This window comes from Hypanus sabinus, chromosome X1 (assembly GCF_030144855.1).
Source record: "Hypanus sabinus isolate sHypSab1 chromosome X1, sHypSab1.hap1, whole genome shotgun sequence".
In the NCBI taxonomy this organism is placed as follows: Eukaryota; Metazoa; Chordata; class Chondrichthyes; order Myliobatiformes; family Dasyatidae; genus Hypanus; species Hypanus sabinus.
In genome coordinates, this window is record NC_082738.1 from 51643204 (window position 1) to 51715292 (window position 72089).

At 41.7% G+C, this 72089-nt stretch overlaps 1 protein-coding gene and 1 long non-coding RNA gene across 2 annotated transcripts; one reads left to right on the plus strand and one right to left on the minus strand.

The window, feature by feature from the left end:
- Positions 1-21057: 21057 nt before the first annotated feature.
- Positions 21058-22477, minus strand: LOC132384497 (general transcription factor II-I repeat domain-containing protein 2-like). The gene is made up of 2 exons (XM_059955646.1): positions 21357-22477; positions 21058-21271 (listed from the first exon to the last, which is right to left on the minus strand). Exon 1 carries the CDS (start codon positions 21961-21963, stop codon positions 21361-21363), a length of 603 nt encoding a protein of 200 aa, XP_059811629.1. The 5' UTR covers positions 21964-22477; the 3' UTR covers positions 21058-21271; positions 21357-21360.
- A 2248-nt stretch (positions 22478-24725) lies between these two features.
- On the plus strand, positions 24726-49326 carry LOC132384499 (uncharacterized). Its single transcript, XR_009508916.1, has 3 exons — positions 24726-24846; positions 27363-27485; positions 48435-49326. It is a non-coding gene; the product is annotated as an uncharacterized LOC132384499 (long non-coding RNA).
- The last annotated feature ends 22763 nt before the right edge of the window (positions 49327-72089 follow it).

Sequence of the window (72089 nt, forward strand, 5' to 3'; positions counted from 1 at the left end):
GAGTGGATGGGAGTCATTGTCCAAGATGGCATGCAACTTGGCAGCATCCTCTTTTCAGACACCACTGTCAGAGAGTCCAGTTCCACCCCCACAACATCACTGGCCTTACGAATGAGCTTGTTGATTCTGTTGGTGTCTGCTACCCTCAGACCGCTGCCCCAGCACACAACAGCAAACATGATAGCACTGGCCACCACAGCCTCGTAGAACATCCTCAGCATCGTCCGGCAGATGTTAAAGGACCTTCGTCTCCTCAGGAAGTAGAGACGGCTCTGACCCTTCTTATACATAGCCTCAGTGTTCTTTGACCAGTCCAGTTTATTGTCAATTCGTATCCCCAGGTACTAGTAATCCTCCACCATGTCCACACTGACCCCTTGGATGGAAACAGGGGTCACCAGGGCCTTAGCCCTCCTCAGGTCCACCACCAGCTCCTTAGTCTTTTTCACATTAAGCTGCAGATGATTCTGCTCGCACCATGTGACAAAGTTTCCCACCGTAGCCCTGTACTCCGCCTCATCTCCCTTGCTGATGCATCCAACTATGAATTATGCTCAGTTTTTATGAGAAAGAACACAATTAGAAAAAAAAGTCAATTTTTGTGCAAAGTGATCATAGTGTTGTTAGATTGTAGTGATTAGAGTTTTTGTAGTTGGTTCAGGAACCAAATTGTTGAAGGAAAGAAGCTGTTTTTGAACCAGGTGTTGTGTGACTTCAGGCACCTCCTGTCCGGTCGTAGCTACAAAGAGTTGGCATTGCCCAGATAGTGGGGAGCTTTGATGATTGATGTTGCCTTCTTGAGGTTGCGCCTCCTATAGATACTACTGAAGGTGGGGAGGGATGTGGCATATGATGATTCATTTAAAAACTGGATAAGAATTGAATTGAAGATTAGAACAAAGCCTAACGGCAGATAATGAAATCACATTAGCAAAACAATGCTATGGAGACGAGAGAGATATCATCAGGAAAATGTACTTGTCCAGATTTGATTAATGTATGTTGCAGTACTTGGCTCATCTTCTGCTGAATCACTGCATGAGTGTAAGAAATTCATATTCTTTTATTTGCTCTCTATTCACTCAGCTCTGGGACAATTTAAAAACCTTAATCAATTTTCTGATCTGTATAAGTTACAGTCTCTGCTATTATTGCCTGTAATATAAACACTAGAGTGCTTGGCTCTCCTAATGCTTTCCCACCAGCACTGAAGTATGATACCTTTCACTTGTTTTCATCCAAACTAATAAATGATCCCTATGAAGCACATGACTTTATTTCACGTCCCATCGTTCATTCATAGTAATTACATTTCTTAGTAATCTATTTTTATTCAGATCACAATAGAATATCAACAGGCCTAGATATTTCTCTGTAACACTCAGCAATCTAATTTCCTATTTCTGCAGTAGATTCAATGGCAATTTTCAAAAGAAAATTGAATAATTACTTTTAAAGGGCAAACTTGCAGGAATATGAGCAGATGAGTGGCTATAATTGGGTGAAATTTTCAAAGAAATGCCATGTATCTTACTGTGCAATATCATGGGGGATGGGTGGAGGAAATCACCCTTCAGGGCTAGCTTTGGGCATGGAGGGGGTACAAACGAAGAGATCCGTGTTGTTGGCTCATACCATGGGCGATGTATCAGAAGCAATGAGGTGAGTAAGGGAACCTACTTGAGTGGAGCTTCTGAAGGTAACATGGAACCCGCTGAGGGAATTGCATTACCACAGCATAATTGTTCTGTAAGTCCAGTCAGAAAAGCCCGAGTGAATTTTTGGAATGTAAAGTTTGAAAGAACGTTGCATGGGAAATAATGTTATTCCATGAATTTCTGGTGTACCCATTTTGTCACTTGACATAAGCCCAAGTGATTGAAGGTTATCAGATCTTGGTTGCATTCAGGATGTAATCAATCTTCATACAAATAGTGCTGAGAAGAATGGCTACATAAGGCAAAATTGTGCCTTCATTATACTGATTAATTGTATACACCAAGTCAATAAACACTGGCTCACAGACCTCTGCTTCTTCCTTTCCTGCAGTTCCTATCTTTAACAGGAATAAATGGGTGTGCTTATGGATAATTATAAATTCTGTATTCTGCTGCCTCACATGTAATATTCTGTACACTCTGTGCTCGTGGAATAATATGAAACTAGAAGGAAGCCTGCCGTGATTCTTGGAAATGTTGTGGGATGGAAAGTGTGAGATGTGGAGAAATAGTCCTGGCACTGCAGGCCATGGTCTACTCAGGTGAGCAAATATAATGTAAAATGTGTAGAACACTATTGTTCCAAAGTAAAATGGAAAGGCTTCGTGTGTATTTCCACAGAGAACAAGAGGAGACTTCACCAGAGACACAGCAGAGACAGAATGGTTTCTGCTGTAGCCAGCTGTAATAATTCTGATCTGATACCTTTTTATGTACTGTAGCAAGTGAGCAAATGCTCTAGTTAGTTACTACAAATGTTAAATCTTCCAGAGGCTGACTTGCCTTGCATTATAAAAACACTGAAAAAAACACGCTAGTAAAATGTAAGTTATTTTGTAAGTACTTCTGTTCGTTAATTTATATTGCTAGTTATCCTACAACTGGTGGAAAGAGAATGACAAGATACAGAGAGAAAAAGCACAGGATGAAAATGTCCCACGACGGCTCTGTGATGTTGTGTGATGGTGGGAAAAAAGTGAATCAAAAGTCAGTTGAAATAAAAATCAGGGGGAAATTGAATGGAGGCGGCTGATTAACTATGGCTCATTTCAGACTATGGCAAAAAGCCAAGATCTATCCCAGTGAGTTGAAAGTTTCCTATTCAATCATTGGCCTCTGTTGGCTTTAATGAATAGTTTAAATACTTTCCAGGCTCTTTTCAGTGGGCTTACGAGTCAAATCCTAGCACTCTAAACTCATACTTAATAAAATGTTTGCCTACTCCTGTTCTTTAAAATTACAATTAGTGCGCTGGATTAAAGTAAAATCTAAGAAAAGGGAACTTGAATATTAAAGGGCTATGATTAAATGTATAAATCATAGAACATAGAACAGTATTGCACAAGAACAGACCTGTTGGCCCACAATGTCTGTGTCAGCCATGATGCCAAACAAAACTGAACCCACCTGCCTGCATACAATCCATATCTCCATTCCCTGCATGCTCATGTGCCTCTCGAAATGCCTCTCAAACATCACTTTTGTGTCTGCTTACACAGCCACTGCTGGCATCTCATTACAGGCACCTCCCACTCTCTAAGTAAAACATTTACATTTACATCTCTTTTAAACTTACCCCTTCTCACCATAAAGCAATGTCCTCTAGTATTTGAAATTTCTGCCCTGGGGTAAAAAGACTATCTCCCTCTTATAATTTTCTAAACTTCTGTTAGGTCTTCCCTCAATTGCCAATGCTCCAAAGAAAACATCCAAGTTTGTCTAACTAAAATTCTCTAATCCAGGAAGCATCCTGGTGAAATTTTTCTGTACCCTTTCCAAAGCCTTCAAACCTCCCTGTTATGGTGCAACAAAAATGCACACGATACTCTATACATGGCCTAAACAGTTTTTTAAAACCACAGCATATCTTCCTGACTCTTATATTCTGATAAACATACAGTAAGCATGCCATATATCTTCTTGTGTTAACACTTTCAGGGTGCTATGGACATAGACTCCAAGATCCCTTTGTAAATCAGTGCTCCTAAGGGTCCTGCCATTTACTGTCTACTTTCCCCACACATTTGACCTCCCAAGGTGTAATACACCACATTTGCCCTGATTAAGCTCCATCTGCCACTTTTCCACCCATATCTGCAACTGATCTATATTCTACTAAAATCTTCTTCACTATCCATAACACTGCCAATTTTTGTGTTGTCTGCAAGCTTACTACATTTGCAAGTCATTCATATGTTGCAATCAACAGAGGTCAAAGCACTGATCCCTACAGAACTCCACTAGTCACATAGAGTTCCAGTTAAATTAACACCCCTCTCCCACTACCCTCTGTCTTCTACGACAGTCATCGTGGATCCCGTCCATCTTAATATTCTCGATCAGCCTACCATATCATAGTTCTGTTTAAGTATACCCAGTAGTAAGAAACATTTCCAAGATAAATAAAAGGAGCTTATATTTTTTAATCATACTCAGGCTCAGCGGTTCGCCTGCAAGGCCAGCATTTATTGTCCATCCCTAATTACTCTTGAGAAGATAAATGTCTTACGATGTCTCTCAAGCTACCTAACGACAACACAACCCTCCCACTTAACATGCTCTGACAACACTGTTGAGCAGTGAGTTCCAGCATTTAGACCTAGTGGCGATGAAGGGCTGGCAGTATATTTGCGAGACATGATGGTATGTAATTTAGAGTGGGATCTACAGATCCCACTTTCTGCCCTTAGTCTTCTTGGCAGTAGATGTTGTGGATTGGGATATGTTGTATAAAACTAGGTGAGTAACAGCAGTACATTATATAGATGGTATGCACTGTGCACCAGAAATGGTGAAAGGAATAGATGTTTAGCATGATGGATGCATACATAAAGTAAGCTGATTTGTCCAGGAGGGTAACAGCTTCTTGCTGGTTTTTGGAGGTACACTCACTCAGGCAGTTAGAGAGTGTTTCATCTACAATCCTCGTAGATAGTGGAAAAGCTCTGGGCTATCAAGACATGAGTCTTCCATCACAGGATACTCAGACTCTAATCTGCTCTTGTAGCTGTAGTATTCATGTGGCTGGTCCAGATAAGTTTCTGAGGTATGTGCTTAGATTATCCCCTGTTGGACATGGTCATTGCATGGTACTTTTGGGACATGAATATTTACACTGATCAAATCATATCTGAATGTTGTGCTGGTAATTTTTACCATATGTAGGCATGATTGCTTCATTTGCTGAGGATTTTAAAAGGAATTGTATATGAGCTATCATCAACAAACTATTTTTATGTCCGACCTTGATAGAAAGGGCATTAAAGCAATTAAAGCGGGCTGAGTATAGGACATTGTTTAAACAGCTTATAAGTGATGGCATGGGGCTGAGATGGTTGACCTATGACCACAAATATTGTCCTTTATGTGAGGTACATCTTCAGTAAATGGAATGTTTTTCTTTTGTGGTTTGTTAACCAGATTAGTTTGAGGCCACACACAATAAAATCCTGCCTTGAAGTTGATATGATAACTTCTAACTAGTGGGTAGCTTTGGAGCTCATATCCACCGCCTCTTCCTTATTTAGTTATATCTTTATGGAACATTCTTTTTCATACACTAAATACAAACTACAAGGTCCATGGTAAGCTTCATTTTATTTTTCCCTCACAATTCTGGAGGAACTCAACAGGTCAAGCATCATATATGGAAATGAATAAATAGTTGATGTTTTGGGCCAAGATCTTTCATCAGTTTATGTGTGCTTCTCTGGATTTCTAGCACCTGCAGAATCTCTTGTGTTTATTTCGTTTCTCTTCCTTGTTTCTTATTTCATTTCCTGCTTCATGCTTGTCATGACAAAGAAAAAAAAAACTGCAGATGATGGAAATCAGAAATAAAAAAATAATACTGAGAACATGAGTCATAGTATCCTTGAAAGTGAGTCTATAGGTTATGGAATCAGTTCAGATTTGAGCTTTGTTATTCACACTGGTTCAGGAGCCTGAAGGTTACACAGCATCTGTGTAAAGCAAAGCAGAGTTCCAGATCAAAGAGACAGGAAAACAAATTAGTTCAACATTGCTGAGAGGCTGGTGGAAGAATGGATGGAACAAAAGGAATATCTGCGGTATAAGGTCAGGATTGCCATGAGGTAAGTTACTGATAGTCTTGGCTGATTGATAGATTAATGAAGATAAAATGAAAGCAAAATAAAACTGTTATTTAAAGCTGAGAAACAGCAAATTAGAGATGCAAGAAATGCCCAACAGATCAGGAGAAGGAAAACCAGTCAGAGAAGAAAAAAGAAACTGAGTTAATATTACATATGGCTAACCTACGGCAAAGCAGGCTATTTCTGATACAAACAGAGAACATGAGGTACCTGAAGTTGTTGCAAAACACTCTGGAGATGCTGAGCTGCACACACAAATTGCGGGAGGAACTCAATGGATCAGCGGACAGTATCTATGGAAGGAAATGAAAAGTGATGTTTTGGGCTGAGGAAGGTCTCAGCTTGAAATGTCAACTTTCATTTCCCTCCATAGCTGCTGCCTGACTTGTGTTCCACCAATATTTTGTGTGTGCTATCTGAAATTGTTACTCAGTCATTGATGACAATGTGAGAATGTGATTTCAAAGGACATGACTTTCAGAGGAATCTGCTCAAGCGGCCACAGAAATCTACATTGTGAATCTCAGTAAGTTGTTTATTTGAATTGATGTGCATTCATCATCAATAAGTACTTCTAGATGGGGTGGGTTAGGATCAATTGATGGCAATTGAGATTGGCAAGCTCTGTTCATTTTGGCTCTCAGATAACTCAAGGATTAATTATATTGCTACAATATTACCTCTGATGACATCAGCTATTTCACCGTAATTGAGAACTTTTTTAGCTGTTAATTAGATAAGCTATCAAGGAAAATAATTTGAAACCAGCAGAAAAGAACCGCTCTTGCTTCCTTGGAAACAAGGATAGAGCTGTGACAATGAGAGAAATTTTAGCCTATCTTGCCTGAGGAGAAACAAATTAGTTTGGTGGAGTATGATTTGGATGCATTATTGAATTCATATCTCACTTGTGGGTTAATATTGGTCAGGGAGTAAATCATCCCAATGGTAACATGTTAAGTTCCTATCAATAAGTAGAAGTATTTTTGGATCTGAAAATATTAGTGACAAAGAACATGTCATAGAAAAGAACAGAATCTTTAGCTTCTATGCTCTACTACTAAGTTATTCCAGCTTTCTTTACCTTGTTTCATTGAATCTGCACTTAGAGAGTATTCTCAATTCAGAAGAACAAAGTCAGATAAAGAAGAGGCATTTTTCAGACCCGGCCTCATCAGCTCACATCCTGTCTCTATGATAAATATTATGTAAAAAGAATTCCATAAATAACTGTATCATGAGCTGGGAGACGTGCTAAATCGTTGATTAAAATTGTAAGTCACTCCAAGCCACAACTTGTTATACAACAGAACATGAACACTCCATTCATTATAGTTACAGTTGTTGGCAACATTAGGTTTTGCACACCATTTCAATTGCTCCTCAGGCTTCAAATGATTTTTCATCGCAAAACTATCGAAGTGCAATCATTAGCTGTCCAGGAGAATCAATAAGTAACGATTAACCATTCCTTTGAAATTACACATTAAGTAAATTTCTTCATGCTGGGGCAAACCTAGCACTACCTATGTGGCAGAGAACAAATTTGGAAGGTCAGCTTAAATAGAACAAGAAGCTGATTGCAGTTTGAATCTTATTTCACAAGCAGGTACAAAGGAAACTCAATAACCTAAACTGGTAGTGACAATCCACTCTGTACAAGTGGAGAAGTGCTTTCATTTGACTTCATAGAAAGCCATTAAAACATTTCTGTCTAGTGGCAATAATTGGTTTGTTAATTACATCAATTTAAAAACCACAACTGTTTTCTACTATTTGGTTACATAAGTCTTCCTCTTGGCAAAACTTAAAAGAAATAAAATAATTGATCAATAGTCAGTACCAATGTTTTTCTTTGTAGAACTTGATTAAAAAGTTCTGCCAACACTTTGGCTCTTCTTATGCGGGATGATGACAGTATTTGTAATTACCATTATGTTTGCAATCTTTGATTTCCCCCAGGCGATGAGTTAAATATCCTTCATAAAGTATGAAGAAGGAACACCTTTGTAATTCATGTGTTTTGTTTTCTCAAGGTAGTTATTAGCTCAGAACCAAAATAAACATTGTAACTGGAGATGACCTTTCCCTGAGAAATTGTTGTCCATTAATTTTGAAAAGAAGCTCATGAAAAGTTGAATTTACAACAATGACAGTGGGAGAAAAATGTAATTCAATTAAATATGTCAGTGATCAGAGGTGTGAGTGAAGAGAAGGTATTGAGACTGTTACTAATTAATGGCATAGATAATGTATCACTGGATGCAAAAGGACCTTGTATTTATCAAGGACACTGAATTGAATCTGTAAGGTAGAGATCAATTTCTGCCTGTTAAGTAATGTCAGTAATTGCTTGTTTGTAAATAATGTTAGAATCCATGTCCCATGATCAAAGTGTTAATCTGGCAGCAGAGATGTAAAAATAACAATGCTATAAGATTCTTAAGGAAAGAGTGTCATTATCAAGATCCTAAAGAGATCTTAGTGAGTGGTTTTCATTAGAAGCACAAGTTGACTTGTCTATTTGTAAGTATTCTAGCTCTTAGCTTAGTAACTTCTATGGCATGACCTGCTTTATCTGCAATTAAAGATGTGAAAATAACTTCATCCTCAATTGAATATGGTGCAATTCATGAAAGACAAATTTGGTGGCTGCCATCTTCAGATTCTACCATATTAGCAGCACATACACTCAGTGGTCCCTTTATTAGGTACCTCATGTGGTGACTGAGTGCATGTTTGTGGACTTCTGCTGCTGTATCCCATCCACTTCAAGACTCAATGTGTTGTGCATTCAGAGATGCTCTTGTGCACACCACTGTTGTAATGTGTGGTTATTTGTGTTATTGTTGTCTTCCTGTCAGCTTGAACCAGTCTAGCCATGCTCCTCTGACCTCCCTCATTAAGAAGGCATTTTCACCCACAGGACTGCTGCTCACTGGATTTTTTTTTTGTTTTTCACAGTTTTCTCTAAACTCTAAGGACTGTTCTGCATGAAAATCTCAGGAGATCAGCAGTTTCTGAGATACTCAAACCACCCAGTCTGGCACCAATATTTCATGGTCAAAGTCATTTGAATCACTTTTTTTCCCCATTCTGATGTTTGGTCTGAACAACAACTGAATTCTTTGAGCATGTCTACAAGTATTGAGTTGCTGTCACATGATTGGCTGATTAGATATTTGCATTAATGAGCAGGTGTACAGGCGCACCTAATAATCAGAATCAGGTTTAATACCACTGGCAAGTGTCATAAGATTTGCTGTTCTGCACAGGTAGTCTTTTGCAATATATATAATAAAATATATGTAAATTACAATAAGACATATATATTAAAAAGTTAATTTCAATAAGTAGTGCAAAAAGAGAGCAAAAAAAACCCCCAGGAAAAATAGTGAGTTGGTGTACATGGGTTCATTATCCATTCAGAAATCTGATGATGGAGGGGAAGAACTTGTATCATCAGGCTCCTGTACCTTCTCCTTGATGGTAGCAGTGAGGAAAGGGGATGTCCTGGTTGATAATGATGGATGCCACCTTTTTGAGGCATAGCTTTTTGAGGATGCCCTCGATGCTGGGGAGGCCAGTGCCCATGATGGAGCTGGCTGAGTTTACAACTTTCTGAAGCTTTTTCTGAACCTATGCAGTGGCCCCTCCATATCTGACTGTGATGCAACCTGTTAGAATGCTCTCCACGGTACATCTGTTGAAATTTGCAAGAGTATTTGGTAACATGTCAAGTCTCCTCAAATTCCTAATGAAATACAGCCACTGTCTTGTCTCCTTTGTAATTGCATCCATATGTTGGGCCCAGGATAGATCTTGAGAAATGTTAACACCCAGGAACTTAACTGCTTAACTGCTGATCTCCTGATGAGGACTGATGTTTGTTCCATTGACTTCTCCTTCCTGAAGTCCACAATCAATTCCTTGGTTTTACTTCTGTTGAGTGCAAGGTTGTTCTTGTGACACCACTCAATGAGCTGATCTATCTCACTCCTGTATGTCTCCTCATTACCATCTTAAAATTCTGCCAACAGTAGCATTGGCAAACTGGCAACTGTGTGTATGTTCCTGTCTGCATTGTCTTTCTTTGCTCTTAAAAACACATCTGAGCTAGGAAAAGTGGTCATGGATGGACATTATTTTGAAACTCAACCTGATTTTGTAAATTTAACTTTAATATCACAGGAAAATTCATTAATAAATACAGGTCTGTCATTAATTATCAATGTCTTAAGTGTACCGCAGTGGCTCCACCATATTTTAGAAGAGTACTCAGCTAGTCCATTCCTCATTTCTGCTACTAAGTACAATCTGGCAGCTTTTAAATGGCATATTTTAGTACTACATGAAGGACCATGAATTTTTAAGTTTCCCCAAATAATGAGTGTACTTTGTTATCCTTGAGCATCATCAGATTAAATATCTTTTTATGATTTACTGATAAAGCTTCCTATGTTTAAGATAAAGTTCTGACAGAGAAAGGTTAAAGGACCTCCAAATACTTGTAACTGAATTCCCTGCAGTAGTCCATCTTGCCCTCTTCCTTTGTTTAGTCAATTACGTTCATCATATGTTATCAAGAAATGCCTGACTGATCTGGATGCACAATAAATTTTAAGGCTGTTATAAATTCCTCCCAATGGTGCTAGAAGATTGTGGACTGGTTAGTTGGGTCTCCAACCAAGATTTCCCAGTGCAGATAAATGGGATGAATCACACTTCATAGCCTTTTGGCTGGGATCAACTGCATCACTCATTGGCTCAACTGTGAGATGCTATTTTAAGTATTTGGGTTGAGGCTAAATGCTTTCTCTTCCTCCCCCAGGCTGTATTGAAAAAGAGTCATTGTGTCATAAAGTCATGCAGCAAAAAAATAGACCATCCTCTTCCACTATTCAAGAAGCAATGTATACTGATCTCATTTCCCAGTACTCGGTTTGTGGACTTCCAAGCCATGGAGGTACATCTTGGAATCAGAATGAGAATCAAATTTATTATCACCTACACATGAACTTTATTTAGTGGCAGCAATACAGTGTAAGTCAGAAAAATTACTATAACTTACAAGTATAAATAAGTAGTGCAAAAAGATGAATAATGAGGTGGTGTTAATAGGTTGTTCAGAAATCAATAGTCGAAGGGAAGAAGCTGCCCCTAAAATATTGAGTGTGGATTTTCAAGCTCTTGTACCTCCTCCCCAATGATAGTAACAGGAAGAGAGCATATCCTGGATGGTGAGGGTCTTTAATCATGGAAGTTGTCTTCTAGAGCCACCACCCCCTGTTGGCTGGTGGTGCAGTGACATCAGCGCCGGACTCCGGAACAGAGGTTCCTGGGTTCGAATCCAGTCGGGCCGTTCCTGAGTACACTTTCCATGCGTGCTGGGTTGAGTGTTGAGCTCGCAACTTGACCTCGTAAGATAAAGAAAAATACTGCAAAATGTCTGTGTGAGGAGTGGCGCGCCACACAGTCTTCCATTCTGCACCTTGTAAGGCATGAAAGTGCCCAACGCTGGCCTCTCAGGACTGAGTCGACGTCATCATCATCATCATCACCCCCTGAAGATATCTTTGAGGGTTGTGGACGTGATGGAGCTGGCTGAGATTGTAATCCAGTCTATAATCCTTTTTCCAGCAGCAGTAGCTTGCACTCTGACAATAGCTGAAAATTGAGTTAGCAGCTAAGGTTTTGATGTCAGTAAGTAGCGTGTGAAATAAGGCTATCCTTTGGACCATGTGATTCTCATCCAAAAATGTTCTTACTGTTGTGATTTTGATGTCATAAGTATGTTCTGTCATCAGGACTTGGCAGGTAATAGGTATTTTGATAGAGGTAAGGTGAAGGAGGAATGCCAAGAGATAAAAAGCCTGCAAGCCTCTCTCTTTGTCTCAGCATACTCTAAAATCATCTACTGATCCAGACTCCACACCTTGGAGGAGGATGAGACAATAGACAATAGGTGCAGGAGTAGGCCATTCGGCCCCTCGAGCCAGCGCCACCAGTCACTGTGCTCATGGCTGATCATCCTCAATCAGTACCCTGTTCCTGCCCTCTCCCCATATCCCTTGACTCCACTATCTTTAAAAGCTCTATCTAACTCTCTCTTGAAAGCTTCCAGAGAATTGGCCTCCACTGCCTTCTGAGGCAGAGCATTCCACAGGTCCATAACTCTCTGGGTGAAAAGGTTTTTCCTCAACTCTGGTTGTGGATTCCCCCAACACCGGGAACACGTTTCCTGCCTCTAGCATGCCCAGTCCCTTAATAATCTTATATGTTTCAATCAGATCCCCTCTCATCCTTTTAAATTCCAGTGTATACAAGCCCAGTCGCTCCAATCTTTCAACATATGACAGTCCCACCATCCTGGGAATTAACCTCGTGAACCTATGCTGCACTCTCCCAATGGCAAGAATGTCCTTCCTCAAATTTGGAAACCAAAACTGCACGCAATACTCCAGGTGTGGTCTTACCAGGGGCCTGTACAACTGCAGAAGGACCTCTTTGCTCCCATACTCAACTCCCCTTGTTATGAAGGCCAACATGCCACTAGCTTTCTTCACTGCCTGCGGTACTTGCATGCTTACTTTCAGTGACTGATGAACAAGGACACCTAGATGTCATTGTATTTCCCCTTTTCCTAACTTGACACCATTCAGAGAGTAATCTGCCTTCCTGTTCTTGCCACCAAAGTGGATAACCTTACATTTATCCACATTAAACTGCATCTGCCATGCATCTGCCCACTCACCCAACTTGTGTAAGTCACCCTGCATTCTCATAACATCCTCCTCACATTTCACACTGCCACACAGCTTTGTGTCATCTGCAAATTTGCTAATGTTACTTTTAATGCCTTCAGCTAAATCATTAATGTATATTGTAAATAGCTGTGGTCCCACCACCAAGCCTTGTGGTACCCCACTATTCACTGCCTTCCATTCTGAAACGGACCCGTTAATCCCTACTCTTTGTTTCCTGTCTGCCAACCAATTTTCTATTCATGTTACCCCCAATACCCCCAATACCATTTTTTTTGCCCACTTATCTCCTATGTAGGACCTTATCAAAGGCTTTCTGAAAGTCCAGGTACACTAAGACATGCTTGTGCTTCTTATTTTTAAAGGTATACACAGGGGATCAATGATCTGCAACTTTAAGGAAGAAGTCAGCTTAGTAGCATCCTCTGGACTGGATGGCTAGAGGATTTGCAAATTCTTCACTGCACAATTGGGAAGTTGCAGTCTGCATAGTCTCCTGAAAGTTCCTGTCTTCAGAGATTTTAGATGAAAGTCAGGGGAAGAGTCTGGACTAGCCATAAAGCTTGGAATTACTGATGAGATTTATCTGTCTCTTGGAGATGAATAAAGCTGAATAAAACTCGTAGAAGTAATGGCATATCAGCTGAGTTGTACTTGACAGTGTAGGACTGGATGGGCTCAGACCTGTGGGAGTGTACAGTGCTATGCTACAAGCTGGCAGCATATTCCCTAATGTAGGTAAGTAATCCAGAGTTGGCAGCTGTAAATTCCTTCTAGCACTTCGTGCAATCAGACCATAAATCACAGGAGCAGAATTAAGCTATTCAGCCCATTGAGTCTTCTCCGCCATTCCACCATGGCTGATTTATTATCCCTTTCAAACCCATTCTCCTTTCTTCTCCCCACAATCTTTGATGCCCTTACTAATCAAAAACATCAATTTCCGCTTTAAATACACCCAGTGACTTATCCTCCACAGCCATCTGTGGCAATGAATTACACAGATTCATCACTCACTGGCTATAAAAATTTCTCCTCATCTCTGTTCTAAAGTGATGTATTCTGAGCCTGTACCCTCTGGTTCTAGACTCCCCCACTCTACAAAACATCCTCTCCAAACCCATCATATCTAGGCCTTTCAATATTCGATAGGTTTCAGTAAGATGTCCCCTCATTCATCTAATCTCCAGCAAGTGCAAGCCCAGGGCAAGCAAATGCTCCCCATATGTTAACCCTTTCATTTCAGGAATAATTCTCATGAACCTCCTCTCCAATGCCAATACATCCTTTCATAGATAAGGGACCCAAAACTGCTCACAATAGTCCATGTATTGTCTGACCAGTGTCTTATAAAGCCTCAGCATTATATCCTTGCTCTTATATTCTAGTCCTCTCAAAATGAAGGCTAACATTTCATTTGACTTCCTTACCACTGACTCAACCTACAAGTTAACCTTTAGGGAAGCCTACATGAGGACTTCCAAGGCCATTTGCACCTCTGATTTCAGAATTTTCTCCTTTGATTTTAGAATTTTCTCCCTATTTAGAAAACAGTCTATGCCTTTATTCTTCCTGCCAAAGTGCATGGCCATACACTTCCCGACACTCTATTCCATCTGCCATTTCTTTGCCCATTGTCCTAATCAGTCTAAGTTCTTCTGCAGACTCCCTTCTTCCTCAACACCACCTGATCCTCCACTTATCTTTGTATCATCTATAAATTTGGCCACAAAGCCATTGCAGCAGTCCCTCAGCACTGCACTTTAAAACCAATGCAGTTTACAAACACAAGAGTCTGAGACCATTTGCTAACCTCAGAGGATGCAAGCTATTTCTTCTCAACACTGTGTCACATGGACATGGTGCTCAGCTGCATTTGATAGGACCACAGATCTCAAATAAGAGTTTCGTAACATTTAAATTTAATATTCTAAGACTCTACTGTATTCATTTTTACATGACTCTCAATATACTCTGAAATTGATCTAAATTTTGCTATAAAACTGATAAATTTTGCAAACTCTCAGCATGATCAGTTAGGCCAAGCAGAGTGACTCTGACTCTGATTCTGAGATGAAGCAACATCTGGGAATGGAAATCAATTTTTCTAGGAAGGGTCTTTGACATGAAACATCAACACATTTTTTTCTTGTAAATGCTACCTAACCTGCAGTGTGCTTCCAGCCTTTTTGGTATTTTTTTTTCAAATTTTCAGCATCTGCAGCAGAATTGACTTTTTGCTGTCGATTTAATCAAACTGAATACACAGGGACAAAAGGCCACCCCAATACTCATAGCTGTGCAAATCCAGGCAATCATGTTTAGTGAATCACCATACTAAGATATTCAAGTAGTGCTGGGATGAATGAATCATTGAGCTAACTCAGTCAGCTTCTGGTGATTGTGTTGTACAAAAAGTTCGACATTGGTAACCTTAATTATGGCTATGAAGAAGAAAGCCCTTAACTCCGAGTGGAGTAATTGGGACATCGTCGTGATGGCGTTTTTTTTAGCAGGCTTCCTTATTTTTACGAGGCCAAGTTGCTAGCTCGACGCTCAACCCAGCATGGATGGAAAGCGTGCAAGGGAGCCGGCTGGGTTCGAACTCGGGAGCCTTCGCTCTGAAGTCTGGCACTGATGCCACTATGCCACCAGCCAGCAATAATGGCTACAGTGGTTTCTTAAACTTGTTAGAGATGAATTTCCTATTTATTTCCCATCCACATTATTTAAGTGAAGTTTACTTTCCCTGCCAGAACACTACATGCATTCTATATGAATGATCTGAGGGGTAGGTGTCCCATGATATACAAGATTTCAGAACCATATAGGACAAGTTGGACAGATACCTTCATCCATTTGAATCCGTTTTATTTATACGTATATATTATGTGTACCCCCTAATGAGAGATAGCAATAAAGAATGGCTTGCACCTATTTTAGGGGAGCTGAATCATGGTTGTTCATAAGATATAGGAGCAGAATTAAGCCATTTTGCCCATCGAGTCTGTTCTGCCATTTCTTCATGGCTGATCTAACTTTCCTCTCAGCCTGAATCTCCTGCCTCCTCCCCTCCCCCATATCACTTCATGCCCTGACCAATCAAGAATTTATCAACCTCTGCCTTAAATATACTGCATGTAAAGACTTGCCTGCAGAAAAGTATCCACAGATTCACCACCCTCTGGCTAAAGAAATTCCTTCTCATCTCCATTCCAAAAGGACACCCCGCTATACTGAGGCTATGTCCTCTGGTCCTAGACTTTCCCACCATAGAAAACATCCTCTGCACCTCTACTCTATCATGACCATTCATCATTCAATTGGATTCAACAAGGTCACCCCTCATTCTTCTAAACTCTAGTGAATACAGGCCCAGAGCCATCAAACGCTCTTCATATGACAAGCCATTCAATCCTGGAATCCTTTTCATGAAACTCCTTGGAATGCTCTTTAGTTTCAGCACATCCCTTCTAAGATAGGGGGGTCAAAACTGCTCACAATAAGGCCTCACTGGTGTTTTATAAAGTTTCAACATTACATCCTTGCTTTTATGTTCCAGTCCTCTTGAATTGAATGCTAACATTGTATTTGCCTTCCTCACCACAGACTCAACCTGCAAGTTAACCTTTAGGGAATTGTGCACAAGGACTCCCAAGTCCTTTTGCATCTAAAATTGTTGTATTTTCTCTCTATTAGGAAAATAGTAAACCCTTATTTATTTTGTCAACCAAACTACATGACCATACACTTCCTGTCACTGTATCCCATCTGCCATGTCTTTGCCCATTCTCCTAATCTGTCTAAGTCCTTCTGTAGCCTCTCAACTTCCTCAAAACTACCTGCCCCTCCACCTGTATTCATATCATCTGCAAACTTGTTTTTCTGTCTAATCCCATCTACCTGCACTCAGACCATAGCCCTCCATTACCGTCTCATCCATGAACTTGGCCAAGTTTTTCTTAATATTGCATTAGACTTTTTTTTAATAGAATCCAAATTGGTCTTTATGTAAAAAAAACTCAAAATTGAACAAAGCCCTGTTTGAAATGGCATATTTAACCAGAAATAATCATTAAAATTGGACTTTCTAGATCCCAATAGGATTTCACCCACTGTTTTACATCCCCTGAAACTTTCTCCATAGCATTGAGAGCCAGGCATCAGCCCTGCAAGGCACATACTCTGTGGCAGCCAAACAGCAGCACGCTTTGGCTGCATAGCAGAGATGGTGGAGGAAGACAGTTTGTTTGGTGTGATGTGACAGCTACACAAGCATAACAATTTAGTGTGGCCTCTCGGCTCGTGCAAGTGGCAACAATGAGGCCAGAGTAAGCATAATCTCGCACAATACCCTTGAAGAAAACTCTGCAATGCACTATTTCATATCAATGTTAATGTAAGTACAGTTTTGCAAGTTAGCTAGTTAACTGAAAATGTCAGACTTGTGACTCCAATGTGCACACAGTGATTTTTGTGAGTTTTAATTGGGCTACCAATTTTATAGTACCAAACCATGAAGAATATATTGCAAAATCTACTGAATACAAATTCTGAAGAGGAATGGATAAATAAACTTAGTCTTGGATCTCATAGTAACATCTGTTGTACAGAGACTTGAGCAAGTTCATTCATGAAATTGGATGTATTTTTGTTAGCTGTCTTTTTGAATAAAGTTCCTGTAACTTTTTACAATGTACATATATATTCCATCATGGGCACTAGCCTCTCCAACATCAAGGATATGTTCAAACGACAGTGTCTCAAGAAAGCAAAATCTAACATTAAGGACCCTGAACATCAGGGACATACCCTCTTCTCATTACTACATTGGGGAGGAGGGACAGGAGCCTCAGGATGCACACTCAATATTTTAGAAACAGATTCTTCACCCTGCCATCAGATTTCTGAACAGTCCATGAACCCATGAACACTATCTCATTATTCTACTTCCTTTTAGCACTATTTATTTATTTATTAATATGGTTTTTTTAAATAAATTATAGTAATTTTATGTATTGCACTGCTGGCGCAAAGCAACATATTTCACAACATATATCAGTGATAATAAACCTAATTTTTATATGTCACAGCATACTCTTGACTCCTCACGAAGATATTCTTGATGCCAGGTATTTTAAAATCAGCAGCTCAGCAATGTTAACCCTCAAAGTCTGCTGATCCTTAGATATCTTATCCATTGAGCTGCTTTAAATTGGATTAGTACCAACTGCCGACCAAATACTTTTTATGCATTTTTTCGAGATAGTCTAATTGATAATGGTAATCACTGTCAAATCATATTCATCAAAAATACTTGATTTGTGGAGTCATTAGATCAAAGTCTTGCATTTGATGTTTACTTTACAGACAAATAAAAGATTGCAAAGAAAGATGACATGTCAGCAGTGGAAGACTTAGGATAGCATGGTTATTTCTATTTTACTCAATAATGTGGATCCAGTGTTAGTGCCCGAGATTAGTAGAATAATTATTTAGTTTGATCTTTTTAGATTCAGCTTGGTGTGCCAAAAGCAGTTGTCGGCAAGAACTGCTGACAGTGTTGGCTTTGATAATCAGCTTGGACTCTGAAAACAGGATGCCTTAAACTCAATGACTCCATCCATAATTTGATTTTTGAAGAGTTTGTTGATGCAGATTATATGTAGAACCATCCTAGAAGAAAATCGTTTCATTTAGAACATATATGAACTAATTTTACACAGTGAAATTCCAAAGTAACAAGGGCCCTGTATGTACTTGTTTCTAGTTGTTCAGCATCACAGCCTAGAAATTCTTTGGCTCCTGGAATGCCAGATCAAACTGGCAGTATGTTGGCAGTGAACGTTATTTCAGGCCTAACATTGCAAAAAATATGTACACATAATATCTAAATCTTTACATATTAAAGAATCAGTTTTAAATAATGAAGTAGCCCTAAGACCTTTCTTCTTCTCTCCACAAACTGTGGAGATCATGGAGGAAGTCAAGTTTGAACCTGGGTTTCTGTGTGGTGAATGGTGTGCTACATCCAGATGTGGGTTTGGCGTCTGAATCCTCGGCTGAGAAATAGTCCATTTTAAGGTATGATGCAATAAGTCTTAAGTACATTGAAAGCCAATGAGGGTGAGGTTCTGGTGCCACCATGTACACCTCCCACCCCCCACCTCCAGTTCAGTGAATCATTGGCGGGTTCTGGGATTGGAATTTTTATTTATTTATTTATTGAGATACAGTGTGGAACAGGCCCTGCTGGCCCTTTGTGCAACGCCACACAGCAACCCCTGATTTAACGCTAGCCTACTGATGTGACAACTTACAATGACCAATAAACCTACTAACTGATATGTCTTTGGACTGTGGGAGGAAACTGAAGCACCCAGTGGAAACCCACGTGATCATGGGCAGAACGTACAAACTCCTTACAAACAACAGCAGCAGTTGAACCCCGGTCACTGGTACTGTAACATGTTGTGCTAACCATTACACTAACATGCTGCCATGAGTTCTGTGTGGACAGGAGGCATGAGGGTTGATGACCCTATAGGTACGTGAATCGGCCAGGTATGGGTGAGAGAAAAGAAAGGGGGCTTATTTTGCTGTTGTTGTTTTGCTGCTTGCTGTGTTTTGTTTTGTTGTGTACTGGCTTGTCCTGCTGAGCATTGTGGGTATGCTATGTTGGTGACACTTGCGGGCAGCCCCCAGCACAGCCTTAGATTGTGTTGGTTGTTAATGTAAATGACACATTTTACTCTCTGTTTCAATGTACATGTGATAAATAAATCTCAATCTGAATTTGGATCAAGTTCCTCAAACCACCTTTGTGCTGTGCTGTCCATGGACATGAGTGTATGAAAATCACAGAAGCCATGTCAAGTATTTGCTACATCTAGTTGGAGATAATCTGCATACCTGAACAGCTCAGTGTGTAAGAGCTGAAACCCCAGAGGAGAACTGTGGGGTAGGCACTTGTCTGGATCAAGCATCCTATGCAATTTTTTGATTAAGCTTTGTCTTGTAGTATACATAAAGTTGAATTGCATGATAAAACTTCACTGCTTTAATAGGCTGATATCAAGGGTGCTGACATACGATAAATCTTAATAACTTTAAGCCAGTATATTGAATAACTTCCATTTAGAATCTTTTGATCCTATTGAATTCAGTAATAACACATTCCAATCCTGCTGAGATTGCCATGTCTGGGCTCAGCAAGTACATGGCTTTCCAACAGTGCTAGTATAACATTCAACCATATCCACAAAGAAAGGTCAACTCATAATACGTTGTCTGCTAAACCTTAATATTCCTGCCCTGTCTTGTGCAGCTGAATTCTGTCAGGATGACTGTTCATTACGCAGGTTGGAAGCTTTCTGTTTATTCAATGCAGAAATACTATACCATGTGATCACAGTGTTCAGTTTCATTTCCAACTTTTTAAACAAAGGGCTAGTCCATTCTTACATGCTCCAACCAAAGAACATTCAGCCACAGTTGCTAAGTGACAGGTGGCATTCCACACCCGTCCCACACCCAGGAACAGAGACTCTATTTCTTCTTAAAAATAGCATTACCATTGCCGTATTTCACCGTTATCAATATCACCAGTGAACAGTAATTTAACTGAACCCAATATGAAAGTCCAATACAAGTCCAGAGATAGGTGCTCTGCTGCAAATATCTTACCCTTGGCCTACCACTCCTGAAGCCTCCCCCATGAGCAAGTATAGCCGCAAAGGCAGCAGAGGTTTGAGATCAGAGTTTTCCTTCTCCTCAATAAGCTGGCAACCACGGCTGATGAGCTCCATCTGCCTGAAGCGACTGGTTTTAAGGTGCCAGTAACCCGGCTTTGCCCCTTCTCCTGTCGGTGGAAACAGTTCCTTCAGGGTTAGTAGCTAAACCACACCTGAAGGCCAGGAGCTGGACTTGGTTGTCAGAGGTTTTCAGGTGCATGTCATTGGGAGCATTTAATAAGTAGTGGGAGCTTGTCCCCATTACCAGCTCCGGCAATAACAACCTTAAGGAACTCTTACTCCTAGGTGGATGATAACAGCCTTTTCCACAGTGTAGAGAAGACATAACCTAGGGGATATAGATTTAGGGAGAATGGAAAAGATCTAAAAAGGAACTGAGGAGCAACTTTTCCTGCAGAGTGTGGTGAGTACATGGAATGAGCTGCCAGAGGAAACGGTTGAGGCAGGTAAAATTCTATTATATAAGAAGCAATTGGATAGGTACATGGAGGGGCCTGAAAGGATGTGGGCTGGCTGCAGGAAATTGGGATTATCTAGGACAGGGGTCAGCAACCTTTACCACTGAAAGAGCCACTTGGACCCGTTTCCCACAGAAAAGAAAACACTGGGAGCCGCAAAACCCGTTTGACATTTAAAATGAAATAACACTGCATACAACGTTTTTTTTGCCTTTATGCTATGTATAAACAAACTATAATGTGTTGCATTTATGAAATTGATGAACTCCTGCAGAGAAAACGAAATTACATTTCTGCATGCAACAAAAACATTTTGAACTCCGAAAAAAAGACGTTGGGTTGAAAGTTACTTTTAAGTAAAATATTCAATGTCTATTTGAGTCCTTCTTGTATTTATGAAAAACGCCGAACTTAAATTTTCCGCCAGCAGCAAACCAAAAATAACGTCAGCCAGCTGTCATCCTGAAAAATGAAAGGACTATTTCACTGAACAATGAAAAAATATGAATATAAGTAAAATAATAGGCAATTAAAATATTTATCATACTTGGTTAATGGGATTTCTGCTCCTGGACCTCAGCGCACAGCGTCTGCACATCAGGGCTGTATGATGTCACCTTCATCTTTACACAGGATCGCAAGCTGTCATCTGTGAGGTTTTCAATATCACTCCATTTGTGTTTCTGAGCAAGAACGGCCTTCTGACGGGCAACATCTTCAAGGTCTGCTGTCAAGCGTCTAAACTTGGACACCCATATGTCTTTGTCGGCTATGTCGGCCAGTTCCATCTCAAGATCAGGTTGACTCACACCTGCCAATGCAGTCGTATTCAGTAGGGAAGGATCGATGCTTAAGGGAGTGACCGGGAAGGATAATGTGTTTTTTTCCTCTCTGAACTCACAGAAGCGTTTCCCAGACGATGTTTGCATTGCGATGATTGCAGAATGTAAATACTCCGAAATTATCATGTCGTGACCTTGTTTGAACTCTCTCAAATTGGGGAAGTGAGACAAAGTGCCTTTCTGTAAATCTCTGGCAAGCACTGTCAACTTGCGCTCGAATGCCAAAACATCCTCCAACATGTGCAGGGCTGTACGTCCTTTCCCCTGAAGAGCTGTGTTCAGCGTGTTCAGGTGCGCTGTCATGTCTACCATGAAGTGTAGCTTTTCCAGCCACTCTGGCTGTTCCAGCTCAGGAAAGGTGAGCCCTTTGCTGCCCAGGAAAGTTTTCACTTCTTCCAGACACGCGACAAAGCGTTTCAGCACCTTCCCTCTGGACAGCCAGCGATAAAAACACGTTGTAGCGGTGTCAGTAAACTGCAGTCAAAGATAGCTTTATTCGAACTAAACAGCCTTGCTTTTAAGCCTCCCTCAACCCAGCCCCCATGGACGCAGATGCTGCAAAAGACGCGTACTCACAAACCCCCGTAGGCTATCTCCCTTAGCCGGAATGCTGGCTAATTGTGAGCCGTTTCGGATGTGGCAGGAAATGTGTCGCTACACTTAGGTTGTACAAGATCACCATAATTACATTTCAAAAGCTAACAAACTAACATAAAATACATTTTAATTAAATACTGACCAATTATTTCCCAAAGCCACAGGGAGCCGCAGCACAGAGGTGAAAGAGCCACAAATGGCTCGGGAGCCGCAGGTTGCCGACCCCCGATCTAGGAGGACAATGTAGTTTGCATCGACTCATTAGGCTGAAGGCCCTGTATCCATGCTGTATTGCTCTATGACTCCTAAACTCTACTCACACATCATCCTATCTCAGAAAGATATTGCTATTTTTTCATTATTGCTGATTCAAAATCCTGGAACCATTTCCTTACAATAATATGGGAGTACAAGAAATATGGCAGTTTAAGAAGACAGCCAATTACCACCTTCTCCAGGAGAGTAAGGGATATGTATTTGATATTGTCCATTGAAACCCCTATTCCATCATAATTTAAATAACATATGTCTCTTTGGGATTCTAGATTTCTCCAACTTTTTATCTGACATTATTAATATTTTTGCTGGAATTCATTCGTAACAAAGCAATTCTGATATCAAATTTTGTGTCAATTTCCCCCTAGGAAATGAATGGTTAAAATAAAATTGATAAATTATTGCCAAGTAAAGATTAACTGATTTTACCCAAGAGCACTTTCGTAGATCAGAGCTACAAAATTCTAAAATGTTTAAAACTCTTGAAGTTGAGGGATATGCTTAGTGTATATTTCTGCAATTACTTGAGCTATGACAATAATCCTTTGAAACAGACCAAAGCTTGCCATTTGCTAGAGAAATGCATTAGAGAAGGCAGCAAGCACCCATGCCTGGTATGGAAACACCAATGCCCAAGAACAGAAAAGTCTACAAAAAGTGATGGCTACAGCCCAGTCCATCACAGGCAAAACCATCCCACCATTGAGCACATCTCCAAGGAGCGCTGCCACAAGAAAGCAGCATCCATCATCAAGCACCTCCACCATCCTGACCATGCTCTCTTTTCATTGCTGCCATCAGGATGGAGGTACGGGGGCCTTGGGTCCCATGCCACCAGGTTCAGGAACAGTTATTACCCTTCAATCATCAGGCTCCTAAACCAGCATGGATAACTTAGCTCACCTCAACAATGAACTGATTCCACAATCTGTGGACCCACTTTCAAGGTTTCTACAACTCGTGTTCTCAGTATTATTTATTTACTTATTTATTTTCTTTGTATTTGCACAATGGTTGCTTGTCAGTCTTTGTGTGTAGTTTTTCATTGATTTTATTGTATTTCTTTGTTCTACTGTGAATGCCTGCAAGGAAACAAATCTTAAGGCTGTATATGGTGACATATATGTACTTTGATAATAAATTTACTTTGAACACCACCTTTCCACCTTGCCCCTCCCCTCCACAAACACAAAGCAGCTGTATCATTCTTACAGATACACTGCAAGTCATTATTCCATGCCCAGTTTTTATCATGCCATCTCAGGATCCAAGTCAAGTCTGCAGGGTGTGAGCAGTCTTCCTGCAGTTAATAATTGATACATTTTCTGGCTTGTATGACTATTGCAAGTAGATATCTCTTATAGTAGGTATAGTGATTCATGGAATGTGTTCAATTAGCTTTATTCCTGCTGGAAAAATAATGATGAAAGTGGAAAATTCGGGAAAGATTTAGCTAATCGGGAAGCACAGGCAGAGGGAGCAACATTTCAAACTGATGGCCTTTCGTTCAACTATTATTCCAGCAGCATTCCTGCATGGTAAACTGGAAACTATTCTTCAATGGAATGGACAAATGCACCTCTACTAATGTAGTCCTACCATTGTTACCTTCAGTTCCAATGTGAGTTCAGGAAGTCTGAATTTACCCCAACAGTTCCTTTTTGACCATGCAATTTCTTCTTCAGTCTTTCCTTGTAAATCATTTGGGGATAGGATTTTAAAAGCCTGTAGCTTTTGAAGGCGACAGTCAATGCTGATGAATTGTTGAGTGCAATGGTCACCACAGCTGATCCTTTCCCAACAACCTCAAGACTGCAACTTCAGAATTTCATTAAACAGTGGTCAGGAGTGTGAGCACCTAGGCCCCAAATGCTCAACACCCATCAGACTGCTCCAGAATGCTACTTTGAAACAGTGTAGTTTGAGATGAGTCAATATATGTGGGTAGCTTTAAAGAAAATCAAACTGTTCTGCACATCAAGCTAAATTAAACATGCTGTCATATAAAAAACTCCAATTCTGCACGTCACCAATCTTCCCCCACACACAGAGTAAGTGCTGCTCAGAATCTATTACCCATACTTCTCTGCTTGTTGCTTAAAGACATTGAAGTTCCTTTCCTGTTATTGCTGTAAAAACGCTGAAACTAGAAAGGACTTTAACCCCATCTGCTCGATGTGACTTTCTGCTGCATTATCGTCAAACATCTTGGTTTCTTCCTTAAATAATCTATCAATGTTTAATGATGTCATTGGGCCTCTCAAACAACCGGGGGAAAGAATTGTTACTCTCTCTAGATACTGGCTAATAAGCGAATTGAAAGTAAGTGAAATCATTTCAGGATGGCTAAACCTGCCTTGGTTTTAGAAGAAAATCCCCACCCCCGCTTCTTTCTTCCCTGCTGAAGTCTCACTTAGTTAAGTGCCAGCAGGGATTCAAGAGCTGCATGATTTTCTGTACATCAACAGCTGTTCCCATCGACTTTCTGTCAGAATGGAACAGGTGGGAAATCTACCAGCACCAGGTTAATGGGGCTAGGCAATTAATATTTGCTATGGCCTCATTTTGTTGTAAGAAAGCAGGAAATTAACTTACTCTAGTGGCTACCCACTGCAAGTTCAAATCGCCCCATACGATTGTGAATTTTGTGCTTAGGAACTGTAATATATGGTTCCACTGCCAAAGCACTGGGTTGCAGCTGTGAATCTGAAACCAGGAAATAGAACAGAAAAGGTAAAGGACATGAGATTCTGCACATGCTGGAAATCTTGAGCAACACACACAAAATGCTGGAGGAGCTCAGCAGGTCAGGCAGCATCCATGGAGGGAAATAACATTTTGGGCTGAGACCCTTCATGATAAAGCAGTATCAAAATGGGATACCTGAACCAGCGTGGATAACTTCACTCACCTCAACTCTGAACTGATCCCACTACATGCAGACTCACTTTCAAGGACTCTGCAATTCATGATCTCAGTATTATTTATTTATTTGCACAATTAGTCCTCTTTTGCACATTGGTTGTTTGTCAGTCTTTATGTATAGTTTTCATAAGTTCTATTGTATCTCTTTATTTTCCTGTAAATGCCTGCAAGAAAATGAATTTTAGGGCTGTATATGGTGACATCTATTATATATTCTGATAATAAATTTACCTTGACTTTGACTATTTTGAAGTAATTATCCCTCTCTGGGCAAGAACGTTTTACATATTCAAAATATACTTAAAATGGAATCCAGAGGAAGATACTGGAGCTAAAAACCCAGGAATAATTTTAAAGGATGTGCTAGAAAGACGTCATTGTTTTCCTGGATGCATGAGCCAAGATGGACTTATGATAGTGGTTATAAATAATGTGATACGACTACTGAAGTGTAATTGTCAAGAAAATTACATTTTTTGTTCTTGTAATTTCCAAGCAATTTAGTTATTCATTTAGTATTTGAACAGTTTCTCTTTCAAACTCAAACAGTTTGTCTAGAGAGAGGAAATAACAAGCTGCGTGTGATAACTGACAAATAACTCTTAGATACCTACTCTGCAATAGGGACATTTCTTTGATCTGTATGTTAAAAGCACCTTTCATTAACATTGCTTTGAAAGTTTATTGTTTCCCCAAATATACACATAAACCATCCCCAAATTTACAACTGGTTGTGTTACAGATTCTAGTCTGCTTTGAACATATGTTTTGTCAAAGGATGCAAACATTTCTACATCTGATTACTTGGAGGAAATTGTGGTAATAAAACCAGACTGGTTCAGAATAGCAGAATGTCTGGTGCGTTCACTTCACTACATCTTCATTTTCTGGTTTCAGTGAAGCCTGAAACAATGGACTATTCAAGGTCTGTTGAGACTAATGTAGACAAAGAGTATTACAGTGACAGAATTATTTCCTTTTAGCTAATAAATTGCAAATTTAAAAATACACCTTGAACAAGAGGTGTGAGGTAGCACCTTGAAAAACAAATCCATATTATTCCAATTCATCAACAGTTATTCAGATATTTTGCAGTAGTATGAAACCACTACTCAGTTTAATTGATTTCAAAGAAAAATGCAAAGCTTGTTTGGTTGCTTTGAACAAAGCAAGAAAACAAATTTCATTTCTGTAACTATTTGTCAATAGCTTTACAAACAAAAGTACTGAAACAACTTTGCAGTTCAACTCAGAATATATAAGCTATCTACAATAGTTTAGCAGAATGACATGTTCCCATGTCATTCACAGGATTTTGCAGAATTACGATGGGCATGAGAGGATGAAGCAGGGCCGAATATAGCATTGGAGCTGGGACTGTAGGTTTTCACAAATAAAATGGCGAAAGAGCTTGATGTTTATGAAAAACCGTAGCAACTCATTTATTGTAATCCAAACACTGAACACAAAGCACGGTAAAAGTACATAATTACGTCAGCCGTTTAAAGTGAACCCCAACTCAATGTCAGTGGCTGTGATTATGTACATTTCCACCAAATTTCATTACCCTACAGGAAGAGTTTGTCAGTATGCCAGGAGAGTTGCTATATTCTGATCTCCTTATTAGTCATCTGCTGTGGAACTGAATCCCAAGAAACACCAGTGGTAATATTCACACTGAAGCACCAAGTTGTTGACACAATGCCACACAAGAACCAATGTGTCAAGGTTCTCTGAGTTAATTATAGGTCTTAATATCACTTGATTTGCAATTGCTTCTCACCATGATAAGATTTGCATATTAATGATACAACCTTTACTTTGTAATCAGAATTGACAAGTTAAATATGAATATATTTAAACTGATATGTTGTACAGTTTAAAATATGATTTAGGGTACTTTTTGTGTGCAGATTGACAGTTTCAAAATAGAGACCTATTGTACTTCATACATCTGCAGAGACCTCAGCATCTATCAAAGAAGGAAGAGCCTCATACCCTGGGAAATGATGAAGCAGATGCTGAATGAGCCACTGGTGAGGAAATAGGATAAGGTGTGTAAAGAGATGATTGATGACGTTTCATCTTTCCAGAGGTTTTCCAGGAAGGGGAAGGAAGCTTGTCATCTAACTAAGAAAAAAATAGCTTCCTCCAGGAAATTAATAGTATCTGGACAATTAGAGACATAGTCTCAGTAGGAAAATAGTTGTAGTTCCTGCTGTAGATGCCTCCCCAAAGTCCTGAAATTGCCACAACTGGAAATCAATCCACTTAAATACATTAAGAGTTTAAAGACTAAGGGGTAATGTGGTTAATATGAGCCCATATGCCAGGTAAATTTCCGACTGAAGTGCAATTGCACTAGTTTAATGAAGCAAATATTTGTGATTCCTTTGAATGCAAGTGCAGCTGTGTATTCTGTATAGTGAAAAATTAATTATTTGCTGATAGATTACAGGATAGATGGCTGCAACGTTGAATATATGATTAGAAGACAATTTCCTGCTGATAGCATTTTCCAGTTGGCACATTGGATATACAAATAATCCTGCTAAATAAGATTGCTCACTTTGTGTAATATGTGGCAAAATGAATAATTTTATTTCCAGTCTTTACATCCACTGGGGACTGGGTTGAAGCTATTGAAGTTTGTAGGCCTCTCAAACATGTTTTACTTACTTTGCAATGCTGACACCAGAGGCTTAGCTGCCCAAATTTACTTAATTAAGTCTAGCATTTTTCCTGTGCAACTGGTCCACAGACCCGATTTTCACAAGTCTAGAAGTATATTCATATTGAAGGCAGAATTTTGAAGGAGTTGTTATGCTCCTCTATGTATAACTATTTGGACCTGACACGTGGTCTTCTGCAGTTTATACTGGGGCTTCCGGGACCTTAGATTGAGTTCCAGGTCACTGGAGATAGAATGACCCCTTCCCCCTGTTAGAACAGCATATACATTCTTGATCTTGGGCCAGCACATACACAAGCTGAGAGTAAACTGTACATCAGCATTGGACCTTTCAGGCTCCAGATTCCAACTTCATGAGTACATTAGATGTTGGAGAGTTGCATTCACTTACCCAAAATCAGGGGACAGGCTGCATGTGTTCTCATTAGAGTCTGCCACTAGACAGAGCTTAGGATCAGCTGATGTGAAGTGCTCCAAGGTATGACTACATTGTGCAATTGCCGCCAGCACTTCACACATCTCGTTTTGCCAACCACAAATATCCAATGGTCCAATAGCATGCATCTGCATGTCTCCTATCTTGGGATATTGGAGTAAACAAGGCCAAGTCACAATTTCAGCCTTCAAAATAAGAGGAGAATAACAACATCCTGACACTGACCTAAATCACTAAAATCCTCCTTGAGGCAGTGAGGCAAAGTATAGTACAGAGTGCTATCACTGCCAGCATTGATATATGCCGAGCTGTTGTAATATTGCCAATGAATCTTACACTGCCATTGAAACCATCTGTTGAAGGCAAGTAGACGAACACCACAAGGATCCAGACAAGTGGAAATTGTATAGCTGCTGGGCAAAATCAGTTCACTATTCTTCGGAAGGGGAAGGGGAAGGGTTAACTATGAAGGGATGAGGCAGGAACTAGCGAGAGTAAATTGAAAACAGATCTTCAAGGGTGAAAGCACAGAAGTAATGTGGAGGAAGTTTAGGGACCACTTGTGCTAGGCTCAGGATAGGTTTGTCCCACTGAGGCAAGGAAAAAATGGTAGGAAAAGGGAACCATGGCTGACGAAACCAATGAGGCAACTCATCAAGAGGAAGAAGGAAGCATATGTTAGATATAAGAAGCAGGAAGCAGGAGGGGCTCATGAGAAATATAGGGTAGCTAGGAAGGAGCTTAAGAAAGGACTTAGGAGAGCTCGAAGCAGGCATGAAAAGGCCTTGGCATGTAGGATTAAGGAGAACCCCAAGGCATTCAATGCGTATGTGAAGAACAGAAGGATGACAAGACTGAAGGTGGGGCCGCTAAAGGATAAAGAAGGCAACATGTGCCTGGAGGTGGAGGAGGTTGGGGAGATCCTAAATGAATACTTTGCTTCTGTATTCACAAGTGAAAAAGACCTTGATCAGGGTGAGGTCAAACTAGAACAGGCCTGTGTGCTGGACAATGTGGAGATTAGGGAAGAAGAAATGTTGGATCTTCTTAAAAACATCAAGATTGATAAGTCCCCAGGGCCGGACGTGATATACCCCAGGTTGCTGTGGGAAGTGAGAGAAGAGATCACTGGAGCAGTAGCTATGATCTTTGAATCCACTTTGGCTGCAGGGGAGGTGCCAGAGGACTGGAGAATGTCAAATGTAGTTCCCTTGTTTAAAAAAGTGAATAGGGAGAATCCTGGGAATTATAGACCAGTGAGTCTTACGTCAGTGGTATGCAAACTATTGGAAAGGATTCTTAAGGATAGGATCTATGAGCATTTGGAGAAGTACAGTCTACTCATGGATAGTCAACATGGCTTTGTGAAGGGAAGGTTGTGCCTCACGAGCCTGATTGGGTTTTTTGAAGAGGAAACAAAAAAAATTGATGAGGGTAGGGCAGTGGATGTGGTCTACCTGGAGTTTAGCAAGGCATTTGACAAGGTCCCTCATGAGAGACTCATCCAGAAAGTCATGAGGCATGGAATCAGTGGAACCTTGGCTGTTTGGATAAAAAATTGGCTTACAGGAAGAAAACAGAGGGTAGTAGTGGAAGGAAAGTATTCTGCCTGGAGGTCGGTGACTAGTGGAGTGTCGCAAGGATCCCCTGCTCTTTATGATTTTTATAAATGCCCTGGATGAAAAGGTGGAAGGATGGGTGAGTAAGTTTGCAGATGACATGAAGATTGGAGGAGTTGTGGATGGAGCTGTAGGTTATTGAAGGCTACAAGAGGATATAGGCAGGATGCAGAGTTGGGCAGAAAAGTGGCAGATGGAGTTCAATCCGGACAAGTGTGAGGTGATGCATTTTGGAAGGACAAACCAGAAGACTGAGTACAGGATTAATGGTCAGTTACTTAAGAGTGTGGATGATCAGAGGGACCTTGGGGTTCAAATCCATACATCCCTCAAGATTGCTGCACAGGTTGATAGGATAGTTAAGAAGGTCTATGGGATGATAGGCTTCATTAATAGGGGTATTGAGTTCAAGAGTAGAGAGGTCATGTTGCAACTCTACAAATCTCTGGTGAGATAGCGCTCAGAGTATTGTGTTCAGTTCTGGTCACCTCATTATAGGAAGGTTGTGGAAGCTGTGGAGAGGGTGCAGAGGAGATTCAGCAGGATGTTGCCTGGATTAGAAAACAAATCTTATGAGGCAAGGTTAGCAGAGCTGGGACTTTTCTCTTTGGCGCATAGAAGGATGAGAGGGGACTTGATAGAAGACTACAAGATTATGAGGGACACAGATAGGGTGGATAGTCAGTACCTGTTTCCCAGGACACGAATAGCAAACACCAGAGGGCATATGTACAAAGTTAAGGGAGAGTAGTTTAGGGGGAGACATCAGGGGTAAGTTTTTTTTTATTACTACACAGAGGGTTCTGGGTGCCTGGAATGACTTGCCAGGGATGGTGGTGGAGGCTAAAACATTAGGGGTATTTAAGAACCTCTTGAATAGGCACATGGATGAAAGAAAAATAGAGGGTTTCAGGGTAGTGCGGGTTTAGTACTTTTTTTTTAAAGGATTATATGGTTTGGCACAACATCGAGGGCTGAAGGGCCTGTACTGTGCTGTAGTGTTCTAGTGTCTAGTATTCTTGCTATATGACAAAAGCAGTTTGTAATCTTATTTCTGGACTAAGGGACAAGTTTAGGTATAACATAAATTCAAGGGAGCTGCCTTAATCTCTCCGAACATAGTGTATTAGCACTAATAGAGATATCAATGCTGCAATTGCGAGGAAGAGGTTTTCAAGTAATGAGTGGCTTTTGGAGCAAACCCAGCTTCCAAAAATCTGCTCCGTCTAATCATACACTTGTTTTCTCGAGGTGACATTGGTGCCTTTCCAGTGTTTGGTTTCCTGGCATCGGAGAAAGATATATTGCATTTTTGTTAAGGTCAAAGGCTCTCCAGCTAGACATATTTTCCATATGTTAACACGTATCTGTATTATTTAATTCCCAGTTTTCTGCTATGATACCTTCACAGCTTTCCATCAAGGTGCTTTAGATAAATGGAAACAGAGAGGTGTACAAAAGATAGAAGATGCCACATATCATGGTTAAAAAATGGCAAGGTTATAAAAATTCCACACCATGCTTTAAAATATATACTCAGATAAGTATTGCAGCAAATGTTACCGAATCAATCAAAAGAGAGAAATAATTTAAATCATTGCTGTACTGATTACCTGAGAGATATCTATTTAGTTCTACTTCCTTGCTCTTTCTTTAAAGCCATGCAACAGTTTTCTTTGCAACTATTTGCCCAGTTCCCTTTTGAAAGTTACTATTGGATCTCCCTTTACTAATAATTCAGGTAGTGTTTTCTATCATTATAACCTTCCTCTCTCTCTGGTTCTTTTGCCCATTGTCTTAAACAGTGGCCTATGTTTGCAGATCTCCTGTACATGGAAAGAGTTCAGCAATGAAGATGAAAGGAAAAAAACTTCCTACATGCCATTGTATTGAACTAACAGCCCATGTAAGGGGAAGATGATGTAGTTCAATTACCTTAAACAGAAACCTGACCTGTTGCAACAGAACATTTTTTCTGGCATTATCAAGACTCAGTTTGAGTTTTCTAACAAATTTGTGTGTAACATTTTTTTTGCAGATAGCATGCCAATTTTTATGACATCTTTCCTTTTACACCGCTTCTTTCTTTGCTGCCAGAAAAAACTTAATCCTTCTAAGGCAAATTTTTGACAACCAGAATCTAGCTCTGTTTCTGTTTTAGAAACAATATTATAAATAATTGATTAAAGGTCTTGTCAAAGACTTACTCCAGGATAATAAAAGTAGTAAAATTAAGTTAATCCTACGCCAGTAACAGCTATAACATGTTAATTCGAAAATTATCAAGGTCTATCATTAATTATACTATCTAAATTGCAGATATATAATGAGACTCTTACATTTTTTTGGTTCAAATCTAATTCTGCTGTGGTCATGGGTCCTGTTTAAGTTTTTATCTGGAGTACTGATGATTTTGTTATTTTCTGCCTTGTACCATTATCTTTTGCTTAACCGCTGGCACACTGCCAGGCAGTTGCAGCATAAATTACTGGACTGCATTGCAGTAAGCCTGTCCCCTCCTTGATTTTATGGAAACACACATGCTCTGTCAGACATTTCCTCAGTCAATATTTCTTGTCACTTCAAAGAGGGCCACAGGCAATTTCATTTTGTTGACTTTTATAACAAGGATGGGAGTCAAAATGTTATCTGAAGCAAGCTAACAAAAATCTCATGTATTTTAGCGTAACTAGTTTCTAGGATCCCAAGCAGAGGTCAAGGGGTAATCAGAATGTCTCCAACTTTAATTCCGCCTTAAAGCTGGCTGTGGAGTCATGAAAGAATGCCTTATCCCAGTCAAGAAAGCATGAAATGAATGGATGAAAGGAACTTTGTGCTATAGCAGCCAAACACCCTATCCTCTGGCATTTACTCTTCATCCACTGGATTGTAATTCACATCAAATTGGGAATACTGGATAAAACAAAACCTGACAGTGCAATTCCACGAACCTTAAATGAGTCTTGGTACTATATGAGGGAGTATGTTGAGCTGGCCCAGTGCCTCGACTGACCAAGAATATTAGCTGTAAAAGTTCCATTGCAAGTCAGTTGTCTTTGCCAGCAATAATGTTTGTCCAGTACAGAAGTTTAAATCTTTGTTTCATTAGATTTCCATTCTACTTTACAAACAATCCAGGATATGACTCAGTGTTACAACAGCACTGACCATGCAGCACATACACCTCTCTGTTACTGCACAGGTCCAGGGAAGGGATTCCTCTTGTATGGTCTTCTCAGAGTTTTGAGTATTTTCTGAAATAGAGAACAAATGACTTGTATTCAGATAACACTTATCTCCCTTTCAATAGTTTCTAATACACTTTACAGCCCTTCCTGAGGTGAATTCACTGCAGTAACCAATCTGCAAAAGTAAACCTCTACACAACTATATGATAATTTCGGTGATGCTTGTTAAAGGTATTTAGGGGCTTTAAATTGAATTTAACGAACAACATGCTGCTGCATGTAAAGAGCTGACTGCAGTAAAATTGCAATGAAGCAACTGGTTCATTAATGCCACTTTAAGGAGGAAGTCTGCCTTGCTTGGCTAGTGTGTGTGCTTTTTTAAAAAATTGGCCTTACATTAACATGGAAGACTCTGATTGTCTTCTGAAGTGGTTAAGCTGGTCTCAGAGGTTGGCCAATAAAGCCAGTGAAGTCTACAAGTCCACATCCCAGAAAGACCTATAAGTTCTCATCAATATTATCAGCCAAAACCCTTAAACAGAGCCAATAACAGCCCTCCATTCCAAACAACAACTTGGTGAATTCCTTTTGCACTTTTTCTCAATCTATCCCATCCTTTCTATTGTGTGGTGATCAGACTGCACATAATAATCCAAGTGTGTCCTACTAGTGCTTTGTACAGCTGAAATATGATGCCCAACACTTACAGTCAAATACTCCTGCTAATGAAAGCAAGCAAACTATATGTGCTCTTCAATATCCTATACACCTGTGCTGCCATTTTCAGGGAGCTATGAAGTTGTAGTTCAAAGTTCCTTTGCACAATATCTAAATTCCTGCCATTTACTGTATGAGTCCTGTCAGTATTAAACAACCCAATAGGAATTACCTCACACTTCTCTGGATTAAATGCCATCTGTCACTGCTTTGCTCAAATTTCCAGTTGATCTTTGTCTCTCTAAATACTGAGCAGGACCTCATCAAAAGCTTTATTAAAGTCTATGCATAGCTTATTTTCCACCTTGCTGTAATTAATCTTCTTAGTAACCTCCTCAAAAAACTCAATGAGATTTGAGATCAGATCAGATCAAAGCTCAATCAAATCACATGCCATAGTATTTCTGCTTAAGAGGCAAAATAACTTCTATGGAAAAATATCTAAAGAAATATCTATGTAATGATCTACATGTGATTTTCCTTCCACTTAATATACACACCAGCACATGGAAGCATGTGGTGCCCAATGGTATCCACAGCCTGAGCAAATGTTATTTCTGTGATATTTCAGCCAAAACTACATGGCTCTTGGACAGTTCAGGACATACTGAAGCAAAGGGACAAAAGAGAGACTGCATTTGCTGGAAAAACTAGCTGAAAAGCAAACCAAAAAACACCCAAACACTAATCCCTCCATCTTCCTCACATTCATTTGCCTAACTAGAAGTTTCTTAAAAGCCCACAATGTTTTTGTCTCTACCATAATTCCAGGCATCCACCACTCCAACCCAATATAGAAAGTGTCTCAACTCAAATATGTAAAGTATTGCGCTCTGGACATCTTAAATACACAGTATACTATATAGTACAGCTACTGTGCAGACATCCACACCACAGTAAATTTTAAATTGTCCCAGTCAGGCCTTAAGATTTAATTGCTGTGGAGGATTTCTTACTCTTGTGGGATAATGTCTTTTTGACAAGGTTGGGGAGGGGAGTCACTCTGCTGGGCATATGAGACTTGTGGCTGTGAAACAACCTCAGGTTCTGGGGCCTCCTCCATGGTGGTTGTCCAAGTTGGGTCTGTGACTACAGGAAATAGGTCTGACAGCTCTGGCCATCTTTCTTCTCTAACAATTGACTCTGCTCTCCTCAACTGATCGATCAGTCACCTCCAGATGATATCAGACACAATCTCCACTGTGTAGGAGAGTTTTGTCCTTAATCTTTTTGATCACCTCTGCAATCACTCATCAGGACTGCTTGTCCAGGAGTGAAACATCGGACCTCCTTGTTTGAGGAGACTTCAATGTGTCTCAGCTGTTTGCCCTGCACACTCCTGAGATTGGGCTTGAGGAGATCCAAGCGTGAATGCAAATAACGACCTAGGAACAGCATTGTTGGTGAGTTGCTGGTTGTGGAGTGTGCTGCATTGCGATATGCAAGGAGGAAAAATGTTGAATTTCCCCTTGGGGATGAATAAAGTATCTATCTATCTATCGAAATTGGTGAGTTTCTGATTCAGTATAGTGTGTTTTGCTGACATTGTTCGCAGTGTGTTCTTTAGACTCTGGACAAACCTTTCTGCCAAGCCATTTCGGTGCAGATGTAATATGTCTTATTCCATTCATTTTCAGGAATGACTGAAACTGTTCTGGAATAAACTGTGGTCCATTATCACTGGAAGAAGTGTTCTGGAACACTAGTCGTTGATAAGAGGCTCTCAACACATCAATGGTGTGTGAAACTGAAACTAAGAACACTTCTGGCCCCCCTATAGCTGCATTCACTACTATGAAGAAATCTGTGCTCAGGAACGGTCCAGCAAAATCCACCTGAATCCTTTGCCAGGGAAATGTAGGCATTTTCCAGAGTTGGAGAGGTGCTGCTCATGGCATCTTCTTGACATGTTGGCATCCCAAACAGGGCATGGCAAACTGCTTGATCTGCTGATATATCCCAGGCCACCAGACAAAGCTTTGAGTCAACAATTTCATTTCCAGCATGCCTAGATGACCGACGTGCAGGACTTCCAACACTTTAACTCTCAGCTTGATTGGTACAACAACTCTCAATCCTCACACAAAGCCACCTCCGTCAAGGGCAAGTTCATCCTGGCACTGGTAAAAATGGGGAACTGGGATTTCCGTTGCATATTCCAGCCACTTTGAGTAGCCATTTAGACTTGGTTTAGTGAGGGGTCTTTCCTGATTTCCCTTTGGATCATCTCTGCTGTAATAGGAAGACTTACAATTTGCATTAGGAAGAATACATCAAGAGGAGTGTCCTTTATCCATCAGCATTTCCATGATTAGTTGTCCTCTTGAATTCGATCTTGTAATTGTGTCGTCCAAGAAACAGAGCTCATCTCTGCATTTATGCCTCTGCTGTTTGTGAAACACCCTTCTGTGGATTGAAAATAGACAACTACAGGTTGATGGTCAGTAATTAGTAATTAATCAGTAATTAATAAACAATAATCAGTAATTAATTCTCTCCCATACAAATACTGGTTGAAATGTTTTTCACCCCACATCAGATTCAAGGTTTTTTGACAATCTGTGCATAATTTTTCTCTTCAGTGGTAAGGGAACTGTTGCACAGCGCGACTGAGGAGAACCCAAGCGCAGGACACCGGCACGTCCACTGAGTTGGGGATGCTGGCGTAGCCGTGGACGTAGAACAGCCAACCAGAGGAATCTTGACAAGGAGGCGGGATTTACAGGGACTATCTTGAAAATGGAGCTGAACTTAGAACTAACAGTTCTAATCGGACAAGGAAACAAAGTATCACATGAGAATAGACCAACAAACTGGCAACCAGTGACAGTGACGCCATCGTATTTATTTCACAGTCTCTGATGAAAACAAGGTGTACTGTGATTGTAAAGTAGCAGCAATTGGAAATCTAATGACTGAAATTAGGGAATAATCAGGGAGAAAGGAGCATTAAAGGGGAACAGCCAACCGGAACCATGACAGTACCCCTCCCTCAATGGGGGCCTCCAGGCGACCACCCCAGCTTGTCTGGATGGTCCCGACGGAAATCTGGATGAGGGAAGGGTCCAGGATGAAGGAGCGGGGAATCCAGGAACGTTCGTCCGGGCCATACCCCTCCCAGTCAACCAGGTACTGGAGACCCTGCCCCGACGGCGGGCATCCAATAACCGCCGGACGGTGTACACCAGATGTTCATCGATGATCGGGGGGGGGGGGGGGTGGAGGGGGTTCAGTCGGAGGGCACAAGGGGCTGACAGAAACCGGTTTTAACTGGGAGACGTGAAATGTAGGATGGATCTTCATAGACGTAGGTAGCTTGAGCCAGATTGCCGTAGGATTGATAATGCTCTCAATCTGGAAGGGTCTCAGGAAGCGGGGGGTGAGCTTCTTGGGCTTATTCTTGAGGGGAATGTCTCCAGACAAGAGCCACACCATCTGTCCAGGTCGATACTCAGGAGCAGGGCTATGATGCCAGTCGGCAATTTTTCGGTTACGGTTGGCTGAGTGAAGCAGGGTCTTCTCAGATTTTTCAGCAACTGTGTACATGGGCCTGGACTGACGGCACCTCAATCTCCTCTTCCTGGGCGGGGAACAGTGGGGGTTAATAACCAAGAGAGCATTCAAAAGGAGATTTTCCAGTAGCGGTGCTGACCAGAGGGTTCTGAGCGTATTCTGCCCATGTGAGATGGTTGCTCCAGGTAGACGGGTTGTTGGCTGTTATACAACATAATGCCGCCTCCAACTCCTGGTTGACCCGCTCCGTTTGCCCGTTCGTCTGTGGGTGAAACCTGGACGACAGGCTAACTGAGGCACCAAGGGCTCGACAAAAAGATCTGCAAAATTGCGAAATGAATTGAGGTCCCCAGTCGGAGACAATATCCAAAGGGCTTCCGTGAAGTCAGAAAATGTGGGTGACGAGAATGTCTGCGGTCTCCTGCGCGGACGGTACTTTAGGGAGGGCTACAAAATGCGCCGACTTGGAGAAACTGTACACCACAGTGAGTACGGCAGTGTTTCCATGTGACCGGTGACGAAATCTAGAGCGATGTGTGACCAGGGACGACCAGGGACAGGTAGGGGACGAAGTAATCCCGCAGGTGGCCGATGGGAGGCTTTTCCACTGGCACAGACAGAACAGGCAGAGACGTAGGAATGGGGGTCAGTGTCCATGGAGGGCCACCAGAAATGTCTGTTCAGGAGGGTCAGAGTCCGATTGATTCCGCGATGGCAGGCGAAACGCGAAGTGTGCCCCCACTGGAGAACCTGCGATCGAACAGAATCGGACACAAAGAGGCGATTGGGAGGTCCGATGCCTGGGTCAGATTGAGTCCGTTGGGCCTCTGACTCTGGACTCGATCTCCCAGGTGAGGGCAGCCACTACACAGGATGATTCCGCGATGGCAGATGAAACGCGAAGTGTGCCCCCACTGGAGAACCTGCGATCGAACAGAATCGGGCACAAAGAGGCGATTGGGAGGTCCGATGCCTGGGTCAGATTGAGTCCGTTGGGCCTCTGACTCTGGACTCGATCTCCCAGGTGAGGGCAGCCACTACACAGGATGATTCCGCAATGGCAGGCGAAACGCGAAGTGTGCCCCCACTGGAGAACCTGCGATCGAACAGAATCGGGCACAAAGAGGCGATTGGGAGGTCCGATGCCTGGGTCAGATTGAGTCCGTTGGGCCTCTGACTCTGGACTCGATCTCCCAGGTGAGGGCAGCCACTACACAGGATGATTCCGCAATGGCAGGCGAAACGCGAAGTGTGCCCCCACTGGAGAACCTGCGATCGAACAGAATCGGGCACAAAGAGGCGATTGGGAGGTCCGATGCCTGGGTCAGATTGAGTCCGTTGGGCCTCTGACTCTGGACTCGATCTCCCAGGTGAGGGCAGCCACTACACAGGATGATTCCGCGATGGCAGGCGAAACGCGAAGTGTGCCCCCACTGGAGAACCTGCGATCGAACAGAATCGGGCACAAAGAGGCGATTGGGAGGTCCGATACCTGGGTCAGATTGAGTCCGTTGGGCCTCTGACTCTGGACTCGATCTCCCAGGTGAGGGCAGCCACTACACAGGATGGTCTCGGGGTTGGGAAGGTCCTCCTTGGAATCGTATTGACGGGAGAGAGTATTGGGCTTCCTGTTCTTGGGCCCTGGACAATCGGTGAGGCTGAACCTGAACCGGCCAAAAAATAATGCCCAACGGGCCTAGCGGGGATTCAGGCGTTTGGCGGTCTGGATATGCTCAAGGTTCTTATGGTCTGCCCAGACGATGAACGGGTGTTCCGCCCCCTCTAACCAGCGCCTCCGTTCTTCCAACGCCAGTTTGACCACCAGTAGCTCCCGGTTCCCCACGTCGTAGTTTTGTTCAGCGGGAGACAGTCGGCGAGAGAAGAAGGCACAGGGATGTAGTTTCTGATCCGGGCCCGAACATTGGGACAGTACCGCTCCCACCCCGGAGTCGGAGGCATCAACTTACACAATGAATTGACAGGAGGGGTCCGGTTGAATCAGAATGGAAGCAGATGTGAAACACCTCTTCAGTTCCGCGAATGCTGTGTCCGCCTCGGAGTTCCAAAGGAAAGGTGTGGCAGGTGAGGCAAGTCGGGTCAGGGGAGCCACCACCTGACTGTAGTTTCTGATGAACCGGCGATAGAAGTTCACAAACCCCAGGAACCGTTGGAGTTGCTTGTGGTCGGTGGGTTTGGGCCACTCCGCCACAGCCTGGATCTTCTTGGGATCAGCTCTCACCTGTCCCCTCTCGATGATATAACCTAGGAAGCTGACCGAGGGGATGTGGAATTCGCATTTCTCCGCCTTTACGGATAATTTATTCTCAACCAACCTCTGCAGGACTTGACAGACATGATGAACGTGTTGCTGGGGACTGCTGGAAAAGATTAGGATGTCATCCAGGTAGACAAACACAAAGAGGTTAATAAAGTCTCTTAGTACATCATTAATCAAGGCCTGAAAAACTGTGGGGGCATTAGTGAGGCCGAAAGGCATGACCAAGTACTTGAAACAGCCTAAAGGGGTATTGAAAGCCATCTTCCACTCGTCCCCCTCCCTTATTCGGATCAAATGGTAGGCACTTCATAGGTCCAACTTCGAGAAGATGGTGGCTCCATGAAGTGGTTCAAACGCAGAACTTATAAGAGGCAGTGGGTACTTGTTCTTTATGGTTATATGATTTAGGCCTCGGCAGTAGATGCAGGGACAGAGAGAACCATCTTTCTTCCCCACAAAGAAGAACCCTGCACCCACCGGGGAGGATAAGGGTAGAATAATGCCTGCTGCAAGAGATTTACTGATGTAACCCTCCATTGCTTCCCTCTCTGGTTGGGACCAGTTATACAGCCGACTGGTGGGTAGGGGAGCTCCGGGGAGAAGGTCAATAGCACAATCATATGGTCAGTGTGGAGGCAGTGAAAGGGCGCGTTGTTTACTAAACACTTCTCTCAGGTCGTGGTACTCCGCTGGAACCCTGGACAAGTCAGGGGGTTCAACGGCAGACGAGGTCGTGGTGGCTTCCACAGGGGAAAGGGCCGATTGTAGACAAGTGGAGTGACAGAACAGATTCCAGCTGGCTATCTTCCCGGTGGACCAATCAATGTGAGGATTATGGCGGCTTAACCAGGGGTACCCAAGAGCTATAGGAGCTTGAGGAGAGGAAATTAAGTTAAATTATACCTGTTCCCGATGGTTCTCAGAAAGAACTAAAGACAGTGGTGGAGTACAGTGAGTGACTCGGGCCAGAAGTCTTACGTCCAGTGCCCAGGCTTTCAGAGGGGTATTCAATGGCTCCCAAGGAATTCTGGCCTGGGAAGCCATGTTTTCATCCAACAGATTCCCCTCAGCACCAGAGTCTATCAATGCAGACAGAGACAGGGACTGATGGTTGTAGCTTACAGTAGCTTGTATCCGCATCCAGGATTGGGGGACAGAAGGGAATGTTGTCTGACTCACCCTTTCTGCTGATGAGCCCTCCCTTTCGGCCGAAGGGAACAGGTAGCATGAAAAGTGCCAGACTGACCACAATAGAGACAATCCCCTGCTCTGAATCCCCAGAGTCGCTCTGTGGGAGAAAGACGGCTCTGTCCCAGCTGCATTGGTTCCCCTCCCAGGGTGGTGGAAACGGCTGGGCTGGGTGCTATTCTCAGAATCGGTGGAGGAGAGAGGTTAGGGCTGGGAGTAGATGGTAAAGCATGCCGTGGGATGGCCAAAGGAGTAGGACAACCGGTTCTCTCTCTCTGACGTTCTCGGAGTCGGTTGTCCAGCCTGGTGGCTAGGGAGATCACTGAATCCAGGCTGTTAGTGTCATCCCTAGCCGCCAACTCATCCTTTACTTTGTCACAGAGGCCTTGCTGGAATACCTCCTGGAGTGCCTGATCATTCCAGCCCAAGCTGGCCGCTAGCGTCCGGAACTCCACGGAGCATTCGGCAACACTGCATGAGCCTTGACGGAGGGTGAGTAGACACTTAGCAGCACCTTTACCACGGATGGGATGGTCAAAAATCTTACTCATTTCTGAGATGAATGTGGGGAATGAAGAGGTCGTCTCTGGCTGATAATTCCAAATCGCGGTGGCCTATGCTGAGGCATTTCCTTGCAACAACCCCATGATGTAAGCTATTTTTGACCTGTCCATGGCGTACGTGGATGTCTGCTGCTCAAACACCAAGGAGCATTGCAGTAGAAAAGCCCGGCACTTCCCCAGATCTCCGGCGTAGGGTTCTGGGTCAGAAACACGCGGCTCTCTTAGCGAACGTGTTGTTGACGCATCGGGTGTCGCCACTACAGGCTGTCTGGGCTGATCAGACAGAGTTCCCGGAGTCGACGGGGTAAGATGGGTGGATGCTTGGTCGACCTGTTCACTGACCTTTCTTACGTTCACTGACAGGGAACAGAGGTTATCCATGACATCGCAGAGCATCTGATCGTGCAGGCCCAGTAGGGAGCCCTGGCGGGCAAGGGCTTGTCGCAGGGGGCTCATGTCCACTGGGTTCATTATGGCCAGTTCGTTCTGTTGCACAGGGTGACTGAGGAGAACCCAAGTGCAGGACCCAGGCACATCGATTGAATTGGGGATGCTGGCATAGACGTGAACATAAATTGGAGGAATCTTGACAAGGAGACAGGATTTACAGGGATTATTTTGAAACTGGAGCTGAACTTAGAACTAATGGTTCTAATAGGACAAGGGAACAAAGTATCACACAAGAATAGACCAACAAACTGGCAACCTGTGACAGTGACGCCATCGTATTTATTTCACAGTCTCTGATGAAAACCAGGTGTACTGTGATTAAGTAAACTAAGTAAGCAATTGGAGATCTAATGACTGAAATTAGGGCATAATCAGGGAGAAAGGAGCATTAAAGAGGAACGGGAACCATGATAGGAACGTGATGCAAAGGCTGTGGGGTGTCCACTTCCTTCATTTATAGCATGTGACATGGCTGCACCAATACTCTAAACTCTCATGCTCATCTGGTCTTCTACGGGTTAGATCCACTGGACAATATGGATCATAATGTGTGAGTACAGTACAGTGTGAGTACTTTGTCTTTTGGAAAACCACTTCACACTGCCTTGTCAATTGCCATTTCATCCTGATCTGTAGTGATGTGTTCAAGGGGTGGAGCTCAGTACATAGGTTCAGTAGGAACCTGCTTTAGTAATTGACAACTCTGAAAAAGTAATGCAATTATGACATATCCCTTGTCCTTGGGGCATCCATCACTGCTTGAATTTTCTCAGCACGCTTGTGTAATCCTTGTGTGTCATGGTCTGACCACAGTAAGTGATGCTTGGTTTAAAGAATTCCAACTTGTTGCATCGTGCTCTGAGCCCATAATCTTCTAATCTCTTTAACTATGTCTTGAGATTTTAGAGATGTTTTTGTCATCCTCACCATTAACAATGATGTCATCCAGGTAACACTGAGTGCCTGGGCAGCCTTGCAGCACCTGTTCCATAGCTTTCTGCCAGAGTGTAGATGCAGATGCCTCTCCAAAAATAGGTCTATTATAGCCCTTTGTGAGTGTTAATAGTGAAAACATTTTTGGACTCCTTTTCTGTCTCTGTCGGTAGGCCTCAGCTAAGTACACATTGCTGAAGTGTTTCTCTCAAGAAAAGTTTGCAAATGTATCCTCTATTTTGTGTAGAGGGTATTGATCTGCTTTTAGTATTGGCTTGATGGTGACCTTAAAATCATCACAGATCCTAACAGATCCAATCTTCTTGGCTACTGGGACCACTAGTGTTGCCATGAATTTCACTCAACCTTGGAAAGAATTCCTTCAGCCTCCATGCAATCTGGCTCACTGGCTACCTTATCATGGATGGTATAAGGAACTGGACAGGCTTTGTAAAACATGGGTGCAGCATTTTCATTTAACACTATGTTAACTTGATATGTTTGAGTTTTCCAATGCCATCCTTGAACACTGCTGTGGCATCATCCAGCACCTTTCTTAATTCACTTTCAGTTGACTCTATTACAAGAGATGTGGCATGCAAATAGTGGATGGATCTCCAATCAAGATGTACTTGTCTCGGCCAATCATGATCCCACAATGCTGGCCCTCCTGTTTTTACCACATAGAAGCCCAACGTGGCTTGTTGGTTGTTGTAACTCACTGTTACAAATATCATTCTCACATGAGTTACCTTTTCTCCAGTATAAGTTCTTAGTTGGATACCTTCAGGCTTCAATTCAGTATTTTTGAAATGCTCTTCAAACTCATTTTGTGTAATAACTGAAACAGCCGAGCTGTGTACAATTCCATTTTAACTAATCTGCTGTTCACTTCTGGCGTAAGTCACATTGCTTGTCTCCTGTTAGTTGTCACATTGTAAATCTCAAAGCTACCCAGTCCTGTGTCACTCTAATCATTATCAAATTTTTCATCAATAGCATTCATGTTAGAAATCTTTTTGAAACTCTTACTTGACTTTTTACCTTTTGCTCTACCCTGTGCAGACAATTTATTTTGTCTACCCTACAGGTGCTTTGTCTGTGTCTTATTTCATTGCATTTTCTGCAAGTTTTGCATTTAAATCTGCATTGCTCTGGTGCACGTGAACCCATGCCACAACAGTAATACAATTTGTTCAGCCAGGCAGATTTCTGTTTAGAGATTGCAACTTTGTTCATGGTCACTTCCATTCCAACTGCAACTCATTTGTGTCTCTGGCTGCTGTTTCCATTGATACAGTGAGTTCAACTGCACCTTTCAATGTGTGTTGTGCTTCAGCTAGCAGCCATTTTTGAGTTCAAGTTCACGTGTAATTTTCATTCAACCAGACATGAATACCTATGAATACAGCCAAACAAAACACTGTTACTCCAGGGGCAAGGGGCAAAACACAGTACCAACAGTCACACACAGCACAAGGCACACATAGCACAAGTAATTGAGCAAGTACATATAAGACAACAGTAAAATAAAGTCACACAAAAAAAGTCCAATAACCTGAGCCCATGACATGTTCAGCAATCTGCAATCAAACACAATATGACTTGTTTTCTGCTGAGTGAACACAGCAGGGCAGCATCTACTCCTGCTTGGATGCTGTACCACACTGCCTCTGGTGGAGCGCACCAACTCCAATGCCTCTTCCCTGGGCATTTCTAAACAGGAAACACAAGAAAGCCTGCAGATGCTGGAAATCCAAGCAACACACACACAAAATGCTGGAGGAACTCAGTAGGTCAGGCAACATGTATGGAAAAGAGTAAACAGTTGATGTTTTGGGCTGAGACCAAGACTGAGAAGAAAGGGGGAAGGGGAAAGAAGCTAGCTGGAATGTGATAGGTGAAGCCAGGTGGATGGGAAAGGTCAAAGGCTGGAGAAGAAAGAAAAGAGTGGACAATTGGGAAAAGGAAAAGAGGAGGGGATCTACAGGGAAGTAATAGGTAGATGAGAAGGGCACCAAGACAGAATATAAGGTGTTGCGTCTCCATTCCAAGGGTGACCACAGGCGACACCTGAGCTTGAAACCTAGTCCTTGCTACCACTAGGCCATGCTGTTCCCCCATCATCCACCCCCACCATCCACCACTAAATCAGTGAATCGGACTTGCAGCTTTCTGCATGAACAATGTCCAACAGGGTCTTGTGATCCCAAGAAGAGAGACTAAGACAATCACTCGCTGTTGAACTGCACACCTCCTTTGTGCACCAATTCTTCCAATGCCTCTCTGACACAAGTCCAGCTGCTTCAGTTCCTCTGCCAATGAGTAGCTCGCTGATGGAGTAGACTGGCAATATCCTAATGTCAGGCTGGGTCTTGCAATTGTAAAAATTGCATTAAAAAAACAATTTTGTATGCTTTCTTGTAAGATTCCATAAACTAAACGATCTCTCAGTGCATCATCAAGCCCATCACTAAACTGACAATGATTGGACAATTTCTTTAATTTGCCATGTTAGCTGAAATGGACTCCCCTTCCTTTTGATTCCACTTATGAAGCCTAAAGCGTTCTGCAATCAACAATGATTTCAAGTCTAAATGTTCCTGCGTTACTGTCATCATATCAGCAAAGCTTACTTCGACTGGTTTGGTTGGAATTAAATTTCTGAGCAAACTCGATGCCCTTCCACATATTGCACTCAGCAGAACTGGTGCTCATTTCTCATTGGCTATTTAATTGGTTTCAAAATATTGCTCAACTCGTTCAGTATACATCATCCAGTTATCTGTTCTGCAATCAAACGAGATTATCTAATGGGTCTCTATCTTCCTGATGTAACCAGCCATTTCTGCTTTTTTAAAAAATGTATTATTATTATCACCCAGTACTCACTTTTTATGAACCCATGAATTTCGTCCATTTTCTACCTTTTTTTAAAACTTGAGTTTTTTTTAAAACTCTCTCTCCATTCCCAAACAAAAATGTGTTGTGCTTAAACAGGTAGGTGATACCTCGGGTTTGTTTTAAAGCCTTCTCGTCACCACTGCTATGTTCTGTAACTCCAGAAACTAATTGAAAGAAAACTGGAGTCAGGAAACTGGTCTACTTAGCTTTTACTTTCCTTTTTTTGGTGTGGTGTTCACATATGAAGTGCTGACTTGATGATGTTTGCCATTCAGGTCCTTTTATATACAACTCATAATGAATTGTGTAAGCAAACAAAGAATGCTTATTCACACAATATATTTACAAAATTACAAAAATATTACTGAAATATTAGTTACACTACTGTTATGAAATTTGAGAATCTTCTCACCCCTTCACATCGGCGAAACAGTTGCAGTAAAGGCTTTTCCTCATGTAAGGCCTGCACAGTGCCATGTTCTGGCTTCTGTGCTTCTGAATATTCCCACAGCAACCCCTCAGATGAAATGTTTGATTTGGTCACTTACCATACCGGCAGCCCTGATAGCTTGCTTGACAAGAGTCTTTGGGAATACAGAAACAGGGCAGCAAAAAAAGTCCTTCTAAAGGAGCAGATGAAATATGTTCAGGGGAAGTGCAAGGGGGTGAGGCAGAGCACTGTGGGAGCTGCAACTGAAATCCAAGATGGAACCGTCTGGCTGGGTCTCCAGAGCCCTCTCAGGTCCACTGACTGCACCCATTGCCAAGTACCAATCCTTGGGGCCATGGACAAGCTACTTGTGATCTGGGACCAGGCACCCATGGATGTACAGTGATACCCTGTGAGTAGAAAAGGCCACATTTTGCAAATCTTCAGGGCTTGAGTCTGTTCCTTATGTAGCTTCTATCCAAGTGTGGTCTACTGGAGGGAATGAACATTAAACATAGAACCGTACAGTACAGGCCCTTTGGCCCATGCTGTCATGCTAACCTTTTAACCTACTCCAAGATCAATCTAACACTTCGCTCCTGCATAGTCCTCCATTTTTCTTTCATCCATGTATCTATACAAGTTTCTTAAATGCCCCTAATGTATTTGCCCTGGGCAGCATGCACCCACCACTGTGTAAAAATGTACACTGATATGCCCCCTTTACTTTCCTCTAACAACATTTAAATTATGCCATCTCATATTAGCCATTTCCCCCCAGGAATGAGTCCATCAAACAGGTAAGTGTGGATGGGCACTGTTCTGGAAGAGGGAGAAAGGTGAAAGAAAGATGTAGTGTGTTGAGCAGTAAAGTGGGGGGGGGGGGTTGAGTAGAGCAGTGAGGGTGTATCAGTGAGGCAGTTAGGTTGAGGTGAATGTACCTCTCAGTGGTGCAATGAGGAACCAATTAGAGGTTCAGCAAGGGGGTGATGAGAAATAAAGGGGTGTCTGATACAGGGAAGAGATGATGAGTGGTGCAACGAGGGGCAATGAATGAAATAGGTGATGAATGAGGTAGTAAGGGAATAGTGAGTGGCTGGAGCAGTGAGTGGGGTGCTTTGAGTGGACCAATGAGACAGCAGCGGGTGGACAGTGAGTGTATAATAGGGGAAGTAGTGAAGGGTCAGTGATTGAACACAAGCAGCTATTGGATTCACAAGATGCAGGGAAAATCCTCTTTATACTGGCTACCTTCCCTCTCCATGCACAGTCCTGATGCAAGATTTTGACCCCAAACATTGACAATTCTTTTCTCCACCACTTTCTGCAGCCCTTCCCTTTTGGAACACACTTTCTTCCAGTCAGGAGGCCAAATGTACTCAAGGAAAGGACTTGAGACTTCTCAGGCACAGCAGAGATTTAAAAAGAGCCAGGTAGTATTTAAAGTAATAATACTAAATGAAGAGGATAAAAAAAAATTAAGTAAGCAAGTGAAAAAAACATTTAAATGTATCTTAACTTACAGAAATAAATCAAAGGTTTACTTTTTGTTCTCCTGAATTAGAATCAGACATATTATCACTGACTTAGATTATGTGAAATCTGTTGTGCTGCTGATGTACACTACAGAATACAGAACTAAAAACGTAGTGCAAACTAAAACATTTCTGCCTATTCATATCAGTGACCCAGACCTAAAGTGCAAGAGTCCTGGTGCTGTCAATTAAGTAAAGCAGAAGACTACACTTCTGCTTGTATCTGAGTGAATGTACCAGCTAAGTGGAAGATCTACCCCATTACACATTCAATAATAAACTACTACTGCAAAAATGGTCATTAATAAGAGAAGTCATTTATTTATCTATCATAAAACGTATTTCATGCTCATCAGCTCCGCGTGGTTTGGAATTTTAAAATCTGTACCAACTTTGTTGATATGCAGTCTGCTGTGAAGATGTACATGCATCTTTTTTCACCGAACACACCCATATGGTTTTGTTTATGATGCATCAGTTCTACAATGAATCAAATGCTGACACACATTCATTCCTTACCTGCTTTTATTTTTCCACAGCTAATTCTTCATGGTGCCTGGTACTGGAAGATCGAGCTGCATAATCTGGTGTCAGATCTTCCAAAAGTCCTGAAATGCCTTTTAATGTTTCCAAAGCATCCAGTGTTAATTTTAGTTAATTACTATTTAATAGCCACTGAGAAAAGACAATTAATAGCACTGCAATGTTTTTAAATAATGATTTTTCAGTCAGAAGTGACTGTGCATGATTTAGTACTGGTACTATCAACTTTCTGTAATTTTAAGCCCTTTTATCATATCTTTACAGCTTTGAATTATCACTATGACTGAAAAGTGCTGAGTGTGTTCTGAGAAGCCACAGGAGCAATATTTTCATGCAAATACATGAACAGTTACCTTGACAACATGACTCAATAAAATGATGAATCCAATATAAAGAAAACAGCTACAACCAATATCAAAATACCATGGACACAGCCTCTTTCCTCCTTGACTAATTCTAGTCTGTGCCTGTTGGACACCATGCTGACCTTATCTCCTTCCTCCCTTCACACTCTAAATAGAACATATGCCATGTCCAAAATACAGAGTAGCAGAATTAGTCCATTCTGCACATCGAATCTGGGAGCAGCTGATCTATTTCCCTCACAACCCCATTCTCCTCCTGTCTTTTCCTGTAACCTTTCATGCCCTGACTTATCAAGGATCTATCAACCTCCGCCTTAAGTACACCCGATGATCTGGCCTCCTGTGATAACAAATTCCACAGACTCGCCACCCTTTGGCTAAAGAAATTCCTCCTCATTTCTGTTCTAAATGGACGTCCCTTTATTTTGAAGCTGGGCCTTTGGTATCAGACTCAGTCTCTATAGGAACCATCCTCTCCACGTCCACTCTATCTAGTCCTTTCAACATTTGAGAGGATTCAATGAGATCCTCCCATCATCCCCGTTCTTCTAAGTATCAGCAAGTTTAGGCTCAGAGCTATCGAATATTCCTCATATGATGATCCTTTCAATCCCAGAATTATTTTTTGTGAATCTCCTTTGAACCCTCTCCAATGTCAGCACATCTTTTCTTGGATAAGGGGCCCCAAACTGCTCACAATCCTCCATGTGAGGACTTACTAGAACCTTATAAGGCTTCTGCAACACACACAAAATTCTGGAGGAACTCAGCAGGCCTGGCAGCATCCATGGGAAACAGTAACTAGTTGATGTTTCGGGCTGAGACATACTGACTTTGGCCTATTTTACCACATGCCTCTAAGTACTCCGAAACCTCATCCTTAACAATCAACTCCAACATCTTCCCACCTCTGAGGTCAGACTAGCTGGCCTATAATTTCCTTACTTCTGTTTACCTCCCTTCTTGAAGAGTGGAATGGCATTTGCAATTTTGCAGCCCTCCAGAACCATTCCAGAATCTAGTGATTCTTGAAAGATCATTACTAATGCTTCCACAATTTCTTCAGCTACCTCTTTCATATCCCTGAGGTGTAGTCCATCTGGTCCAGGTGACTTATCTACCTTCAGACCTTTCAGCTTCCCAAGCACCTTCTCCCTAGTAACAGCAACTGCACTCACTTCTGCCCCCTGACACTTTTGAACTTCTGGCATATTGCTAGTGTCTTTCACAGTGAAGCCTGATGCAAATTACTATTCCCCATTACTGTCTCTCCAGTGTCATTTTCTAGTGGATCGATATCTACTCTTGTCTCTCTTTTACTCTTGATATATATGAAAAAAATGGTATCCTCTTTGATGTTATTGGCTAGCTTACCTTCATATGTCATCTTTTCCCTCCACATGGCTTTTTAGTTGTCATCTGTTGTTTTTTAAAAGCTTCCCAATCCTCTAACTTCCCATTAATTTTTGCTCTATTATGCACCCTCTCTTTGGCTTTTATGTTGGCTTTGACTTCTCTTGTCAGCCACAGTTGTGTCATCCTGCCTTTAGAATACTATTTCTTTGGGATGTATCTATCCAGCATTTTCTCTCAGCTTGCATTTTCCTGCTATCCCAAACTTCCTAATCTCTATATCATTCATTCCACCCTCACTAACTGAATTATGTTAATTTGAAATGAATGTGGAAATCTTTTATTTCCAAGAATGATAATGGCTGTGTTAAACTAACTCAGGAGTAATTCGATGTGAATGTTTCAACTGAGACTCCAACAGCTCACTTGCCTAATGATGTTGACATCACAGTTGTGTTTTAATTATTGCATATGAATTGCCTATCATGAAAATGATGCAATGCCAGTTACAAGAACAGTTAGGAGATATCTCATTCATCTTCACCCAACATGGTTGTTAGCACTCTTCTAACCAGAGGTCTCTCTGTGCATCCTGTATTCTACCTTGAGACCTCATTCTCCTGAGTAAGTTTGTGCCACATACCTCAATTTCCAGATTTGGACTTAACAAAGTGTTCATTGGAGTGAGGTACTGGAGGAACTGCCACTGCTCCAGAGCTTTGTTAAGAAAAGGTCTGGGCATTGACGGTAGATGAAGAAATTAAGGATAGAATAACATCAAAGTATCTGAAAAAAGCAGAAAAATCGAATTGGTAAATTGGTATATTATTATGAATGAACTCTTCTCGGGCTTCCAGCTGGGTACAAGTGTCGATTTTAACTGGCGTTTTGATGTCAAACTCTGCCATCTTCATCAGAGATGATGCTTGGGCATATCTAGTCTAGTGGTATTTATGCCGTGTGGTCTGTCCCTCCTGATTGGTTAGTCCTCATCCAATCAGGTTTCCACTGTCCCACCTTGTATACAATTTGGGTTACCTGGAGACGTTGGCGGTAGCAGAACACTGCATTCACACTGGCCATAGGATTGACTTTGACGACAAAAAACTCCTGTGCTGCACCAATTGCTTTTGGGATCGCCTGGTGAAGGAAGCCATTAAATAAAACTAGAGGAAAAGAATTTTAACAAAGACGAAGGTCTTGCTTTAAGTAAGAACTGGAATTCGATTGTAAACAAGAGAAAGCACTCAATCCTGCTTTATTATTGTCATGTTTACTGAGGTAGAGTGAAAAACTTGTTCTACATGCCAACCATACAGATCATTTCATAGCATCAGTTCATTGCGGTAGTACAGGGGAAAAACGGAAGAGCAGAATGCAGAATAAAGTGTTACAGTTATCGAGAAAGTTCAGTGCAGGAAGACAGATTATGAGGTCAAGAGTCCATTTATCATATAAGGGAACTATTCAAAGCCGTAGAGAAGTAGGATAGAAACTGTCCTTGAACCTGGTGGTACATGCTTTCCGGCTTTTGTATTTTGTGCCCAATGGGAGCGAGGAGAAGACAGGATGTCTGGGGTGGGTGGAATTTTTGATTAGGATGCCTGCTTTACCAAGGCAATAAGATAAGTAGACAGAGTTTATGGAAGGGGTACTGTTTTACAGGATGCACTGAGCTACTGTATGTCCACAACTCTCTGCAGTTTCCAGCAGGGAATGTGCCATACCAAGCTGTTATGCATTTGGATTGGATGCCTTCTATGGTGTATCAATAAAAACTGGTGTGGGTCAAAGGGGAGATTTCATATTTCTTTAGCCTCCTGAGCAAGTAGAGGTGAGCTTTCTTGGCTACGATGTGGATAGGCCAGGCTAAGTTAATGGCGATGTTCAATAGAAATAAATGTTTAATTTTCATTCAGTTCCTCGGCTCAAACTAAATGTCGTGTCAAGTTTGAAGTAAACAGACTACACATACAATGGTGAGGACAAGAGGAAAGAGCCCCTCTGCATTCTATTTTCCAGTCTGCACATTTCAAACCATTGTGTTCAGTTCTGAAGTATCTATTCATGATTTCTGTCTGCACTTTTTTGTCATATTTCACTTGTTTCAATATTTAGCTGGTGAATGAATGGTGAAGGTGGATAAAAGGATGTATTGTCACTCACAGCAACTTTTTCCAATGAACTCTTTGAATTTTCTTAACACCTAAAAACATTGGAGCACGGTGGAACAGAAACCTCATCTGCTAATGGGCAGGGTTTACACAAGTTCATATCAGTATGGAATGAGAGGAGGAAATCAGTTACATCCACGTTTGCATTTGAATTAGGGTTGGTGAAGCTGGGGGTGGGTGGTTCCAAGTGAAATAGCACCAGGGTTAATTCTGGACTAGGATGAACATGAACTACTGGAAATCCATGTGGGAACCTGCAGCAATCATTGGTCAGTGATGCGGAAGTGAGGGAAATATGTTGTAGGTCAGGGTGGGTGTCAGGGTTTGTTTGGAGGGGACAGGACAGTCACCCGGTCAGGTCTTGTTGGGTCAAACCCTGGTTGGGTGATCAGTGAAGTGGGGAGATTTTCAGTGGGGATGTTAAGTCTGAAAGACAGGAGAATCGCTAACATTTCAGGCAGATGGGGGTGGGAGGTTTGTTGGGTGCCAAAATAATGAATAACTTTTGTTGGAGTCCCTGTGATAAAGCATTTGTTCAGGAAGATCTGTTCTGTCATGCAGCATCAGATTTCACAGGCAGATTGGAATCCTGTCTCGGTGTGGCTGGCCTGCTGGAGAAAGTTAATCAAATGCTGAAAATCACATTAATGTGTGCATTGATTTTGTTGTACTCCTGGACCTGGTTTCTATGAAACCCAAGGTCTTATTGAGTGCTGTTCACTGGATGGACAAAAGTGAACAAACTTGCATAAAACCCATTCGTTCAAATTTGGTTTATTGTCATTCAAACATACAATATATATTGCTAAATAAAACAACTTTCCTCTGGACCAAGGTGCACAACAAAGTACATATAACTCACAACATTAATGTAATATTTCCACTAGTGAGTTAACAAATAATAAGGTGCATTTACAACACAAGTTAACAAGTAAACAGTATAATGCTGCTGGTGATTCATACATGATGAGACCTGGGTGGTGGCAGTGAGTTTAGTAGTCTTAAGGCCTGGGGGAAGAAGCTGTTCCACATCTTTACAGTCCTTGTTCTAAACCTATGGTACCTCCTGTCTGATGGTAGGTGGTCAAAGAGTTGTTGGACAAATGGGAGGGATCATTGACAATGCTAAGGGCCCTGTGTATGTTACGCTCCTGGTAGATATGAGTGGAAGAGAGGCCATGATGATTCTTTCAGCAGTCCTCACAATCCTTTGTCGGGACTTGCGATCAGATGTCTTGTAAATCTCGTGCCGACGGTGCTGCAGTTGGTCGGGATACTCTCGATGGAGCTCCTGAAAAAAACTGGTTAAAATGGTGGGGGTGGGGATGGAGCCTCACTCACCTCAATCTCCTCAGGAGTTGGAGATGCTACTATGCTTTCTAGACCTAAGGGGTGGCAATGAGGGACCTCCTGAGATTGTCCGTTTTGTGTGCACTCCCAGAAACTTGGTGCTCCTAACTCTTTCCACAGAGGAGCCATGTACGTGCAGTGAGGAGTGCTCGGCCTGCACTTTCCTAAAGTCCACAATCATCTTTTTGGTCTTGCCCATGAGACTCAAGTTGTCGTACTCGCAGCGTTCTGCCAATCACTCTACCTCCTCTTTGTACGCTGTCTCGTCATCACTGCTGCTGATGTGGCCAATCACTGTTGGGTCATCAACGAACCTGATCATTCGGCTTGAACTGGATCTAGCAATGCAGTCATGCATCAGCAGCATGAACACCAGAGGGCTGAGCACGCAGCTCTGGGGGTTTGGGTTGGGGGGGGGGGCGGTGCCAGTGCTCAGCGTGATAGTGATAGAAATGTTTCTGCTAACATGGACTAGCTGTGGCCTTTTTATCAGGAAGTTTAGGATCAGCTGGAGTGAGAGGTGTTGAGACCCACTGAGGACAGTTTACCCACCAGCTTCTGAGGGATGATCGTATTCAATGCTGAGCTGGTCGATAAACAGCATCCTAGCATTTGAGGCACCATTTTCCAGGTGGAACATGTTGGAGTGGAATGCAGAGATTATGGCATCATCAGTGGATAGATTTAAGCAATAAGTGAACTGGAAAGGGTACAAAGCAGTAGGAAGATGGGATTTAATGTGATTGATTACAAGCCACACAATGCACTTCATTGTTATTAAGGTCAGTGCCACTGGACAGTAGTTGCTGAGGCAGGTTACTGTCACCCTCTTGAGTACTGGTCGCCTTGTAGCCTGAGGAGCAGTGGACTGTTCCAGAGATGTTGAAGATGTCTGTTAGAATCTCTGTTAACAGGGCTGCAACCTGACCAGGTACGTTATCAGACCCCGCAACTTTACATGGGTTGACCCTGGCTAGGGTCTTCCTCACATCACCTGCGGTCAGACAGAATGCCTGCTCCTTCGGGGAAAGGGGGAGGGGGCCTTCCTTGATGGTACATTGTTCCATACTTCAGTCTGAGCGATAAAGACATTCAGCCTTTCAGGAAGAGAAGCTTTACTGTCATTGACGTACAGGGTGGACTTTTAGCTCATTATGGTCTGAATGCCTCGCGCACATACGCCTCATGTTTCTAGTGTCACAGAAATGACTGTATATTCTTTGCGAATAATCCCATTTTGCCTTCCTGATGATATGGGAAAGCACAGCTCCTGCTGACATGAGAGCTGTCTTATCCTACGATCTATAGGCAGTATCCTAATCAAAGCCGTGCCTGCACCCTTGCTGTCAGCCATGACTTCTGATTTGCTCTCACGTAGATGTGTTTAATAATGGTTGTTGTGTGTTAAATATTTCTGTATTAGAGTATTATTGTAGATATATTGTTTGATTAAGCATTCTTTGTCATTTACATAATTCATTATGGGTTACAAGTAAAAGTATGTAAATGGCATATGTCATTATGCTACTGCATCTTACATGCGTGCCTTGCTTAAAGTAATAACAAAACTAAGACATCTGTTCCCAGCTTTGTGTTTTCCTTTCAATTAGTTTTATGTTTTGGAGTTACAAAAAATAACAATGGTGACGAGGAAGTTTTGAATGAACCTGAGATGACCACCTACCTGTTGAAACCCAGTGAGAAGTTCAAATTTTTTTTAAAAAGTACGACAAGACATTCAGGTTTTAAAAAGTGCAGCAAGGCGTTCAAGTAAAAAAAGAAGCAGAAAACAGATTAAATTTAAAGGTTCATAAATGGGTTATATGAAAAAAGTACATGAATGGCATGTGCCATTACATCATATGTGCATGCCTCGCTTAAAGTAAAAACAAAACTAGGATGTGCATTTCCAGCTGTGTGTTTTTCTTTCAATTAGTTTTATTTTGGAGTTAAAAAACATAACGGTGACCTCGACATAGCCAGTCACAGATCTCGCATATTCATTGCTGTTCATGTGATGGTCAATGCAGCTGCCTCCAGTTCATGTCTTCCACATTGTCCTGTAACAATGCGATTGCTCCTACTGGCCAGGTCTTTATCTTTCTTTGACACACAAAGTGGTCAACATGAATTAGCATAACAGATAAGTGCTCAGAGAAATCCAGGTGAAGATGCCTTGCATGCACAAGAATGTTGGTATAAACTAGGTCTGATGTGTTCTCATCTCTGGTAGCAAAGACAACATGCTGATAGAATTTAGGCAAGACTGTTTTTAGGTTAGCATGGTTGAAGTTCCCAGCAACAGTAGTTTGCAGGTCACTGATAGTGCTGTCGAGTTCACACAGTGCTTCCTCAACATTAGAGCTGGGAGGATGGGGGTGGGGAGGGGGTGTATACACCCATAATCACAATAGCAGTGAAAGTAGAAGGGGCCTGCATTATCAAAGTGTCCACACACCAATTCTTACTAATGTAGAAACACACGCTTCCACCGGAGCTCTTGCCAGAGATCACAGGAATTCTGTCAGCCTGAAAAGAGAAGAAGCCCTCCAGCTAGATGGCCATTTCAGGAGCCATATTTCCATTAGGATGTGCATAAAACCGTTCTTTATCTCATGATGCAGGTAAACTAGTTTATTTTCTAGCATTTGAAAGCAGAGTTGATGGGAGAGCTGACCTGACGGGTTTTACATAAGAACATAAGAAATAGGAGCAGGAGTAGGCCATCCAGCCCATTGAGCCTGCCCTGCCATTCAATAAGATCATGGCTGATCTGTCCGTAAACTCAGCTCCATCTACCTGCCTTTTCCCCATAACCCTTAATTCCCCTACTATGTAAAAATCTATCTAACTTTATCTTAAATATATTTAGTGAAGAAGCCTCAACTGCTTCCCTGGGCAGAGAATTCCACAGATTCACCACTCTCTGGGAAAAACAGTTTCTCCTCATCTCTGTCCTAAATCTTCTCCCCTGAATCTTGAGACAATATCCCCTAGTTCTAGTCTCACCTACCAATGGAAACAACTTTCCTACTTCTATCTTACTTATCCCTTTCAAAATGTTGTATGTTTCTATAAGATCCCCTCTCATTCGTCTGAATTCCAGCACGTACAGTCCCAGGCGACTCAATCTCTCCTCACAGGGTAACCTCTTCATCTCTGGAATCAACCTGGTGAACCTCCTCTGCACTGACTCCATAGCCGGTATATCCTTCCTCAAGTATGGAGACCAGAACTGCACACAGTACTCCAGGTGCGGCCTCACCAGTAGCCTGTATAGTCATAGCATGACCTCCCTGCTCTTGAATTCAATCCCTTTAGCAATGAAGGCCAACATTCCGTTTGCTTTCTTAATAACCTGTTGTACCTGCTAGCCAAATTTTGCGATTCATGCACAAGCACTCCCAAGTCCCTCTGCACAACAACATGTTGCAATCTTTCACCATTCTATTATTTCTTCCAAAGTGGATGATCTCGTATTTACCAACTTCCATCTGCCAGACCTTGGCCCACATATTTAACCTATTTATATCCCTCTGCAGACGCTCCACATCCTCTGTGCAATTTGTTTTTCCACTCAGTTTTGTGTCATCAGCAAATTTTCCAAATCATCAATGTAAGTGGTAAACAGCTGCAGGCCCAGCACTGACCTACTTCATCCGCCATTTGTATGTGAAATTCAATCATACTATGATAACTCACTAGTTTTGTCTTTAATCTCGCACAGATACCAGTGTGCTTCTGCTTCCTTGTGCACCATTTCTGACGGTGTCTCCCTGGGTGTCTGTAGCAGGTGACAACATGGTGCACAATAAACTTGGTGTTTTGAATATCCAGCTATCATAAGAAAGATGTAAAGGATGAATAATACACCAGTAATTGGAGCCAGAGTGGCCACTGTGACTGGAAGTGTCGCTGTGTTGAAGGTCCTGATTTTCATTCAGTAGGCCGAAGAGTGATGTGATCTAACTGCAGACTGAAAATAAATGTAATTTTCTCTTCATTTTGAACACAGTTTAAAAAAATGTTTTTTTTGTTGCTTTTAAAATCCAGGTTTGAAGGTGTCTGCCAGCTGTTCAGTCAATCAGTCTGCCACTAAATATTCAGTCTTCTTCTGTAAAGAACAGCCATATGAACCAGATGGAAATTGCCTCCAGCACACAGGAAATTGAAGGTGAGTTTTGAGCAACATATTCAACAGAAGGAAACAAAGTGCAAAAAAAGGGTAAAATGAAAGAAAATAGGACTCTTTTATAAATCACTTCAAGCATCCCAAGTACAACTTACCAAAGTTGATAAGATCTTTCAAGCAAGTATGGCAATGTAATTATCATTACTTTATTGGAAGATCAAACTGTAGCCTAATCGCTGTCTAACTTTCCGTTCAAATTAGTTGGAAGCTCCTGTACTGTTGCCATGGATAGGGGTTGAATATGCCAACCCCTATCTATGATTTATTGAATCAGTCCAGTCTAACCATTTAAATTAATATATTAACTTGCTGAACAATCTCTGCTGAAAGTTATATTTAACAAGAACGGGACCTCCAAATTTTAACAATTCTTTAAGATCTTTAAAGATATTCAATACTTTTTTTTACATTTAATCTCTCATTTAAATCAAATCTTTCTTTCCTGGTCTTTATTTCACATTTTGAACCTGGTTTAATGCTGTTTTCACTGTTCTAATTTGAATCTATTCAGTTAGCAGTCACGGATACTGTCTAATGATTCTTAATCTGTCCAGGCAAGGGAATAGGCTAGTAGTTGTCATGTTCCCTGATGGTCTGAATAGCATGCTGTGCTCTTTGACAGCTACTTGGCCCGCACACTCCAAGGGAAAGTCTATAGAAAAATACTAATTTGAAAAACAGCTGGGACATTGAATCATCAGTCACAGTCCAATTTGGTATGTTTCTTATGACCCCTACCTAGTTAGGTGAGACAGTAGTAGTACTACATTGAGAACAAGTGTAGGTCAGTTAGATGATGTGAGAGATGGTGGGTTCTGCATTACTTGGTTACACCTTGTTGAGTTATTTGCAGCATTCTTGCTCTTCGGTTGAAGTTGAGCTATCACAAATATTGAAAACAAGAGAAAATCTGCAGATGCTGGAAATCGAAGCAACTCACACAAAATGCTGGAGTATTTTGTGTGTGTTGCTATCACAAATATTGGCTCAGCCTTGTGTGTGTTTGTAAAATTATACAAGAAAATATAAGAAGAATCCACAATACACAATGCCAATCATTTCATTTCTGTCTGGTAAATGCAGACATGGAGAAACATAACAAAGTGCAATATATTGGAAAGCCAGAAAATAAGAGGATAATACATTCAAAGAGGTGAGCTGAAATGAAATTGAAATAAAACATTCCTTTTAAAAACTCACAATTATTTTTCAAAGTCATATTCTAATATACCATTCCTAGATATTTATGTGGTAGCCTAGTCAAATGAATAATAGCAATATCTTCAGGTTTATCATCCAATATTTGGATATGCATAATATTATATATCTTGGTGTCAAGATGTTCACAAATATCTATATGCAGTTTCCTCCAAATACAGTGGAAAGATAATTGAACTAATGTCAATGACCTCTCCCAAGCTAGCTAATGCCCAAATTACATTCAGTTATCTCTGTTGGGCAGGCTACATCAGTTGTATGGCACAAGACTCCTAAAGAGACATTACATTCCAAGCTCTATCATAGGCAAAGATTACTGGGCAGGGAGAGAGAAATTTCAAAGATAAGCTGAAGGTCTTGTCAAAGAAAAACAATAACTTCATTGACACCTAGGAATTTCTGGCCCATGTCCACTCAAACCATCTATGTATTGGGAACCCATGGAAGCGCTGCTTAATCTGCAGAAAGAGCACATTACAGCATCAACTACCCATCTGCCCACATATCCTGTCCAATCTATGACAGAGTTCCATTAGTGACCTTGCAACTGATAGAAATGGAACAGGAACAAGGCATCCTTGAATCCAAAGGACTGAATAAGAGAAGTTAGTTTTCTGACAATAGATGTTTACATAATCTGGCATCTACCAGGCACAGAAACTTACATCTTTTTGCTCAACAATACAAAATAATTTCTCTCTCTACATTATGAATAAATTTAATTATAGCAATTGGGGTTCATTTTCAAAGCTACACTGAACTGTATGTACTCAATTTATGTTATATAGTTAAACACAATACTATTTGTTTTGCCTTACTTTTGATTTAGCACATATCTGAACTTACTTTCAGTAAACACATATATTTTTGTTGTTTTGTTGTCAACATCAACGATATCTCCACTTCAGCAAAGAATGCTCCAAAATTAGGGACACATGTGCCTTCATGAATCCAATGACCTCAGGTTTCTGATGATTTGGAAGGAGTGGCAGTGAGTCAGCTGAATGAGTCAGGCAGTATTCATTATAATTCTCAACAATGATTTACCTTCCACAAAGGAGATCACAACTTTTAATAACCTGAATGAAATATTAATTCTTAATATGATAGATAAATAAATTACTTGCATTAGTTGATGCTTTGGGGACTATGTAGTACAGCTTTTAAAGTTTGGTTTCTTATCAATAGAGACTAGTCAGTCATTGATTCATAAAGTTACCCAGAGTCCCACGGGCTCTCTATGTCCATGCTGACCTTTTGCTCATCGACACCAATCTCATTTGCCCTCATCAGGACTGTATGCCTCTATATCTTGCATGTATCATTTGGGTCTGGATTCCTTGGATAAGTGGTGATTTTGTTTTCAAATGTGTGAGATCCTCAGGGGCTGAGTTGTTCTCACTGATGGGACAGTCACAAATAAGAGGACATAGCTACAAAATATGGGGCCAGTTATGTAAAACTAGTGTGGACAAAAATTTCTTCTCTTTGAGGATAGCGAATCTTTGGAATTTTCTGACCCACAGAGTGGTGGAGTCTAGATCATTGGAGATATTTACCAAGGAAATGGATAAATATTTGAAAGATTGAGTAATTGAGGGTTATGGGGCACAGGAGGAGTAGAGGCCGGCATAGATAAGCCATGATCACGCTGAATGGTAGGCAGTCTTGAGAAGCCTAGTGGCCTATTCCTGCTCCTAATTTCTCGTGTTCCTGTGCAACTTCTTCATTTTAAAGTATCCTTTTAAAATAATCATACCTTATTTAAACTGTATTTCAAAGGTTCAAAGGTTCATTTGTTATCAAAGTGTACAACTCAGAAATGCTTCTTCTCCGGGAAGCCAAAAAAGAAAAGAAAGGCAGCACAATCATCAACCTCCAGATCACCTCTCCCCATACAAAAAAACAAACAAAAACAGAACAGGCACATCAACCTCCAGATCCCCCCTCCCCGTACAAAAAAAAACAAACAAAAACAGAACAGGTACATCAACCTGCAGATCACCCCTCCCCATACAAAAAAAACAAAAACAGAACAGGTACATCAACCTCCAGATCCCCCGTCCCCATACAAAAAAAACAAAAACAGAACAGGTACATCAACCTCCAGATCCCCCTCCCTGCACAAAAAAATGAACAAAAACAGAACAGGTACATCAAACTCCAGATCCCCCTCCCTGCACAAAAAAAACAAAAACAGAACAGGTGCATCAAACTCCAGATCCCCCTCCCTGCACAAAAAAATGAACAAAAACAGAACAGGTACATCAACCTCCAGATCCCCCCTCCCCATAACAAAAAACAAACAAAAACAGAAAAGGTACATCAACCTCCAGATCCCCCCTCCCCATACAAAAAAAAACAAACAAAAACAGAACAGGCACATCAACCTCCAAATCCCCCCTCCCCATACAAAAAAACAAACAAAAACAGAACAGGTACATCAACCTCCAGATCCCCCTCCCCATACAAAAAAACAAACAAAAACAGAACAGGTACATCAACCTCCAGATCCCCCCTCCCCATACAAAAAAACAAACAAAAACAGAACAGGTACATCAAACTCCAGATCCCCCTCCCTGCACAAAGAAAACAAAAACAGAACAGGTGCATCAAACTCCAGATCCCCCCTCCCCATAACAAAAAACAAACAAAAACAGAACAGGTACATCAACCTCCAGATCCCCCCTCCCCATACAAAAAAAACAAACAAAAACAGAACAGGTACATCAACCTCCAGATCCCCCGTCCCCGTGCAAAAAAACAAACAAAAACGGAACAGGTACATCAACCTCCAGATCACCCCTCCCCATACAAAAAGAAACAAAAACAGAACAGGTACATCAACCTCCAGATCCCCCGTCCCCATACAAAAAAAAACAAAAACAGAACAGGTACATCAACCTCCAGATCCCCCGTCCCCGTACAAAAAAAACAAACAAAAACAGAACAGGTACATCAACCTCCAGATCCCCCGTCCCCATACAAAAAAAACAAAAACAGAACAGGTACATCAAACTCCAGATCCCCCTCCCTGCACAAAAAAATGAACAAAAACAGAACAGGTACATCAAACTCCAGATCCCCCTCCCTGCACAAAAAAAACAAAAACAGAACAGGTGCATCAAACTCCAGATCCCCCTCCCTGCACAAAAAAATGAACAAAAACAGAACAGGTACATCAACCTCCGGATCCCCCCTCCCCATAACAAAAAACAAACAAAAACAGAAAAGGTACATCAACCTCCAGATCCCCCCTCCCCATACAAAAAAAAAACAAACAAAAACAGAACAGGTACATCAACCTCCAGATCCCCCCTCCCCATACAAAAAAAACAAACAAAAACAGAACAGGTACATCAACCTCCAGATCCCCACTCCCCATACAAAAAAACAAACAAAAATAGAACAGATACATCAACCTACCGATCCCCCCTCCCCATACAAAAAAACAAACAAAAACAGAACAGGTAGATCAGCCTCCAGATCCCCCCTCCCCGTGCAAAAAAACAAACAAAAACGGAACAGGTACATCAACCTCCAGATCCCCCGTCCCCATACAAAAAAAACAAAAACAGAACAGGTACATCAACCTCCAGATCCCCCGTCCCCATACAAAAAAAACAAAAACAGAACAGGTACATCAACCTCCAGATCCCCCCTCCCCATACAAAACAAACAAAAACAGAACAGGCACATCAACCTCCAGATCCCCCCTCCCCGTACAAAAAAACAAACAAAAACAGAACAGGCACATCAACCTCCAAATCCCCCCTCCCCATACAAAAAAACATACAAAAACAGAACAGGTACATCAACCTCCAGATCACCCCTCCCCATACAAAAAAACAAACAAAAACAGAACAGGTACATCAACCTCCAGATCCCCCCTCCCCATACAAAAAAACAAACAAAAACAGAACAGGTACATCAACCTCCAGATCCCCCCTCCCCGTACAAAAAAAACAAACAAAAACAGAACAGGCACATCAACCTCCAAATCCCCCCTCCCCATACAAAAAAACATACAAAAACAGAACAGGTACATCAACCTCCAGATCCCCCCTCCCCATACAAAAAAACATACAAAAACAGAACAGGTACATCAACCTCCAGATCCCCCGTCCCCATACAAAAAAAAACAAACAAAAACAGAACAGGTACATCAACCTCCAGATCCCCCCTCCCCATACAAAAAAAACAAACAAAAGCAGAACAGGTACATCAATCTCCAAATCCCCCCTCCCCATACAAAAAACAAACAAAAACAGAACAGGTACATCAACCTCCAGATCCCCCCTCCCCATACAAAAAAACAAACAAAAACAGAACAGGTACATCAACCTCCAGATCCACCCTCCCCATACAAAAAAACAAACAAAAACAGAACAGGTACATCAACCTCCAGATCCCCCCTCCCCATACAAAAACAAACAAAAACAGAACAGGTACATCAACCTCCAGATCCCCCCTCCCCATACAAAAAAACAAACAAAAACAGAACAGGTACATCAACCTCCAGATCCCCCCTCCCCGTACAAAAAAAACAAACAAAAACAGAACAGGTACATCAACCTCCGGATCCCCCCTCCCCATACAAAAAAAACAAACAAAAACAGAACAGGTAGATCAGCCTCCAGATCCCCCCTCCCCATACAAAAAAACAAACAAAAACAGAACAGGTACATCAACCTACCGATCCCCACTCCCCATACAAAAACAAACAAAAACAGAACAGGCACATCAGCCTCCAGATCCCCCCTCCCCATACAAAAACAAACAAAAACAGAACAGGCACATCAACCTCCAGATCCCCCCTCCCCGTACAAAAAAAACAAACAAAAACAGAACAGGCACATCAACCTCCGGATCCCCCCTCCCCGTACAAAAAAAACAAACAAAAACAGAACAGGTAGATCAGCCTCCAGATCCCCCCTCCCCGTGCAAAAAAACAAACAAAAACAGAACAGGTACATCAACCTCCAGATCCCCCCTCCCCATACAAAAAAAACAAACAAAAACAGAACAGGTACATCAACCTCCAGATCCCCCCTCCCCATACAAAAAAAACAAACAAAAACAGAACAGGTACATCAACCTCCAGATCCCCCCTCCCCATATAAAAAAACAAACAAAAACAGAACAGGTACATCAACCTACCGATCCCCACTCCCCATATAAAAAAACAAACAAAAACAGAACAGGTACATCAACCTCCAGATCCCCCCTCCCCATACAAAAAAACAAACAAAAACAGAACAGGTACATCAACCTACCGATCCCCCCTCCCCATACAAAAAAACAAACAAAAACAGAACAGGTAGATCAGCCTCCAGATCCCCCCTCCCCGTGCAAAAAAACAAACAAAAACGGAACAGGTACATCAACCTCCAGATCCCCCCTCCCCATACAAAAACAAACAAAAACAGAACAGGCACATCAACCTCCAGATCCCCCCTCCCCGTACAAAAAAACAAACAAAAACAGAGCAGGTACATCAACCTCCAGATCCCCCCTCCCCGTACAAAAAAACAAACAAAAACAGAACAGGCACATCAACCTCCAAATCCCCCCTCCCCATACAAAAAAACAAACAAAAACAGAACAGGTACATCAACCTCCAGATCCCCCCTCCCCATACAAAAAAAACAAACAAAAACAGAACAGGCACATCAACCTCCAAATCCCCCCTCCCCATACAAAAAAACAAACAAAAACAGAACAGGTACATCAACCTACCGATCCCCACTCCCCATATAAAAAAACAAACAAAAACAGAACAGGTACATCAACCTCCAGATCCCCCCTCCCCGTACAAAAAAACAAACAAAAACAGAACAGGTACATCAACCTACCGATCCCCCCTCCCCATATAAGAAAACAAACAAAAACAGAACAGGTAGATCAGCCTCCAGATCCCCCCTCCCCATACAAAAAAACATACAAAAACAGAACAGGTACATCAACCTCCAGATCCCCCCTCCCCATACAAAAAAACAAACAAAAACAGAACAGGTACATCAGCCTCCAGATCCCCCCTCCCCATACAAAAAAACAAACAAAAACAGAACAGGTACATCAACCTACCGATCCCCCCTCCCCATACAAAAAAACAAACAAAAACAGAACAGGTAGATCAGCCTCCAGATCCCCCCTCCCCGTGCAAAAAAACAAACAAAAACGGAACAGGTACATCAACCTCCAGATCCCCCCTCCCCATACAAAAAAACAAACAAAAACAGAACAGGTACATCAACCTCCAGATCCCCACTCCCCGTACAAAAAGAAACAAAAACAGAACAGGTACATCATCCTCTAGATCCCCCCTCCCCGTACAAAAAAAACAAACAAAAACAGAACAGGCACATCAACCTCCGGATCCCCCCTCCCCATACAAAAAGAAACAAAAACGGAACAGGTACATCAACCTCTAGATCCCCCCTCCCCATACAAAAACAAACAAAAACAGAACAGGTACATCAACCTCCAGATCCCCCCTCCCCATACAAAAACAAACAAAAACAGAACAGGCACATCAACCTCCAGATCCCCCCTCCCCGTACAAAAAAACAAACAAAAACAGAGCAGGTACATCAACCTCCAGATCCCCCCTCCCCGTACAAAAAAACAAACAAAAACAGAACAGGCACATCAACCTCCAAATCCCCCCTCCCCATACAAAAAAACAAACAAAAACAGAACAGGTACATCAACCTCCAGATCCCCCCTCCCCATACAAAAAAAACAAACAAAAACAGAACAGGCACATCAACCTCCAAATCCCCCCTCCCCATACAAAAAAACAAACAAAAACAGAACAGGTACATCAACCTACCGATCCCCACTCCCCATATAAAAAAACAAACAAAAACAGAACAGGTACATCAACCTCCAGATCCCCCCTCCCCGTGCAAAAAAACAAACAAAAACAGAACAGGTACATCAACCTACCGATCCCCCCTCCCCATATAAGAAAACAAACAAAAACAGAACAGGTAGATCAGCCTCCAGATCCCCCCTCCCCATACAAAAAAACATACAAAAACAGAACAGGTACATCAACCTCCAGATCCCCCCTCCCCATACAAAAAAACAAACAAAAACAGAACAGGTACATCAACCTCCAGATCCCCCCTCCCCATACAAAAAAACAAACAAAAACAGAACAGGTACATCAACCTACCGATCCCCCCTCCCCATACAAAAAAACAAACAAAAACAGAACAGGTAGATCAGCCTCCAGATCCCCCCTCCCCGTGCAAAAAAACAAACAAAAACGGAACAGGTACATCAACCTCCAGATCCCCCCTCCCCATACAAAAAAGCAAACAAAAACAGAACAGGTACATCAACCTCCAGATCCCCACTCCCCGTACAAAAAGAAACAAAAACAGAACAGGTACATCAACCTCTAGATCCCCCCTCCCCGTACAAAAAAAACAAACAAAAACAGAACCGGCACATCAACCTCCGGATCCCCCCTCCCCATACAAAAAGAAACAAAAACGGAACAGGTACATCAACCTCTAGATCCCCCCTCCCCATACAAAAAGAAACAAAAACAGAACAGGTACATCAACCTACCGATCCCCCTCCCCATACAAAAACAAACAAAAACAGAACAGGTACATCAACCTCCAGATCCCCCCTCCCCGTACAAAAAAAAACAAACAAAAACAGAACAGGTACATCAACCTCCAGATCCCCATTCCCCGTACAAAAAAAAACAAACAAAAACAGAACAGGTACATCAACCTCCGGATCCCCCCTCCCCATACAAAAAAACAAACAAAAACAGAACAGGTACATCAACCTCCGGATCCCCCCTCCCCGTACAAAAAAAACACAAACAAAAACAGAACAGGTACATCAACCTCCAGATCCCCCCTCCCATTACAAAAAAACCCAAACAAAAACAGAACAGGGACATCAACCTCCAGATCCCCCCTCCCCATATAAGAAAAAACAAACAAAAATGGAACAGGTACATCAACCTGCAGATTCCCCCCTCCCCATACAAAAAAACGCAAAGAAAAACAGAACAGGCACATCAACCTCCAGATCCCCCCTCCCCATACAAAAAAACAATCAAAAACGGAACAGGTACATCAACCTCCAGATCCCCCCTCCCCATATAAGAAAAAACAAACAAAAATGGAACAGGTACATCAACCTGCAGATTCCCCCCTCCCCATACAAAAAAACGCAAAGAAAAACAGAACAGGTACATCAACCTCCAAATCCCCCCTCCCCGTACAAAAAAAACAAACAAAAATGGAACAGGCACATCAACCCCAGATCATGCCCCCTGTACAAAAACATGAGGAAGATCAGGCGAAAAATACAGAATATAAAAAACTGTAAGACTAAAAAATGTTCACATGCGAAATGCAGAAAATGTGGGCGACATTCTCTGGGCACAGCGGCCCTCTCCAGTAGTGAAGCAGAGTTATCCTCAGCGATCAAACATCAGGCAGCCAGTACCACATTCCTCATTCACCTCAATGTTTCAATCTCCCTTGTCGCTTTAATCAGCAAAATGGAGTCAACAATTGGCTTGTGCTTCATCCCACAGCCTGCCCGCTATAAGGTCACGCGTGCTGCCTCTGCCTCCCGGAATCCTCTCGGAGACTGCAGAGGGCTGAAGCACCCAAACTTCTGCAGTCACCTTCATGTTTCGATCTCCCTCGTCACTTTAATCGGCACACAATGGAAGCTTTAATCAGTGAAACGGAGTCAACCGTCAGCTCGCGGCCTTCCCACACTTGCCACCTCTGCTTGCCGCAATCCTTTTGGAGACTGCAAAGCGCTGGAACACCCAACAATCTCCAAACAGCAAATCACAGGCTCCAACAGTCCAAAATCATATCCAAGATGAAAAACAAATGTAAAAGACATAAAAGAAGTGAAATATATGGTTTCATAATCTATCCGGATGTCGACCAAAGGAGCATTGTACGTAGGCACTATCTTGACCTATTTTTGTTCGTATACATAAGTGATGAAAATATTAGCAAGAACTTACATTTTATGTGTTGCCCATAAATGTAATGAAGCATTCTAAAATGCTTTATTAACATATTTAAGGATATTTGACCAATGCCTAATTCAAGTAGTAGATTTTAAGGAATTGAGCATTCTAGGGAGAGAATTTCAAAGCTTAAGGTTTAGGTGATGAAAATGCATCCACTAGCAATCTGTTAATAGGTCCTCAGCTCAAAGAATTATCTCTGTGGCTTTTCCACAGATACTGCTTACTTGCTGAGTACTTTTTCACGGTTTTGTTTTGCTTTTATTTCAGCATTTACATGCGTTTTTTTACTTTCATTTACACTTATAACTAGTCACATATAACTAGTAACACATATAACACATATAACTAGTCCAACTAGCTTATGTTGTGCCTCTGTTTGTATTCCAGCAAGCTGTAAAGTTCTAATTAAAATTATTTCCTAAACTCAATCCATAACATGATAGATAATAAAATTTCTTGTATTTACTTATGCATTTTGGAGACTACTTGTGGCGCAGCTGTAACAGTGAAATGGAGATTATATTTTTCCCTATATTTTATTCCATTTCGGCCTTGATTGCTCTCCACATTTTTTTAATCAAGATGCCCTTGTGCCACACCAAAACATCAGCATTTCTTTCCTCCTGTTTTAAATGACTTTAGGTCTGTGTTCAAGAACAATTAAGGCTAAAATCAAAGCATGACCTTTTTTTCCAGTAAGTAGTTTTTTTTCTGAAGATCTCTGCCTGAAGATGATGCAGAATTTTCAAATGGCTGAGTTGGGTTCACTTTGCTCATTGCATTCACTGTTTCTCAGAACTTACCCTTGAAAAAAATACACGAGTGGCAGCCTGTCAATTATTGATAGTGCTTTCATGAAGCATTTAGTTTGTAGCTGCACAATTATCTGGAAAAAAAGTTGCATCATCATCCTATTAGCAGAAAACATAAAGCCTTAATGATACAAAAAAGGTACTTCCTATAATCCTAGATGGATAAGACACCAAAGTAAAGCTTTCTTATCCCAAAGTTCAATTACCTAAATCTGAAATCATCTGTTTCTTCCATCTCTGTATTTATTCCTTGCCCCTGCTCCCCTCCTATCCAGATATTTTAACAAGCAGGAGGAGAGTAAGTGAATATTAATTTGACACTGATGAAGAAAGAAAATTATGGTAACGCTCAGTGAGTCAGTTGGAATCTGTAGGGAGAGAATCAAGGTGAACACTTCAGCTTAATGGCATCTCATCAGGACTGAGAACAATTAGAAACAATATGTCAATCAGAGGATGAGATGCTATTCCTTGTGTCTATGTTGAAATTTGTCAAGACAGTGAGGGAAGCAAAGGAAAGATAAATGAGAGTGCAAGTGAGAAGGAGGAATCAACGTGATGGCTGTCTGGAGGTCTGAGGATTTTGCTTGTAGACTGAATAAGGCCAACCAATCTGCATACCGTGTACCCAATGAAGAGGGGTCTCTGCCTTGCAGTCAGAAATTGTGATGCACTAAACAGGAGCAAGCATAGGCACAGAGAAATGACAAGGAGACTAAGTTAAGATGCATGGAAAATAAGAGGTTACCAGGGCCAAAATAAAAAAAAATCAGTATTTCAATCATGAATTAAAACAACTGTAAAGGATAATAGGAAAGAGTGGACACATTGAGCAGAAGCAGATAGCTGGGAATCACTAACATAATGTTTCAACATTATAACATAGTAACATAATGAATGTAATGTTCAACTGTGCAACATTTTCAATAAAGTTAACTCTGTGATATTTTTATTGATGACCCATCTTCAAGTAACTTCAAGGAAAATGGACAGTTAATCGGAGGAAGGCAGATTTACAATTCAAAAAAAGAAGTAGAATTTTCCATATAAATTATTAAGTTTGGGTTTGCCACATAAATTACCAAGAATGATGTTTCTTATGATCCAAAGCTGAAGATATGAAACAGAGAGCTGAATTCCAAGAGGTGAGGTTTACTGACAAAAGTGAGTCAAACTAGATATTGGTAAGAAAGTTCCTGGTAAATGTCAGTTGATAAATACCTTTCATCACTTTGTAAACTAAATGGTCTTTAATAACTAGAGCTCTTCTGACTTTTGTGCACGGAATGTGCCTGGACAATTTTGCACATTTTCACGCAGATATCATTATGTTTAAATCTCTGGAATAGTTTGGACAGAGGTGCAGATAATTCTGAAGCTCTGGTATTTTGTTATACTTGGACATAGTTAGATATCTTATCCAAAGGAAGGTGGTTATGACTGTTGGAGGTCAGTCATTTCAGCCCAGGACACGTTGCAAATGTTCTTCAGGGTAGACCCTTGTGCCCAATGTTCTTTGGTCATTTCATTAATGACCTTCTTTCTACCATGTAGTCAAATGCTGCTGTAGATTTTCCCAAATAAAACGGCAGAGGTTTTTTAAGTCTAAGAGAAATTATAGCAACTCACTTTTGTTGTCAAGCAAGCAAAAACTTAAAGTGTGGTAAAAATTTCACGTCATTACGTCACCACGGCAGACCAGCCTCTTAAAGCGAACCCCAACTCAATGTCAGTGGTTGTGAATTATGCATGTTTCCACCCATTACATTATCCTACACACTCCGCCTCCAGAATTCACCAAAACCAGCATAGTGAGCCTTCATTGTCAGAAGCTTGGACAAGTCACTAGGATTGGTTCCTATGTTCCATGGGTGGAGTAACAGCAGGTGCCTCTGGCTCATAGTGATATGGTGGTGTCAGAGGCACGTTAGCCGAATACTCTGAATCTTGATGGGCCAGTTTAAGGTGATCTACTGAAATACATTGAGGTTTGCCCCCCTTATCTTTGATAAAAGCCCCTTTTCTCCATTCCAAAACGCAGAACAGGCCATCATAAGGGGGCCTAAGAGGATGTTGGTGTATGTCATGGCAGACAAAAGCGAACAAGGTAGAATGTAGGTCAACAGGAACATTACATTACTTTTCACTGTGATGTTCACCATAATTGCAGACTCTTGAAAAGAATATTACCCTGACTGATCGCCCTAGCAGTATTCTGGGGATCACTATTGACCAGAAACTAGTAATGAAGAGCTCAAGGGAAACTGTTGGAGCAACTCAGTGGGGTGGGTAGTATGTGTGGAGGCAAAGGGTTAGTTGAAATTTCAGGTCAAAACCCTACATCGAGACTGAGAGTGTGGAGGGGGTATAAGTAGGTGAGAAGGAGGGGTCAGACAGTGCAGGCAGAGATAGGTAGAACTGGGTGTGTAGTGGGGGAGAGAGGAATGATGAGCTGAAACTAAAAAAATACCCCACTCTCTCCCTCATTTTCTCCACTTCTGATCCATCCAGGGTCTCCACTCCTCCGCTTAGTTCCATCTGCCTATTACCCACATACTATACCTACTGAGTCTCCCATTCCTGTCCCCTCCTGGATCTATTTGCCCATCAGCCCTTCGTCATCTGGTTCCATTTATCACCTACCTTACTTCTCATATTACAATACTTGCAGCCTCTCATGATTCCACAGATGCTGCTCAGCCTCCTAAATTCCTGTTTTTTTTTCTCTCTCTGGTTGCAATTTCTTCTGTTTGAAAGGATGGATATACTTATTATGATGAATAACACATCTTTCCACCATCTACTGATGATGGATCCAGACAACATCCTTAAAGACCTGAGCTTCAGAAATATCTGTGCTTCTAGCCTGAATGCTCCAGGATATTAAAAGCACTGCCATCTGCATGAAAATGTGCAAAATTGCCCAGGCATGACCTGTTCACAAAAATTGGGAATAAATATAATTACAGCCCAATTAGTCTAATAAATTATAAAAGGGCTCACTGCCAGTTATTAGTAATTTGCTTACCAATGTCTAGCTTGGGTTATGCCAGAACCATTCAGCCTTGGTCCAAATATGGCCCAAAGAGATGAATTCTAGAAAATACTTTTTAAAGATAAAACCTTTCAAGAAGAGAGGTATTACAATGAGAA

Excerpts from the sequence above, each read along its gene's own strand:
- LOC132384497 (XM_059955646.1), bottom strand. The coding sequence starts at position 21,963 with ATGGTAGACATGACAGCGCACCTGAACACGCTGAACACAGCTCTTCAG.